At 37.9% G+C, this 72089-nt stretch overlaps 4 protein-coding genes across 4 annotated transcripts; 2 read left to right on the top strand and 2 right to left on the bottom strand.

The window, feature by feature from the left end:
* Window positions 1-46662: 46662 nt before the first annotated feature.
* Window positions 46663-47907, top strand: LOC141714494 (uncharacterized). Its single transcript, XM_074518011.1, has one exon. The coding sequence runs from the start codon at window positions 46663-46665 to the stop codon at window positions 47905-47907; it is 1245 nt and encodes a 414-aa protein (XP_074374112.1).
* Window positions 47908-55360: 7453 nt separating this feature from the next.
* Window positions 55361-56581, bottom strand: LOC141714493 (uncharacterized). The gene is made up of 3 exons (XM_074518010.1): window positions 56438-56581; window positions 56119-56199; window positions 55361-55951 (listed from the first exon to the last, which is right to left on the bottom strand). The coding sequence occupies exons 1-3, from the start codon at window positions 56579-56581 to the stop codon at window positions 55361-55363; spliced, it is 816 nt and encodes a 271-aa protein (XP_074374111.1).
* Window positions 56582-57799: 1218 nt separating this feature from the next.
* On the bottom strand, window positions 57800-59086 carry LOC141714492 (uncharacterized). Its single transcript, XM_074518009.1, has 2 exons — window positions 58719-59086; window positions 57800-58598 (listed from the first exon to the last, which is right to left on the bottom strand). The coding sequence occupies exons 1-2, from the start codon at window positions 59084-59086 to the stop codon at window positions 57800-57802; spliced, it is 1167 nt and encodes a 388-aa protein (XP_074374110.1).
* Window positions 59087-60777: 1691 nt separating this feature from the next.
* On the top strand, window positions 60778-61251 carry LOC141714491 (uncharacterized). Its single transcript, XM_074518008.1, has one exon. The coding sequence runs from the start codon at window positions 60778-60780 to the stop codon at window positions 61249-61251; it is 474 nt and encodes a 157-aa protein (XP_074374109.1).
* Window positions 61252-72089: the final 10838 nt, after the last annotated feature.

Raw genomic sequence — 72089 nt, 5'->3', positions numbered from 1 at the left:
CAAAATGCCCTGCCAATCCACATTTGAAACATTTAAATTTTGACTTATCCACCATGTTTCTATTTGGCTTAGCTGCTCCAAAGTTCTTTTTGAACTTGAGCTTGGAAAATCTCCTTGAAAGAAATGGTAGGTGCTCATCAATGTCCTCCATGTCATCTTGGCTCAATGATTCTTCACTTTCTGCAGCTAGCCCCTTACCCTTATTCTCACAGACTTTTGAAGTTGATTCTACAGCTTCCATCTTCACTTCCTTCTCCTTTTCCAGATCATCAACTAATGCAATGGATCCTCCTTTCTTCTTTCCTCTCTCCATTCTTTCATCCTGCTCTATCTCAAGCTCATAGGTCTTAAGAATGCCATACAGTCTCTCCAAAGTAAACTCCTTATAATCTTGTGAGTTTCTCAATGAAACTGTCATTGGTTTCCATTCCTTTGGAAGAGATCTGAGAAAATTCAGATTGGAGTCTTTAGTCTGATAGACTCTTCCATGCAACTTAAGAGCATTTAGTAGTTTTTGGAATCTACTAAAAATGTCAGTGAGTGACTCACTTTCTTCATTGTGAAAGTGCTCATATTGCTGAATCAGGAGCTATATTTTATTTTCTCTTACTTGCTCAGTGCCATCACAAATTATCTATATTGTGTCCCAAACTTCCTTGGTAGTTTTGCAGTTGATGATGTTATCAAACATGTCTGCATCAACACCATTGAACAGAATGTTCATGGCCTTTTTATCTTTCCTGACTTGTTCAATGTCAGGATCAGGCCATTCATGCCTTGGCTTTAGAACAGATGGCTCGTTTCCTGTAGCAGCTCTCATTGGAACATGAGGGCCTCTTTCTATGCAATCCACATAGGCCTCATCTTGAGAAAGCATATGTAGATGCATCTTTACCTTCCAATGATGGTAATTATCTTTATCAAGAAAAGGAATCTTGACTCCAACATCTTTCTTGTTCATCTTGCTGAATTGTTTTGATCTTTAAACTCTTTGTAGATTAAGAGCTTGCTCTGATACCAATTGTTAGTCCCTTAACAATATAGCAAGAATTACAGAGGGGGGGGGGTTAAATGGAATTCTTGAACCTTTTTCTTGAAATAAAAATGTTCAACTCGATTATAGATATATTTGTTTTGATTAGCACAATGCGGAATGAAAACTTAATTGAATCAAAACATAAGTAATTAAAAACAAGAGGCTTTAAAAACTTTCTGGTGGATTTAAATAATTTCACTAGAGATATATATAATATATCGAGAGGACTCTGTGTGCAGAAATGCTCACAGCTGCTTACAAATGGAACTACTGAGAATACAGGAAATGCTAAAAATTATGCTTACAAAGATTTCTCTGTTTTTGTGTTTCTCAGCTATCTTAGTTCTTTTTCTATTTGCTACTCTCTTGGTTTATATAATACCAAGATTACAAAGTCAAAAAGACTGAAAAAATATAAAATCTAACAGTCTTAAGCTTTGCTGCTTTTCGTCCTCTATTACCCAGTTAATGGGCTTCCACAGTGTGTTTGTATACATCTCGACGGCTGTGTGTCAGCTTTCACTGTTCAACTACTGTTTGAATTCTTCATATGATCATCCGTCGACTTTCAGAACATCCGTTGATGGTTTAATTGATCATCCGTCGACTGCTATATTAAACATCCGTTGATAGTCATTTGATCATCCGTCGATGGCTTTGTTAATCATCCGTCGGTAGCTCTTTTGGCACTTGACTCTATTTCACTTATGCAGAATTACAAGACATCAATTATGTACAATTAATCTACCTATTCTGCATATCTAGTTAAAGTCAACATGACTTATATGCTACTACAGATTCTATACAAAGGTGCATACATAAATGTGCTACAAACTTATTATTACATAAGCTACTCATTCGATGGATAATAAGTTAATCATCCGTCGGGACTATAATGAGTTATCCGTCGGGACTATAATTCTTATCCGTCGAGTGCTACATAATTTCACTAAGTAAAATCTACTTAGATGTTTTGTTTATGAAATCATCAAGTACACAATATATGCACAACAAAAATTCTCACTGCCCTAATGAAGAATAAAGGACTTTTTTTGAAGGGCCGTCTGGTGGAGGCTCAGGCTCTGGAGGTGATGGAAGTCATGGAGGATCTAGAGGAAAGTCTGTAGAGGATTCCTCAACTAAGGGGGAGAAGAAAGGGAGAAGTGAAAAGGGAAAAGAAAAAGATTTGTCTGCTGGAGGCATAGGGAAGGCTGATGATGTCTACTATAGTGGAGAACAGGATGACTTTGATATTTTTGACATTCCCACTGAACCAGTCTTGGAAGATAAAGATGGTTTCTTTGAAGCTGAGGAGGAAAGTGATTTTGGAGAATGGGAAGAGGAAGCTCAAGTGGATCCTGTTTTTGAGAAAGAGTTTCAGCAGCAGCAGTCAGAGTTGAAAATAAAAGAAGCTGAACTAAAAAAGGTATCCCAGATCATTGATATGAGGATAAACATTGAACGAACAGAAACTCTTGAAAAGCAACATCTTCATGACATTAAAGCTAAAGAAAAGAGAAGAGATGTCAGACTGAAGATTGGTGAAAAATGGGATGAAGCTAGGAGAGTACTTGATATGCCTCAGCTGAGCACAAACAATGATAGGCAGTTTCTACATCTTCTGGACAAGCTGGAGATCTCTAATCCAAACAATGACGTGTACATGAATGCTATAAAGACTGAAGTCTCAAGGATCACAGCTGCCTTTGACAGATCTCTAAATGAAATGAGCATATTTGTATATTGTCAGAGCGAAGGATCTTTCAAGGTATCACTTCATCTGTTTGAGAATCATTCTTTATCAGAGATTTGGGTTCTTCTCAACAAAGTCAAAAGAAGCTCAGAATTGAATGAAGTTCTTCGAGAAAGGCTCAAAGAGTTTGCCAGCAGGGCTAGTCCTCAAGTGGTCAACAATTCTCATTAGGTAAGATTCTTTAAGTCTGACTGTCTTCAAATCTTCCAGCTCGATTCACAATCTCTTAAAGACTACTCAGCTAAGCATCTTGTCTGGATGGAACATCACTTAAGAACTGCTGGATATTCATCCATGTTGAAAACTCAAGCAGCTGATCTGATTCAAGCTAATTGTGAAAAGAATATTAAAAGGTATAATCAGTTCAAGAATAAGATAAAGTCAGTTGGAGTTCAACCAGTCAGACCAGCCAACTTCACTTCTGAAAAGGATCGTGTCTTTGACAAGGAGTTGCTTTAAGATTTGGAAGAAGGTGAATTCGGAAGGGAAGACAACTGAATTCAATTAGCTCAAAACTTAATGTAATATGATTAGAGCTTTATGAATCAAGATAGACTAATGTAGTTATATGTTCAGTCTAGAGGAACATCTATCTTGTATTCACTTGTAAATTTCTTTTGAAATCTGGAAAATATTAAATATAATCCAGAACTTTTCTGCTATTTACTTTGCATTACTGTTTATATCTTTTTCTTATTTGTTAGTTGAGTTATCCTCTAGGTATTTGTTGTTATTGTCTAACAAACAAATAGGGGGAGATTGAAAGGCATATGTCATAGCCTATTTGTGTATTCGAGGATTTAACTCAACTCAAATAAGGATGTAACAAGTAATTAGTGGTTCTATCGTCATAGAGATCTCTCAAAGTAACATATGTCAAAGGATTAAGTAACATTGTTCGTCTACAGACTTGAGGACTTAATTCACTGGAAGAAGCTCAAAAAATTGATCAAGCCTCAGTGATATAAATCAAGATTGTGGATTTAATCAAGTGACAAAGATCTCGTCAGGGTATCAATTGATTACAGGGATTTTATCTTAAGAAAATCAAGATATGAAGAAACATCACAAAAGTTAGTCATTCATGAACCAGACAGTACATCGAGTGTCAACATTGAAGTGGTGAAATAGATTCAGTGATTTTCAGAAGATTGTCAGAAGAGTGGTTGCTGTTCAAGATTAGTATTAATTCTCTAATTAATTAATTAAGTCATATAATTTAATTAAGAAAATAAATTATATCTGCAAAGATTAATTTATTGATTAATTGGATTAATTAATTATGAATTAATATTTTGGTTTTTCAGAATTGATTTTGAATTTAAATTCAAAATTAATTCAGCAAGACAATCTTTTGTATTAGTATGACAATTGGTATGACAATCAATAGTCATACCGAAAGTCATGCCAGTTCATTTAGATTGTCTTGCCGAAAGTCATGCCAGTTCAATGGATTGTCCTACCGAAAGTTCTACCAGTTAAAAGGATTATTTTGCTGAGCTAAAATGATTGTCTTGCCAATTAAAAACATATGATTGAATATAAAGAGCAGCAACTGTTTTTTTTTCAACAGAGCATTGAATATCAAAAGAAAAACAGAAGAACACAGAACAAAGAAAACAGCAGAGAACTTATTGCAATTTCTCAGAACATTTATTTCTAGTATTAATTATTAAATCTAAACCACTAGAAATACTCCTCTTGTTCTTGTGTAACTATCTAGCGGATCAAAATCCCTAGAACTTAATCTCAAATTGCATTTAGCATTTGATCCTTTTTATTACAAAAATAGAAAAAGTTCATGTCGAATTTATTCTAGATTTGGAATAATTTATTTGAGATTAATCCCTTGTAAACGATACCGTTGTTGTAACACCTTTCAAGTTTAATAATAGTTTTATTTAACTTGAATTTTGTTTCACTTTTTTATTCCGCATTTTATTCTATTAAACGGTATTGTATGTATTCAACCCCCCTTCTACAAACATATTGAGACCTAACACAAGTTCATAGTCGGGCTACCTAACGTAGTACTGACAGTTAAAACCCTTACGGGAACCCTTATAAATATTATGATAGTAACATAGTTCGTTCTCGTATAGGGCAGCGGGGCACCGAACCTTGAGGTTCAGGAGCATCAGTATGAGGATGTTTTATTACATATTGGAGATCAAATTATGAATCCAATAGAGTACCCTAGCAAGGGACTGGATGAGATTCATATTGAGAATGTTGCGGTTGAGGATGTTATCCTAGAAGGGATTATTGCTGAGGAGGATCTCGTGGAGGATCCTGACGAGAATGAAGAGATGACCACTGAGGAATTGATGACCGTAGTCAGGGCGACTACCCGAGCTAGAATGGCCGCGAGGGTGGCACTAGAGGATGAAGAGTTACCAAGGGCACAAAGGATAATGAGGGCAGAAGGAGTGGGGCCTTCCACGGAACCAATTATACCAGTATTAGACCCTCTTCCAGAGGTTCCTGTAAACATCCATGAGGTTCCACTTATTCCTGTTCCCTCCCCTGTACAGAGCCCATCACCTACTGAGGAAATGCCACCTTTATCTCCTGCACCATTGTCACCTGATACCGTGCTTGGTTATCCATTTGGATCCCCTGGGTCTGCACCACCTGCACCCCATGGACTGCTAGATGCTACCACTCAGGCTTCTCTTATCGCCAATTATCATATGACTTTGGGTGGCCTGTCTGAGGCCCGTAATGTTCGGAGTGATCTATTGGATTGACTTACTGCACCAAGGATTGAGGGCAGGGTACTTCCGGCAGGATTAGCTTATAGCATGGACAGGATTGAGGCTACCACCTGAATTACAGCTAGAGGCCATCTTGAGGGTCAGGTTGATCCAGCTCTACTTGCGACTATCTTAGACCTCATCACCGCCTTAATGGAGCAGGTTAGGGATGTCGTGTGTGCTTGCATTTCTTGATCCAGAATAGTGTGCAGGGTCTGGGCAATCAGACAAGGATTACATGCAGCACCACTTTTGGAGGATTAGCCTAAGTTATGAATGATTAGTTTTTAATGACTAGATGATTATTTGTGATAGTCCTTTTGGGATAGAAGCGATCAGGCCAAATGATGTAATTCTCTTTCAGGTGTTTAGTTGTTGTACCCTCGAACAAATGGTTATGTATATATTCATTCCTTTCAGTTCAGATCAGTTTGTGGTGAATAAGTTCATATTGTTAATTGCACTATTAACACTTAAGAGTGTCATGAAGTTATAGAACTTTAGAATTCATAATTTACGATCATGTAAGGACTGAACGAGGGAAAAAATTAAGCAAAGTAAGTAAGACAAATATAAAGAGATTCTCAAAAATTTTCCAAGCATTATGCCCCCCACGAAGAATAAGAATTGGGGCAAACCCTGAATGTGATAATCAGGAAGATCGCAATTAAGAGATAAGGAAACCAGAACATAATAAAGTGGAAAATGAGGATTTTAAAATATAAGATGACCCCGATTATGGGGAGCAGGAAGAAATATTTAGACTGAGAAAACAGAACTCGAGCAAGGAAGGGAGCACCAAGACGGTACTCCTATGAGGCAATTCATGGACCTGCCTAAACAAAACTAATACTTTTTCCCCCAAACACCACCCTGAGGAAATAATATGGTGTGAAATTCTTTCAGGACCTTTAAGTCGCTAAGCTCTCAGAATTCCAAGTAACAAGCTGACCCAGTTGAGGCAAGATCCTGGCTAAAGGAAATTGAGGAATCATTTGAGATTCTAAATGATTGACGAATCACAAAAGACTATTTTTGTCACTTACCCTCCTAAGAGTGAGACCACCCACTGGTGAAAGACCAAGAAAGGCACGGAGCCAGAGGTTAGAATAAACTGATTAAAGTTCAGTCAATTGTTTTTGGGAAAGTACTTCCCAAGGTTGTGGAGATAGTGTAAAAGCTTTAGAGCCAGAACAAAGGTAGACGAGTATGATGAATTATGAATCTAAGTTGTAAAAGTTGTGAAGATTCGTTCTGAGGACACGAATCCAGAATGACGGGATGTTTGAAATCAATGCTTATGTTGTGTTGGTTCATGAAATAATGATAAGAGAAAGGAAAATAAAAAGAAACTGAAGTGGAAAGGAATATAAAGGCAATAGAGTTTGAGGAATGATAAGGGAGTTGGGTATGAGGAAACCCTAAAGACTCGTAGCAATAGAAATAGAAAAGTATGTAACCGTCAGGATGAGGGTGATTCACCATGAGTTAAAATTGATGGTTGAAGGCATAAGAGATACATATATTTTATCCCCTGTAAGTTGGGAGGATTCGAGGAAACCTTGAGATAGTTCGAAGGATAAATAATGAGACGCAGATAGACTGAGGAGACAAGAAAGTAAGAAATTAGGAAAATTGGATGAAGGAAGTGACCTTCAAGAATGTGAAGTGTAAGACCAGTGGCTTGATGCCCAAAAAGGGAGACACCAAGTATAGAAGATATCTCAACATTGAGATGACTGTTGAGATAAACAACAAAAGTAAATGAGGATTTAGTAAAAAGAAGTTCACGTTGAACACGACCAATATCTTCCAGAACATCCCTGTTATCATTACCAAATCAGGCAAGAAAAGTGGATAACCGTTGTTATCTTTTGGAGGCCATATGGATTGAACTTATTTTGAATAAGGATGCTATCGTGAAATTGGTATAGACTATCGAGGTGAGAATGATTGAATAAGATAATCTATCAAAGATATATGACTTGATTTATCCATGGAAGGATGCAAGTACCTTTTTAAAGGTGGAATTAAGGATATAACTTCGATAACTTAAGATGAACCCTAGGGGAATGCATAAAGGTTGACATTTCACCCTTAATAGGGACAGTATGAGTTTTGACAGTATGAATTGGAAAGGATTAAGGTAATAACAACCTTTAAGGATCAGTGGAGAAATTTTTCAGAAGTATATAGACAATGATTCTGGTATTAATAAATGGTATCTTGATATGCCCTGTATCTAGGGAATATAGGAGGAACGATTCAAGGATAACCTTAGAGGTTTTACAAAGAGAAAGGTAATATTCAAAATTCTCAAGAATAGAAATTTTGATAAAGGAAATATGACGTAATTATAATGATGCCAAGTGGGGCACGTGTTAAACCACGAGAAAGTATGGATCGAACCAGTAAAGGTCGAAATTGTTCAGGGCAATTATGACCTAAGATAAAAGATGTCCTAAGTATGATTGAGAGTCAGTCGTGACAGTGATTAACCTCTAAAGACTGAGGCAATAACTTATGGAAAAATGGTGATATTTTTTTTTACTCATCAGATTTTAAGGAAAACATCTTCACATAAGCAGTGGTTGAAATGAGGTAGAAAATTTAGTTGGAGGTGGTTAAAATGACATTGATTGTAAGGAAATTTTACTATCAGGAAAGGCCAAAGAGGTGGCCGACACTCTAGGTGTAAGAGAGCAGTTATAGGCGCTTGTGCCAGAGGAATACAATGATAATGGTTAAAGTCGTGAAGTTTGTATTATGGTGTAAAAGGTTAAAATTCCTTCTGATGATTGTGCGATACTCAACCGTGATAGTAGTTTGGTAAAGATTTAATTTATAAAATTGCCTGTGAGCGGGCTATCTATCTTATAAGGTCATATCTTGAGATAAGCCAGGACCATGTTACGAAAGGACTAAATGAACTTTTGAGCTTCATGTCTCCTAATAAAGACATATGGTTAATAATGGTATTAACCTGCTATTGTTGCTTTTATTGAAATTCTTCTGCAATTTTATCTGCTTCATGTCATATGTACGCCAAGTTCAGGAGTGTTCTTCATGAATCATGGAATGGTGATTATGTTGCCTCCTTAGAAGAATTCGATACGACATGTATGGACTCCGTATGGTTAGCTATTAAGATTTCATAGAAAATGAATGACTACAGTAGGTCAGTGGTGGACCATAGTAATGCAACAATGATTCTGCGAGTAATGAGCCGATTACAACCGTGAGAGTTGTATTGGAATGGATGTTGAGATTGAGTACCCCTAGTGGGGTCTTGTTGATATGTAAGTTATCATTGATAGACTACCTAGTGGAGTATTTACATATTATATATTTATTCCCTCTTATAAATAGAGAGTCGTATTACTATACGAGGAAGGTTGCGGTGCAAGCATAGAATTCTAGTAACGATGATGTCTAGAATGAGATCCCAGATTCGATTTTCGATGTCAAGGGAGTTTCAAAGGTGATTGTGTATAAGCTCGAGGAAGAGCATGGGTCCATAGAATGGACGGAATATAAAAAATATTTAAACATGTGAAATGCGATACGATAATACTGGATATTGATATAGATACATATGTTTTGTTCTTCTATGACAAACCTCTATAGTTCAGAGGTAGATTCCAAGCCAGATATTTGTGGCAGTATTATTTCATATACAATTCTCTTCAATTCGTTCTTTTCTCTCCTTTTCATTTTGTATAAGATGAGAAGAACAACCCTTCCGGAAAGGGGAGGTATCGCCAAATGACTATCTATCTGTGTGATAGAAGGCTAGTAGGATACCACATGTTGTTCAATTGTTTGTCAAGTACTAAAGGCTGGCCACCTTCTGTACTAATTATGCAATAGAACAAGTGTTCACTATCATAGTGATCTCTTAATAAAATATTTTACTTCTATACGATAGATCAAGCTTTCGAAGATGGAAGCAGCTAAAGGAAGTAGTATCAGTGTGGTGGTATTCCGAATCTAACGCGTTCATGATACTAAGGTTGACGCAATTATTAAAAGGTGATAGAATGCTAACGAGAAAAAGTATAACCAGTATAATATTAGGAATGGAAGATAGTAAAGATTACGAACTGGAAAAGAATGGGTATTAAGAAGCAAAAGTTATAATGCTAGAAGCTATGATGAGATTCTGTGCAATAGACTTGAAAGAATTTGGAATGGTCACTTAGCACGGATTGAGTTTTCTTACGAAAATAGCTCGTATGTCAGTATCGGGATATCGCCTTATGAGATCCTTAAGGGAAGACAATGTCGATCTCCATTATATTAGGATGATGTTGCAGAGCGCAAGATGCTCGGACCAGCAGTGGTCCAAAGGACCAAGGATATAATAGATCTAATTAGAGGACGACTGGTAGTAGCCCAAGATGGACATAAGAAGTATATTGATTTGACACGAAAGGACAAGGAATAGGAAGTAGGGGACCTAGTGCTGTCATAGGTATTCCCTTGGAAAGGATGGATGAGGTTCGGAAAGAAAGGAAAGCTAAGCCCACGAATTGTTGGACCCTTGGATATATTAAGAAGTATTGGAAAGTTAGCATATGAGCTATCCCTACCCCCGAACATGTAGCAAGTTCATAACGTGTTCCACGTATCAATGTTAAGAAAGTATAATTTGGATGCCAGACAAATAGGGGCATATGAGCGCATAGGCATGCAACCAAACGTAACCTATATGGAGCAACCGGAAAGGGTTATAGATCGAAAAGGAACAAGTGCTTAGGAGAAGGGTTATTAAACTAGGCAGAGTTTGGTGGTAGAACCACAATGTGAGAAAATTGACTTGAGAGTTAGAAAGTGCAATGCTAAGAGAGTATCCCTATTCTTTTTCTATCTGATTTCGGGACGGAATCCTTTTAAGGAGGGGAGACTGTAATAACCCCAATTTTTGGATTTTTTTTGAAACCCTTATGAATAGTGATTTTGCTGATTATGCTGAATAAGAAAACTTTTCATACCACACTATGTAGGGGTTCTTTTATTGATCTTCTGAGATAATATTAGTACCCTATGTGGTATATAAGTGTATGTAAAGATCGTTAGAATCCAAATCCGAACACTTTGATTTTTCCCGAAAATCCACCAGATACCGAAAGAATTGAGTATAAGGTAACAGGATAAAAAGGATTTAAATTCAAGGAATATAAGAGAGGATCATAAAAGGAATATAATGTATTGAGAAAGGTTAAGGAAACCCAAGTAATAAGATCCCGAGTATGATCCCTCAAACGATAAACGAGAACGAAAGTTAAGCGAACCGTATAACAGATCAGCGGTCATTAGCCAAGTAATTAGGGGCTAATCAAAGAGGTTAGTGATGATGATGTCATCCAACCAATAAGAAGAGGACAAGAATGGGAAGATGACATAAGAATGATGACCTAAGCATGACCAAAAAGGAAGGAAGTGTGGTTGATTTCAAGCCACACAAAAATCACCATGGTTAAAAGGTAAATTATTAAAACAAAAGGCAAAAACAACCAACAAACAAATCATAACACCAAAAACACAAAGTTGACTTCCCATTTTCAAGCAAAAGCTCTCGGCCCCTTTCATTTTGCAAGGAAAGAAAAACCCAAATCCAAGTTCTAAGCTTCGTTAATTAGTGAGATAATTATCTAAGGTTCCTTGTACATAGATATAGATATCCTATAAGTTTAAGCTTCAAATTCCTTCACAATCTCTTCCTAAAATTCATGGAAGAAGAGGGTGAATAGTGTTTTTCAAGAACTTGAAATTTTGTTCTTGAGTTTTTGTTTAGATTAAGCTTTGGTAAGGACTTTCAAGGGTGATTCCAAGCTCCTTAGTTACTTTTACTCACCAAGGAAGGTATAATCTCATACCCTAGCCCTACTTTTGTATATTTAGAGTTTTTGTGTTTGATATGGTTCATGAGAAGCTTGATTATTGTGTATTTAGAGATGGGTTGGTTTTATGATGTGTTTGGAGTTGTAAATCTTGATGATTAGTTAAAGAACTTAAGTAAGCTTTTAGTTCATGATTGGGAAGTAGTATAAATTGGAAATATTGAGTTGTTGGGGCTGTTGTAGTATTGTATGGATGGAGTTTGGTTGTATGGTTGAATTGTGGTTGATTTGTGGTTGATTTGGAGTAGGATAAAATTTGGTAATCGCGTAAACATAGCCGTTGTAATGCCCGATTTACTTTAGACTGTTTTTGTTCTTAACATCAGGACCCGAGAATTCACTGTTAGGTTTTGACCATTGCCATGATTAGATAGTTCATGTTACGAGCTTCATTTTGATATGTGGTTCGTTTGAATCCGATGTACGGTTTAGGAGAAACGACCGTTTTAAGTAACGGCACTCGCGACCAAACCATTACCCCTCACCTTACTTTGAAACATTGGTTAAAGATCTTAAATGACTAATTGGAGTATGAAACATTTATGTAAAGTGGATTAGGCAGTTGGTAAGGTACTCGCGAAAGAATTGCCTTAAAACTCTTAATGGTTAATTTATTAAAAATGGTGGAGCCGAGGGTAATCGAGCGACTTAAGTGAATCGTTAGCGCAAAAGCGAACGTTAGGGTCTAATTGGTTAAAGTATAGATTCTTAAGCGACTTTGGTTTGATTCCAACTTATATGATGTTTATAGGTTACCAGACTCGTCCCAAGACTTTTACCACCCCCAGTCGCTCAGGCAAGTTTTCTACCCGTTATACTGTTATTGTGATGTATATATGTATATGCATTATCTTGTGATAAGTGCATGATTGTTATTAGCAAATCTTGCGATATATTGGAGCATGCTGATATGTGATATATGCATGTCTGTTTCGTAATCTTGATATCAAATTGTTGATTCAAATGTTTATAAGTTGCATAATACCTATGCTAGAGATAAGCAGTAATTGCGTATACCCTTAGTATAGGGGACCCAAAGGTGAACATTTTCTAAACCGGGAGTCGATGTTCCCGAGTATATTATATATATATATATATATTTATATATATATATAGATATAGTTTTCAAAACTATTAATCGAATAAGGTTTATTCGATAACTTTATTTTATTTAATGAATATTATTTTGAATATTCATTCGAGGAATTATGACTTCGCTTCTTTTATTAAATAATATTCTTTATTTTATTAAAGAATAATGTTTCAATAATCATACTTATTTTCGATTATTCAAATAAAAATCGTACTTTCGTATAAGTATATCTTTGGTTATTTATTATTCATTTCAAGTATGAGTCTTAAAACTTCTACTTCAATTATTTTTATAAGGATTATCCTTATGGGAATATTATTTAAATAATAATATTCAGATATCCTGCAACATATCGGGACTGATTTATTTTAATAAATCAGCATTACTCCAAACATTCTCAAAAATGTTTTCGAGTCTTCAAAATGATTTTAAAAGTTAGAGCGGATCCCAAAACTCGTTTTCAAATTTAAGATCTTCCTTTCGAAGGGGACTTGAATACTCACACAAAAATCTAAGGGATCCGGCTCTGTGGTGTATTTTATATTCGCAACGTGGTTGCTATTTTGAGAAAACAATTTGATTACTTGCCCAATGTTCGGGAAGTAAGTCCATCTAATTGTTTCGGCATAAACGACAGGTCGGGGTACGGTCTATGAAGGTGTAAGAGGCTGGGTGACAGTCCATCCACGCGTGAGTGGCCGGGTAACGGTCTAGCGCGAGGTCCTAATGCGGCCAGGGTGATGGCAGGCGAGGAATTCATCCATCTACAGTAGAAAAGGTTACTTATTGGTATCTTTGCCTGATCAGCAAGATATCGAGTTTATGCCAAAATTCATTTCCTTCCAAATTCATTGGATATTGTAACTCTGTTCATACTTTACATGACAGAGGTTTTCAGGAAATGCATGAGAGATATATATGGATATATATATATATATATATTGGGATTTAATGAAGTATCTCGTAACTTCATTTCGTTCAATAATATTTCAAAGATTGAATCTATTCAAGTCTTATCTTGTAGTCTCATCTGTGTGATGAACTTTTGAAACTGATGATACCTTGAACGGTGGTAGTTCAAGTAGTATCCGGAAAAGATATAAGTATATTGGAGTATCTTGTAACTTCATCTTTTCAACTTATATCCGGTTAATGATTATCTTATGCATGACAAAGATTTTCACAAAAACGTTGAGACAAGGTTAGATATATGAGATCACCTTGCAACGATATTTTTATACAGTTATAAACTGGAACTCTGTATATATTATGCATGGAAGAGGACTTCCAAGATTTTGAAAAGTATATATACATATATACTGAATATTTTGCGACTTGGTCGCGGTAAGGTATCAAACTGGTTCATTTTTACTTGACCAAAACTTTCTTGAGTACTAGGAGAATGCTCATATATTGTAAATTATTATACATATTATTTTGGTGGGCTTGTTACTCACCCTTGCTTTCTTCTTTCATCACACAACAACAGATAGACAAGATGAACAGGATCAAGCTCCCAATTCGTGAGTGGTTAGGAAACATTCCGCAGTTTCCTGTAGGCGTTGATGTCGTTGTAGCTGAGGTAGGAACTACCAATAGGCTAGGCTTTCAACTTTTGTTGTACCAGACTTATGTATATTTATGAATTGTAATAATGGCAAAGAATATGTAAATTTATTCAGAAACCCTTTTGAGGTGTAATGACTTATAATAGTGGAATAAAATGACTTGTGTTATTTTTGGTATTCATCTCTGAGACTATAACTTGTGGTGTGTGTGTATATTGTGGGGTCCCGGTACGCAGTGGTTGGTTGTTTATTAAGATTAAGAGTTGTTAAGGGAATTGGAACTCGTGACAACCCGGATCCCCGACCCCGGATTTGGGGGTGTTACATTACTAGCACATAAGTAATGTATATCATGAAGAACCCTTGGATTCACAAGAATCAAAGGTTTTCTCTTTGAGTTTAAACATAAACATCACATGCAACCATAAATCATCAACTTTTAAATATAAGAATCATTGGGAAGTGAGTAAGCTAGGCATGGGAAGTGAAATTACACTAAAAGAAGGTGGGAAATTGAATGAAAAATGGAAGGGAATGGGGGAGGGGGGCTTCGGCCGAGAGAAGAGAGGGAGAAGGGAGAAGAGAGAAAAAAATTGAGTGAAGTGGAGTGTGGTGTGTTGGAGTGTTGGAATGGTTTTGACCATTTTATTATATCTTTACCCACATGAAAAAGTGAGTGGGCTATGCATTTACCAAACTCTCCCTCTCCTTTTTAAAAGCAAAGTTTGTAGGAAAGGTTATCTTGGTAATTTGGCTAGTACAGAAGTAGTTAGTGGGGCTAAGAATTCCCATTGTGCCCTTGGCTTTGAATTGGGGGTAGAATGCATGCATGGGTAGTGAGGTAATTTGCTAATTAATAATCAAATTAGTTATAAAGAATAAATTTTATAAATAAAAATATAAATCTATAAATTACAAGAGTAGTATCATAAAATATCTTAGAATTTTGAGAAATTTTATAAAATCACTTTTGAAATTTATTGATAAAAATATTTTTAAAATTACTTTTCTCAAAATAAGAAATACACTCTATAAATCACATATAAGAACAAATAATATATTTCTTGCTTTCAATTTTTTTTAAATAATTAACACAATTATTATGCACCAATACCATCACACAAGCACATCTCCATATAATTTTATAAATGACTCCATTACAATTATATAATACTCAATTACAGATTAAATGGAATACTGGTCGTAACATCCTCTCCCCCTTAAAGGATTCTATCCTCAGAATCTAAGAGAACACGTGAGGATACCGGGATCGCATTTCATACTCTAGCTCCCATGTTGAGTCTTCAACTTTGAAATTCCTCCATAGCACTCTTACCAACCTTACTAACTTATTTTTAAGACTTTTCTCTTTCCAGTCGAGTATTTTAACAGGTTGCTCCATATATTACAAATCTGCCTGAATTTCTATCGGCTCATACTCTATCGCATGATTGACATCCAGATTATACTTTTTAAGCAAAGACACATGGAATACATTATGAACATGCTGATATTGAGGCGGCAGAGCTAATTCGTAAGCCACATTCCTGACTTAATTCAAAACTTGAAAAGGACCTATATATCGAGGTGCTAATTTCCCTTTCTTCCCAAACCTAGACAACCCTTTCCATGGTGACACTTTTAACAAAATAGCTTCTCCTAATTGGAAACTCACATCCTTCCGAGAAGGGTTTGCGTACTTTCATTGCCTATCCTGAGCAACAAGCAATCTTTTCTGGATCAGTTTGACTGCCTCTTTCATTTGTTGGACCAATTCGGGACCTAGAATCTTTCCTTCTCCAACTTCATCCCAAAAAGTTGGTGATCTGCATTTTCTTCCATATAAGGCTTCGTACGGCGACATGCCAATACTAGAGTGATGACTATTATTGTAGGAGAATTCCACCAGTGGTAAATGATCGTCCCAACTTCCCGAAAAATCAATAGCGCAACTTCGTAACATGTCTTCAATTATTTGTATGGTCCGCTCGCTTTGACCGTCCGTTTGCGGATGATATGACGTGCTCATGTTCAACTTGGTGCCAAGACTTTCTTGGAATTGTCTCCAAAATCTTGAGTTGAATCACGGATCTCGATCTGAAACTATCGATACAGGTATGTCGTGACGTAACACAATTTTGCGCACATATATGTGAACCAACCTATCTAATGAAGTCCTATCATTGATTGGTAGAAAATGCGTCGATTTTGTAAGGAGATCGACTATAACCCATATGGCGTTGTGTCTGGATTTTGTTCGAGGTAAACCTACTATAAAATTCATAGAAATATTTTCCTACTTCCATTTTGGAATCTTTAATGGCGGGATTAAACCGGTCGATCTTTGGTGTTTTGCTTTTACCCGTTAAAATGTATAGCATTTTGTGACCCATTCTGCAATTTCTCTTTTCATGTTCGGCCACCAAAACTTATTTCTCAAAACTTCGTACATTTTAGTGCTTCCTGGATGGATCGAAAGTCTCGAGTTGTTGGCTTCTGGCAGTATCTCATTTTTCAGTTCAGTTACTTGAGGAATCCAAATTCTTGATGAAAATATTAATATACCTTGTTCGTCTCTTTGCGTACATATTTCCTCTCTTGTCAATTGGTTATTCTCCTGTCTTAACAGTTCTTCTTGACATTTCCTTATCTTCTCTATCAGTTCTGGATGAAAGGTCATAGCATGACAAATCTCTTCTAGCCTTCCGTGAGCTCAAAGTTCTAAGTCGAATCTTTCAATCTCTTCATATAACTCTTTTGGCAACGTGATCAGATTCATTCTTTCCTTTCTACTGAGAGCGTCGGCTACTACATTCGCCTTCCCTGGATGGTAATGCATCAAATAGTCGTAATCCTCCAACCATCTCCATTGTCTCATGTTGAGTTCTTTCTGGGTAAATATATACTTCAAGCTCTTATGATCCATGTAGATTTCACACTTCGCTCTGTATAAGTAATGTCTCCATATCTTGAGTGCGAACACTATGGCGGCTAGTTCCAGATCATGAGTCGAATATTTCAGTTCATGAGGTTTAAGCTGTCTGGATGAATATGCAATCACCTTATTGTGTTGCATTAGCACACAGCCCAATCCTTTATATGAAGCATCACTATATATCACAAATTCTCCTTTATTGTCTGGTAGCACCAACACTGGGGCGGTAACCAATTTCTGCTTTAACTCTTAGAAACTTCCTTCACATTCTTCATTCCATTCAAACTTGTGATTTTTCCTTGATATCTTGGTCAGTGGCGTGGAAATATTTGAGAAATCCTTAACAAATCTTTTGTAGTATCCATCCAATCCTAGAAAACTTACTTCCATAGGAGTCTTTGGTCTTTCCCAACTCAAAACTGCTTCAATTTTTGCAGGGTCCACTCTAATTCCTTCACTTCCGATTATATGTCCCAAAAATTGAATTTATCACAACCAAAACTCGCACTTTGAAAATTTAGCGTACATCTTCTCTTGTCTAAGAATTTCTAATGATATCCATAAATGTTGCTCATGTTCTTCTTCCGACTTTGAATATATCAGAATGTCATTGATATGTACCATGACGAACTTATCCAAATATTTTTTGAAAACTCTATTCATTAGATCCATGAAAGTTTCAGGGGCGTTCGTTAACCCAAATGGCACTACTAAAACTCGTAATGTCCGTATCTTGTCTTGAATGTCGTCTTCGGGATATCCTATGGTTTCATCTTCAACTGATGGTATCCTGACCTTAAATCAATCTTGGATAAACACTTAGCTCCTTTTAATTGGTCGAATATATCATCTATCCTTGGTAACAGATATTTGTTGTTAATCGTCAACTTGTTGAGCTCCCGATAATCTATACAGAGTCTCATGCTTCCGTCCTTCTTCTTTACAAACAGAACTGGTGCTCCCCATGGCGACGTACTTGGCCTTATGACTCCTTTGTCCAAAAGTTCATGTAACCGACTCACTAACTCCTTCATCTCTGTTGGTGCCATTGTATGGTGCCTTCGAAACGGGTTAGGCTCCTGGAGCAAGGTTAATCTCAAACTCAATCTGTCAGTCTGGCAGTAGTGGTGGTAGTTCTTCTGAAAATACATCTGGAAACTCTTTCACCATCGGAATCTCCTCTATACTAGGAACTTTCTTTTCCGTATTCACTACAGAAGCTAGGAATGCCTCACAACCCTTCCTAAGTAACTTGTTAGCCTGGACAACTGAAAGAAATATTTGTCCTTGTTTTTTTCCTTTAAACATCACTTTCTTCCCGTTCCTTGTCCTTAAATAAACCCTTTTAGATCTACAATTTATAGGAGTATTATTCTTCCCTAACCAATCCATTCCTAAGATTATGTCAAACTCTCCTAGCTTGAAAAATATCAAGTCAACTGAGAACTTGTGCCCGGAGATACCAATCTCACACTCTGGGCAGAATTGACTCACATGTACCTTTTCTTGGTTAGCAATTACTATGTTCATTAATTCACTCATACTTTTCTTATCACAATTTAGTCTAACAACAAAAGTTTCTGATATAAAAGATCTTGTAGCTCCTAAAATAATTAATACTTTAGCTTCAACATTGTTCACAGAAATCTTACCCGCTATCACCTCTGAATTCTGAACAGCGTCCTTCATTTTCAAATTAAAAGTTCTTGTTGATGCTTGTGGAACTGGTTCTCATGGTGGAGGTAAGGGTAATACCTCAGCTGGTACAGTCGAACTGGTCATTGCTATGCTCATCATACTTCTGATTGGTCATGCCAATTTGCACTCTCTAGCCATGTGTTCTGGCTTCACATACTTGAAACACGTAACTCCCGTCTTCTGAGCTTTACATCATTTTCCAAGTGCCCCTTTTGATTGCATCGATAACAAGTCATGTTAATCTTGTTGCAAATTTGATAAGTGGATTTTATATCTACTTGGAACACTTCATTACAGGCTTAATTTGGTGTTTTGGACTCAAGTTGTTGGTATTTTTTATGTGTTTTTGCGTTATTACATTGCAGGCACTAGTTGGATGAAGAAAGAAGCTTTTTATTGAAATATGCTGAAAAGAGATCAGAATTGGAAGCCTAGGCCATTCCAAGTTGTATAGAATCTCGTTATCTTCACGTGGGCAGTTGAATCGCCTAATTCTGACGAGTAGAACTCAAGATATGGTCAAAAGAAGAATCAGCAGAAAAATCCAGAAAGCAAGCGCAGCCCCAAAACTAGCGCGCCCGCCCCGACTTTCTGCCAAAAAAACAGAGCGCCCGCGTTGATTTGAGCGCGGCCGTCACGCCTTCTTGCCCCAGAATCCTGATTTTAGTAGAATTTGATGATTTTGAGGGTCCAGGTCCACTAGGGGCTTATATATAGAGATAAAAAGACGTTTTCTGACAACAAGGAGCGGGGGAGAGCCATAAGAAGACCTAGAAAGCACGAGAAGGCTACGAAGATGAAAACTTTTGTATTCTTCAATATAGTTGATACTTGGATGCTTTTTTCGATTTGTCTTTGAACCCTAGTTGTAATATCCCGTATTTTTAGAATTATTATAAATATTATTTGAATATATATATATGTGCTTTTATGATTTATAAGAAATAAAATTGTGGATATTTTATTCCTGTTTGACGAGTTGGTATTATTAAATGGTAATGTGCTAATTGTTAAGTGTTATATCGATCCTTATTAATTTCTGAAAATATTTACTTAAATGTATTATTTTCAAAAGTTTATTTGAAAACCGATCATTTTATTGATATTGGTAAATTGGGTTCGTTTAGTAATATTAGGGACTGGATGGATATTCGGTCTGCTATGTGTTGTATGTAATATTAATTGTGTGGGACTCAGTTGTGGTTGAGGATTATTTGTATTATTAATTACTGAGTTGTATCGTTTTGTTTTTGTCTTTAAAAGTGATTTTATTGAAAATTTAATTTCATAAATATTTAAATTATCTTTAAAATTATTTTTATGACTTTATAATTACAATAATTATTTTTGGGATTTTATAAAATTTAGAAATTAATATTTCATCAATTATTTAGCTCTGTATGATTTTCTGATTTCATTTATTTATAAAATCCGTATTTAATTCCAAAATCCTTCAAAAATTACGAAACTCATATTTAATGAAGTTTGAAATATTCTGAGAATTTTAAAATTATTTTGGGAATTTTTGGGATTAATTTTACCCGCGCGTTGAATCATTTAATTGTTAAAAGCGGGTATAAATTATGTTTCAAAAATTATTTTAAAATTACGAAATTTATGTTTTTATAAACTTCGGGATATTTGTAACATTTTAAGACTATTTTTGTGATTTTCTGAATTTGTTTCAAGTGCAGCTCGGTTCGTTAATTGTAAAATGCGGGTATAGCGCGCGAGTTAAAAATATTTTAAAATTTATGAAAATTTTATTTTATTAGCTTTTAAATATTCCTGAAATTTTAGAAGTATTTCAGTAATTTTTCAAGTTAGTTTCACTCGCAAGTTTGTTCCTTATATCATGAAATATGGGTATTAGTTGCGATTCAAAAATGGTTTAAAAATTATGAAAATTTTATTTTATTAGTTTTTAATTATTCCTGAAATTTTAAAATTATTTTTATAATTTTCGGGTCATTTTCATTCGCAAGTTAATTCGTTAAAAGGTAAAATGCGGGATAAAATCAGGTTTGCAGGCATACATCGGACACTTGTAAGATTCCTGTTACTCCAGTTATACGTGGCAATTACTCCCTCCTTCTATTTTCTGCGTGTTGTGTTAAATAAAAAAGAGATAAACAAAAGCCTCACCGACTCACTTCTCTTTCCCCTCCCCTCATTCTCTCATTTCCCTCACGCGCGCCAGCCCTCCCCCTTCCCCTTCTGTTTCCCTCTTCTCCCCCTCCCCTCTCCCTCTCTCTTCTACGTATATTTAATTACTTTTAATTTTCATAAATTCATATCTTCTCAACCGTCCGTCCAAATTTCAATTGGTATATAAATAAACGATCAGCGTTTCGATACCTACGCATAGGTATATATTTTTCAAGATTTTGAGGAGATAATTTGTGGGGCATATTTCCGTTAAATTTCCGTTTTAATTTATTTTCGGGACATTAAAAAGGAGTATGACAGTGTTGATTACTCCACATGGCATCTCAACGTGTATATGTCTATGACTATTAATTTCGGATTTTTAAGGAGATATTTTCCAGACATCAGATATTCTCCTCGGGGTGACCAAAATTTATTGTGGGTAAGGATTCCGAGATTCTGCTTTTATATTTTGGGTATATTATAGCATATTAGTGTTTATATATTTATTTCGTAATTTTAAGAATTGGTTGTAGAAGTCATTTTTGACCATGTTATTCATTTCTGGAGTGTTTATACGCGTAAATATAAATTATGGTGTTGATTGTTGTTGGTTGTGACGATATGATATCGACTGGCAATCCGAGAAATAGAGGAGTTGCTGTCCGATTTCCAAGAAAATATTATTTTTACTTCTGAAGATTACTATTTTTATTATTATTCGAAAATAAATCTAAATTATTTAGTTAATAAATTTTAATTAATTATTTAATTAGAGTTAATTATTTCTTATAATTTAAAAATTCCGAAAAATAGTTTCGAGCTTTAAAATATTATTAAAGCTCGATAAATATTATTAAATGATTTATTCTTATTTTATTTGTATTAAATAAACCTTTCATCCGTTTAATACGAAACGAACGCATAGAGATTCAGAAAAACATTACGCTTTCAATAAAAATACTTTCGAGACCCAAATTCTTTTGTTTCGAAAGGTCGCTTATTTTGCAAGTCAGTTCTGATTCGTTTATTTATCTAAAAGTCATATTTTTGACCCGATTTCAGTTTTAAACGTACCGAGTCAAATCTTTTGACAAACCGAATCATGTGTTATATGAATTATATGATATGTGAGTTATGTGTTTACGTGCTATGTGAATTACGTGCATACGTGGGTCAAAAGTCTTGTGGTTGACCATTTTATTTATGTGTGGGCTATCGTATGGGTAGACGATAGGGTTTTGACGCGCAACTCATTGAGTAATTATCGTTTAGACGATTAAAGTTATATCTTTTAATTATATATGCGGATCATTCGAGTTGATCAGGACAAGACGTTGGATAAAGAGTGAGATGGAATGGTATTGGATATCTGGCTTTCTGGCTTTCTGCAATCGCAGGAGCAGCCTATCAGTAAAGTGTTGAAAAGAAAGACGGAGATGTTTTGAGACAGAATGCCAGACTAAGATAATTGTGTTTTTGCGAGTGTGACTAACTGCTAAAAACCCAAAGGCAAGTATCCCTATCATCACTTATTGTTCAAGTGATATTATTTTAAATCTTCTTATGCAAGTATTGCTTTCCCTATTCTCAATTCTCAATAGATAAATATTTTACATATCACTGAAATAAATGATCCTGTTTATGCAAGTATTTATATGCTATTCTATGTTCAGCATAGTCAAGTATTTTACTTATCCAACTATCAGATTTATAAATGTTTTGGATTTTGAGAAAGATGACGTTGTTTTGGTTTTTCTGCCCAAGTAAATGGGCGAATAAAAGTTTATAAGGGTGTCGAGTATTATGACCCCTTTCAATAAAATGTTTTAAGATTAGATGGTTGCGTAAGAGGCCATGGCGGAGGTCCAGTGGAGATTTAGGTATTATACTAATACCTTTAGGCCGATATGTGCCTTGGTGCCCCATTTATTTAGTTGGATCTGCTTCGGCATACCGGTGTTGCTCCGCGGCTGATCACCGGCGGCAACACACCGTCGTTCGAGGATTCCAATCTAAATTATTATATTGCTTTTGATAATCTTATAAGGAATGATTTATCAACTGTTTTGGTTTTGAATAAAGGTGGAATACAGTTTTAATTCAGTTGCTGATTGATGTTGATATTTAAGTTGTTGTTAAATATTAAAGGTGGTATTTGTTAGTCCCAAAGTATCGTAAAAGGGGGGGGGGGTTGAATACGATACCTACAATCTTTTTTGATTCATTTCAAGTTCTTCGTTAAAAGTACGGAATCAAAAATAACAGAAAACAATTCGAGGAATATATTGTTTTATTAATATAAACCTTGAGGTTGCTACAATCTAATCAGAGTATTGATTAGCTACAATAAATTCAGCAACATAACATTCTGTTTATAAGGATAATAAATGTGAAGCTTTAATGGAGCTCTCATAAACTTTCTATGTTTGCTGAAGAAGATAACCAACTGAATTGAATTACATTCAATTGCTACTTTGTAGTCTTTCAAAATTAAATAGACAGCTGGCCAATTATTGTCCACATAAATCATTTAACTTTGCTGCACATTGAATCAGTGAACAACACCTATGTGGTGACATATCTATGGCGACAAGCTTTCTCTGTGTATTCTCTACGGCGACAGCTCTGTGGCGACAGAGTTGTCTTGTTATTCTCTGTGGTGACAAGCTCTGTGGTGACATGCTTTTGTGGCGACAGCCTTTATGGTGACAGTTGCCTTGAGCAATTGTTCCAACACTTCTGTGGCGACAAGAGCTTCTGTGGAGACAGAGTTGACTTAGAGCAATATCTCTGCGGTTACATCTCATGTGGCGACATGGGTGCCTTGGTGCCATTTCTCTGTGGTTACATCTCATGTGGCGACAGGTAGAGAGAGCTGTCTTTTACTTAGAATATTTTTGGTTCTTGGTCAAACCATTATTCAATGTATCAATCATTTTTCTTCTGTTAATTGAATCAAAATACTTCCTTGAATGCTGATGTTTGGTGCACTAGTCTGGTTCACAAACAACTAGTACTGAGAGGATCCTGATTCAATTTATCTTTTGATTCTGAGTTGATACATACTAATGTTTATCCATTGCTTCTTTCACTAACCCTTGATCTGTAACATTTGAAGTCAATACAAGCAACTGATACTTAAGGCCCCTTGATGTCTTATTCTTCATGGCTGCTTGAACATAGTAATGAACTTTTCCCATGATCTGTAGGAGGACTTATTGAATCAATCACATCGTTTGGTTCTTTGTGTTTATCCTGTCTTCATCTGAAGGGTTCCTGTGCTTCACAGTTTAATAATGTTTATTTGTTTATATTTTCATGTTGAGTTATAAATCCTCGATTACATGTTACATTACATTATGCTTTACAATCTCCCCCTATTTGATTGTTAGAGTTCGACAAGCAAATCATTAAGGATAATTCAACTGATAATAATAAAAAGTACGAACTGTAAAATAGATAAAGATATTAAATACATTCTGGATTACATATTCATTTCCAGAGTTCTTATGATATAAATTACAAAGAAGTGTTCCTCTAGACTGAACATATACTCTATGTCTTCTTTGTCTTTGTCTTCTTCTGCTTCCTGCTTCCTTCTTCTTCTTGAGGCTGAACGGATTTTCTCTTAGAGAATTTCTTCTTAGGAGGAGATTCCTTCAGCTCATTCAATCTAGCTTGAACACAATCACGAGCTTCTATTTCAAGTGCATTGACCGGAGGTGGATTGTTTAGCTCATGAAACATTATCTCAAGATACTTGACTTTAGAACATTTAAGAACCAGATCAAACAATAGAGAGGATTTTCTGGACATTACGAAGACTGTTATCCTTTTTGGATGTCCTCTTACTCTTCTAGTGTTATTGATCGACTCTTCTTCCATTAATTCATCAAGAATCTTTATGATAGGGATGAGAGCAACCTTGTCATCTTTACAAGTAGATAGTTTGACATCCCTCAAGACCTGCTGAATTGAGCTTGATTCACTTGTCCTAAAGTCTTTGATTCTGATTCTGCATTTGTTGATTCTAAAGACTAACTCTCCTTCACTGTCAATGCTGATTATGGGTTCAGTGTCTTTGAGAAGATTAATTTCTGCTTCTCCATTAATGAACACCATCTCATGATATTCTCTAGTGATTGCCCTCATATCCTTCTCCGTGTCTCTATTCATCTTGTCATTGAGCCTATAAGCATATAGAACTTCAGCAGCTTTGACATCTGCTTCAGATCTCTTGACACCTGGAGCTGTCAGCTTAGCTCTTTTTCTCCTTAGTTGACTTTCCAGAAAGGTAAGTTGTAGATACCGAATGGTTCTTATGTGTTGGTCAGACATGGTCATATTCTGCAATCTACCACCTGCAACAAGTTTGATCACAAATGGATACATAAATGCTTGAGGAGATACATCCATCATCATTCTACAAAGTCTGTCTCTGAAGTATTAATTTTCATTCGATTTAAACCATGGGATCTTTGAGGCTAAGACAAACAGTTCAATAATGTTCAACTTCTTTAGTACACTTGTAGACACTTTCATCTGTAGACCATCTCTGTGATTGATAGTGATCTTCTATCCATTCTTCAGAATGTTCACAGTAGTTCCAGTAATTACTTTGCTGAACTGATCATAGAACTCATGGATGTTTACATATGTCTCTCTGTAGTGCTCCATAGTTCTCAACATATTAGAGTTTCCAGGGTCTGAATAGTGATATGTTTCTGGTTTGTCCATTTTTTTCTTTGTTTCTTCCCATTTACTTCCTTTCCTGTTAGCTCGAAGATATGCTTCTCTCTCCTCTCTGTTCCTTTTTCTTTTAATAGCTCTTTGAATTCTTGCTCTAGATCTTTCTATTTCTTATTGAATTTCCATATAAGAGCGATTGATTTTCTCTGTGATTCCATAGGATAGACAGTCATCTGAGAAAGCATCTTCGTCTTCAAATTCTTCATCCTCTGTGATGATCATTCTTTCTTCCGTAGCCACTTTTTCAAATCTTGGCTCACACCCAATCGGAACATCACTTTCATCTATTTTACCTTCTTCTAGTTCTTCTTCAGAAAATAAGGGTGTCGGAGCATATATTTGAGACAACAAATTTCTCTGAGTTGTAATAATTCTGCTCAGATGCCCTGATTGCTCCCTCTGAGATGTTGCACTTTCCTTAGAGAATCTTTCCTTTAGGAGCACCCTTTCATCAATTCTCTCCTCTAAATCTTCCTTCATGTCTACTTCAAATTCATCATACGTACCAGTTTTCTGAAAGACATCTTGAAGTAGATTAACAGCAGTATCCACTTTTCTTGTTCTACTACTCTTTTCTCCCCCTCAGTTGGGTTATCCTTCAGAGCTGGTGTTGATTGAACATGTAAGGTCGAGACAGGGATCTCAAGAGAAGCAGGCAGTTGCTTGCTGACTGAGGTATTTGGCCAAGTACTGGCAAGAGCTACTTCAGATGAGACTGGTATTGGCGCCTGCTTGCTAACTGAGATCTTTGGCTCAGTGTTGGCAGTTGCTTTTCCTTTTCCTGTATGAGAGAGAGATCGCTCAACGAATTCCCGCAAACTGGCGAATGCTGCTTGTTGATGTTCAAGTTGATCGGAAAGACTGGCGATCTGATGATCTCGGAGAGATAGTTCTTTCTGAAGGTGTTGATCTTTAAAAGCCATCTGTTCCTTGAGATAGCTGTCTTTGAATGCTAGCTGCTCTTTGAGATTATCTTTAGTGACGTAGTTTTATATATCTATAGGTGTAGTTTGGATGGTAGGTGGCTCACAGGCTTCTCTCAGTGTATCGCTCAACACTCTATCACTCGGTTTAGGGTCATGTGTATCACTCGTTCTCACAAGTTTACTCCTCTCAAAGCTCCGAGTTCCAGGTGTACCTGCAGAAGACACTGGAACCATCCTTAAGGAGGTCAGCAGTGGTGCAATGGGAGTTCGCAAATCCCCATCCTTGTCTGAGATAAGTTTCCTATCATCAGGAGATGATTCGTCCAGAGTTTGAATCTCTGGAGGGAGCACTGGGGCCTTCATATCTGGCATCTGATCCCCAGCTTCCCCTTGTATCTGTGAAGATATATTCCCTTTAGGCTCACCAGTTAAATCCGGTTCATCTCCAATGGGTTTATTAGTCTTGGGGAGGTAAGTGTTGTGCTAGATTTCGCAGCGATTACAACACTCTCTCCTAACACATGTGAATGTAGTTGATCCATTGAAGGACCTTAAACATGATATTCTAACCGTAAAATGGTTGAATTTCCTGTTACCGTCAATACTTCCTCACCAAATAGTACTCTTCTAATTGACTCATTTAAAGCTTCAAGAGCTGGAATATTGGATAAGGTGTTTGACTCATTACAGGATGTCGTGGCTGACGGGCGAATTTTAATAGATCTACCTTGTTGAGAAGATAGATCTAGGAACTGTGTAGTTGCCTTTTTAGCCAGAGAATCCTTTTGAGAAGATACCTGGAGGTTTACAATTGTCTCGGGATGTTCACTACTTTGCTTCATAGGAGACAGAGCTGCGGGTTCACTCAAAGTACCTTCCTTATTTGCTGCATTTAGTGCAGTTTCTCCCTCTATTTGCATAGGGTCCTTATACTCCAGGGTTTGAGCTAGGAGAGATGACGGTGTTTGGTTTGGCTCTAGAGGGTGGTTATGAATTTGTGGCATGCCAAATTCACTCCATAGCCTATCTAGTTGTTCAACAAGTATCTGTGTGTGCTGAGAATTAAGGTGTAATTCATCTATGCTAATAAAATCAGAGCATGCTTCAAAAGTACGACTCATAGCAGAAGTACCCATACCTGAGAAGGCTGGTCTATAGACAGAGGTATTAGAATGAGTAGACTCAGCAGCTTGATATGGTGGACTAGCAGCTTCAGGTTGAGGTTGAGGGGAATCTTTAGGTTCAGCTTCTTGTTTTTATTCAACTTCAGCCTCTGCTTGGTCACCATGCTCAGAAATAGGTTGATCTGCTTCTACATTCACATCTCCTTCAGGTTCATGATCAATGTTTTCTTGTGGGTAATTTTTAGCTTGAGGTTTATCTGCAGCTATAGATGCATCTTCAGCTTCTTCTTCTTCTTCTTCATATTGAGCATTGATAGTGGCAAAGGTATCTATCATGTGGTCTGTTAGGAAAGCAACCTCTGAGTTTGGATAGTTCCCTTTCTTGTGTAGCTTTGTTACTACCAGTTGAGACAAGACAGGAGGATCTTGCATTAAGTTACTATAAGTGGATGTCTTTTGGGCTTCTGACAGTTTTCCATTTAGCACTATATGAAGAAACGTTGCATATAGGATAAAGTTTTGATGATTTGATTGGTTCTCCAAAATGTGCTCCATGAATAACCTCCCAAAGTTGATGTGAAGATTATTCGCGACAGCAACCCCAACAACTTGATTGAAGATAGTGAGTCCATGAAATCCAGCTGTCTTGGGAGACAAGCAATGAGACAGTATATTGAAGAATAGATTCCATTCCTTCGGAAGATGACTTTTGTTGAAATACCTTGGTAAATCATCATTCGCTGTCATTATGCTCCTGATTGCTCTGAAGAAGCTGAGTAGTTCCCAGTCTTCTGGAGTGTCATCAAAGTTATCTCGAGGTAACTGAAGATGTTCATTGATATCATCCTCTATAATTCTGATTGTAATAACTCGAATTTTTGAGACCTTGTAAAATGTATAATGAATAGTAACCCTGACAGACGGGAGAAACTTTTGAGCCCACACTAGGTAGTGCATAAGAAAATGAATTTCGGAATTGATATTACGACTATATGTACCAAATGAGTGTATGTAAACGCTATTAGTTTTCGAAGAAAACGAACTTTGAAAAATGACCGTATTTACGACTTATCGAGGATTACGGGAATCACAATATAATTACGAGATTAAAATCCTACGGATTTATATTCAAGTAGGATAAATAAAAATATAAGGAATAAATACGAAAGGAATTACATCGCGAACCAATTACGAGTAAGTATTACGGAGAACGTTTAAGTAACCGAGCGAACGCGTAAACGATTAAATAAACGTAACGCACTAACTAAACCATGGTAAGGAAGTGTAACACCCCCAAATCCGGGGTCGGGGATCTGGGTTGTCACGAGTTCCATTTCCCTTAATAACACCCAATCTTAATAAACAATCAACTACTCTGTACTGTGACCCCACAATAAACACACACACCACAAGTTATAGTCTCAGAGATGAATATCCAAAAGTAACATGAATCATTTTATTCCAAAATTATATGCCATTACTCCTTAAAAGGGTTTCTGAATAGATTTACATTTCTTTGCCATTATTACAAATGATAAAGATACATAAGTCTGGTACATCAAAAGTTGAAAGCCTAGCCTATTGGTAGTTCTTACCTCAGCTACAGCGATATCAACGCCTATAGGAAACTGCGGAACGTTTCCTATCCGCTCACGAATTGGGAGCTTGGTCCTGTTCATCTTTTCTATCTGTTGTTGTGTGATGAAAGAAGAAAGCAAGGGTGAGCAGCAAGCCCACCAAAATAATATGTATAATGATTAACTATATATGAGCCTTCTCATAGTACTCATGAAAGTCTTGGTCAAAAGAAATGGACCAAGTTTGATACCTTAATGCGATGAAGTCGCAAAATATTCAGTATATGTACATATATACTTTTCAAAATCTTGGAAGTCCTCTTCCATGCATAATATACACAGAGTTCTAGTTTATAACTGTATAAAACTATCGTTGCAAGGTGATCTCATATATCTAACCTTGTCTCAACGTTTTTCTGAAAATCTTTGACATGCATAAGATAATCATTTGCTAGATATAAGTTTAAAAGATGAAGTTACAAGATACTCCAATATACTTATATATTTTCCAAATACTACTTGAACTACCACCATTCAAGTTATAATTAGTTTCAAAAGTTCATCACATAGATGAGACTACAAGACAAGATTTGAATAGATTCAATCTTTGTACTTCATTAAGTCCCGATATATATATACACCTATATATATATATACATTTCATACACTCCTTGAAAACCTCTGTTATGAAAATTATAAACAGAGTTGCAATATCCAATGAATTTGGAAAGGAGAAAACCTTGGCATAAACCTGATATCTTGCTGATCAGGCAAAGATACCAATAAGTAACCTTTTCTACTAGTAGATGGACGAATTCCCCACTGGTCATCACCCTGGGCGCAATAGGACCTTATGCTGGACTGCCACTCAGCCATTTACGCATTTGATGGACTCCCACTGAGCCACTTACACTTTCATGGACGCCCACTGAGCCCATGTTGCTTATGCCAACTCAATAGATGGACTTACTTTCCGAACCTTGGGTAAGTAATCAATTCATTTATCAAAACAGTAACCTCGTTGCGAATATAAAATACACCACAGAGCCGGATCCCTCTGGTTTTGAGCGAGTATTTAAATCCCCTTTAAAATGAAGATCTTAAATATATAAAAATGAGTTTTGGGATCCGCTCTAACTTTTAAAAATCATTTTAAAGACTCGAAAATACTTTAAAGAGTGTTTGGAGTAATGCTGATTTAATAAAGTAAATCAGTCCCAATATATTAGAAAATATCTGAATATTATTATTTAAATAATATTCCCATAAAGAATAATCTTTATACAAATAATTGAGGTAGAAGTTGTAAAACTTATACTTGAAATGAGTATTAAATAACCAAAGATATACTTATACGAAAGTACTATCTTTCTTTGAATAATCAAGATAAGTTTGATTATCGACACCTTATTCTTTAATAAAATAAAGAATATATCTCAGCAAATAATCGGAGTCATAGATCCTCAAATGAATATTCAAATAATATTCATTAAATAATATAAACTGAGTCATAAGCCCTCGAATGAATATTCAAATAATATTCAATAAATAAAATAAAAAGAGTCATAAACCCTCAAATGAATATTCGTAATAATATTCATTAAATAAAATAAAAGGAGTCATAAGCCCTCGAATGAATATTCGTAATAATATTCATTAAATAAAATAACAGGAGTCATAAGCCCTCGAATGAATATTCGTAATAATATTCATTAAATAAAATAAAAGTTATCGAATAAACCTTATTCGATTAATAGTTTTGAAAACTATATCAATATATATATAAATAAATATATATATATAATATACTCGGGAACATCGACTCCCGGTTTTAGAAAATATTCACCTTTGGGTCCCCTATACTAAGGGTATACGCAACTACTGCTTATCTCTAGCATAGGTATTATGCAACTTATAAGCAATTGAATCAACAGATATATATCAAGATTACGAAATAGACATGCATATATACCATATCAGCATGCTCCAATATATCACAAAATTTGCTAATAACAATCATGCACTTATCACAAGATAATGCATATACATATATTTACATCACAACAACAGTATAACGGGTAGAAAACTTGCCTGAGTGCTCCCGAATAGACTTAAGCTTAGAGTGGGTCCGATAACCTATGAACAACAACATAAGTTGGAATTAAACCCCGGTCGCTTAAGAAACTAGACTTTAACCAATTGAACCCTAACGTTCGCTTATGGTCACTCCTACGCTTAACGAATCACCTAAGTCGTTCGAGTACCCCCGGCTCCACCATTTTTAATAAATTAACCATTAAGAGTTTTAAGGCGATTCTCTCTCGAGTACCTTACCAACTGCCTAATCCACTTTAAATAATTGTTTCTTACCTCAATTAGTCATTTAAGGTCCTTAACCAAGGTTTCAAAGTAAGGCGAGGGGTAATGGTTCGGTCGCGAAACGCCGTTACTTAAAACGGTCATTTCTCCTAAACCGTACATCGGAATCAAACAAACTACATATCAAAACGAAGCTCGTAACATGAAATATCTAATCATGGCAATGGTCAAAACCTAGCAGTGAGTTCACGGGTCCTAATGTTAAGAACAAAGACAGCCTAAAGTAAATCGGACATTACGAGGGCTATGTTTACGCGATTTCCCAAAATTTTACCAACCAATTCAACACCAAACCATCACCAATCAATCCCAATACAACCATATGACCATATCACTAATCAACCACTTTAAACCATTTAAACCAATCTCAAATCATACCATGAATCATCAAGAACAACTAGTGCTACTTTTTAACTCCAAAATCAACAAAAGCACTTAACCACTAAGATCTCAACATGACAAAACAACTACTACACTTAATCTATCATTCCATCATCATAATCATTTATATCAAACAATATTAATACTAAGATCATGAAGAGTTATACCTTCCTTGAAGCTTTTAATCAAAGAAAGATCCTTGGAATGTCCATGGAAGCCTTAATATATGCTTAAGCTACCTGGACCTTGCAAATAAAATCAAGAATCAAAAATTTGTTCTTGAAAGTTACTATTCACCCTAAACTAAAATGATTTGTTTGAGATAGAAAACCTTTGATTCAAGCACTCAAACTACTTGCTCTTCTTAGTTATGAAATATAGGATCCAAAGAAACAAACCTTATAATTTTCCATGGAGTATAGCTTGTGTTTTGAATTTCTAATTCACCATTTTGGTGAAAAAATTGAAATGAAGAAGATGAAAAGGGGGGGGAGAGAAGCTTGCTTTGTTTTATTGGTCTTTGTGCATAAAAGGCTTGGTTGATATCCTTTTGTTTTGTTAATTACCTTTTAACCATGGTAAAATTTGTGTGGCTTGAAATCAACCAACAATACCTTCCCTTTGGTCATGCTTATGTCATCCTCCTATGTCATCTTCCCACACTTGTCATCTTCTTGTTGGTGTGGTGACATCATCATCACTAACCTCTTTGATTAGCTCTTAATTACTTGGCTAATGACCGCTGATCTGTTATACGGTTCACTTAACTTTCGTTCTCGTTTATCGTTTGAGGGATCATACCCGGGATCTTATTACTTGGGTTCCCTTAACCTTTCTTAATACATTATATTCCTTTTATGATCCTCTCTTATAATCCTTGAATTTAAATCCTTTTAATCATGTTACCTTATACTCAATTCTTTCGGTATCTGGTGGATTTTCGGGAAAAATCAAAGTGTTCGAATTTGGATTCTGACGATCTTTACATACACTTATATCTCATATAAAGTACTAATAAGATCTCAGAATAACAATAGAAGAACCCCTACATAGTGTGGCATGAAAAGTTTTCTTATTCAGCATAATCAGCAAAATCACTATTCATAAGGGTTTCAAAAAAAAAATTTCAAAAAAATTGGGGTTATTACAGTCTCCCCTCCTTAAAAGGATTCCATCCCGGAATTAGATATAAAATGAATAGGGATACTCTCTTAGCATTGCACTTTCTAACTCTCAAGTAATTTTCCCACATTGTGGTTCTACCATTAAACTCTGACTAGTTTGATAACCCTTCTCCTAAGCACTTGTCCCTTTTCAATCTATAACCCTTCCTGGTTGCTCCATATAGGTTACGTCGGGTTGCTTGTCTATGCGCTCATATGCCCCTATTTATCTGGCATCCGAATTACACTTCCTTAACATTGATACGTGGAACACGTTATGAACTTGTTACAGGTTCGGGGGTAGGGCTAGCTCGTATGCTAACTTCCCAATATGTTTTAGTATATCCAAGGGTCCAATAATTCGTGGACTTAAACTTTCTTTTCTTTCCAACCCTCATCAATCCTTTCCAAGGGATACCTATAACATCACTAGGTCCCCTATTTCATACTCTTTGTCCTTTCGAGTCAAATCAGCATACCTCTTATGTCCATCTTGGGTTACTACCAGCCGTCCTCTGATTAGATCTATTATATCCCTGGTCCTTTGGACTACTACGGGTCCGAGCATCTTGCGCTCTATAACTTCATCCTAACATAAGGGAGATCGACATTGTCTTCCCTCAAGGATCTCATAAGGCGATATCTCAATACTGACATATGATCTATTGTCGTAAGAAAACTCAATCCGTGTTAAGTGATCATTCCAAATTCTTCCAAGTCTATTGCATAGACTCTTATTATAGCTTTTTGCGCTATAGGTTTTGCTTCTCAATACCCACTCTTTTCCAGTTCGTAATCGCTACTACCTTCCGTTCCTAATATTATACTGGTTATACTTTTGCTCGTTAACATTCTATAACCTTTTAATAACCACGTCAACCTTAGTATCACTAACGCGTTAGAATCGGAATACCACCATACTTGGTACCACTTCCTTTCTAGCTGCCTCCATCTTCGAAAGCTTGATCCATCATATAGTAGTAAAGGAATTTGTTGAGAGATCACTATGATCATGAACACTTGTTATATTGCATCGTTAGTACAGAAGGTGGCCAACCTTTAGTACTTGACAAGCAATTAAACAACAGCTGGTATCCTACTCGGCTTCTATCACACATATAGAAAGTCATTCGGCAATACCTCCCCTTCTGGAAGGGTTGTTCTTCTCAGTTTATATGAAATGAAAAGAAGAGAAAAGAACGAATTGAAGATAATTGTATATATGAAAAAAAATATACTGCCACAAAATATCTGGCTTGGAACCTACCTCTGAACTATAGAGGTTTGTCATAGGAGAATAAAACATATGTGTATATATATCAAGTATTATCGCATCGCATTTCACATGCCTAAATATTTTTGCTATTCCGTCCATCGTTCTATGGACCCATGCTCTTCCTCGAGCTTGTACACAATCACCTTTGAAACTCCCTCGATATCGAAAATCGAATCTGGGATCTCATTCTAGACATCATCGTTACTAGAATTCTATGCTTGCACCGCAACCTTCCTCATATAGTAATACGACTCTCTTTTCATAAGAGGGAATAAATATTCAATAGGTAGATACTCTACTTAATTAGTCTATCAATGATAACTTATACACTACCACGACCCGATTAGTGATACTCAATCTCAACATCCATTCCAATACAACTCTCACGGTTGTAATCAGCTCATTACTCGCAGAATCATTGCTGCATTACTATGGTCCACCACTGACCTACTGTCGTCATTCACTTTCCATGAAATCTTAATATCTAACCATACGGAGTCTATACATGTCATATAGAATACTTCTAAGGAGTTAACATAATCACCAATCATAATTCATGAAGAACACTCCAAACTCTGACGTACTTTCATGACATGAAGTAGAAAAAATTGCAGAAGAGTTTCAGTCAAAGCAACGATAGCAGGTTAATACCATTCTTAATCGTATGCCTTAAATAGAAGACTTAACTCAAGGGTTCGTCTAGTCCTTTTTGAAACATGGTCCTGGCTTATCTCAAGATAGTATCTTCTGAGATAGATAGCCCGCTCATGGCGATTACACGAATTAAACCTTTACCAACTACTATTACGGTTGGGTATTGCACAGTCATCAGAAGGAATGTCAATCTTCCAAACCATAATACAACCTTCTTAGCTTTAACCATCATCACTGTATTCCTTTGGCACAAGCGCCTATAATTATCCTCTTACCTTTAAAGTGTCGGCCACCTCTTTGGCCTTTCCTGATAGTAAAATTTCCTTACAGTCAATGTCATTTTAACCACCTCCAAATAAATTTTCTACCTCATTTCAATCACAGCTTATGTGAAGATGTTTTCCTTAAAATCTGATGAGTAAAAAAAATATCACCATTTTTCCATAAGTTATTGCCTCAGTCTTTAGAGGTTAATCACTGTCACGACTGACTCTCAATCATACTTAGAACATCTTTTATCTTAAGTCCTAATTGCCCTGAACAATTTCGACCATTACTGGTTCGATCCATACTTTCTCGTGGTTTAACACGTGCCCCACTTGGCATCATTATAATTACGTCATATTTCCTTTATCAACATTTCTATTCTTGAGAATTTTGAATATTACCTTTCTTTCTTGTAAAACCTCTTAGGTTATTTTTGAATCGTTCCTCCTGTATTCCCTAGATACAGGGCATATCAAGATACCGTTTATTAATACCAGAATCATTGTCTATATACTTCGGAAAAATTTCTCCACTGATTCTTAAAGGTTGTTATTACCTTAATTCTTTCCAATTCATACTGTCAAAACTCATACTATCCCTATTAAGGGTGAAATGCCAACCTTTATGCATTCCCCTAGGATTCATTTTAAGTTACTGATGTTTTATCCTTAATTCCACCTTTAAAAAGGTACATGCATCCTTCCATGGATAAATTAAATCATATATCCCTGATAAGGGTGTCTTATTCAATTATTCCCGCCTCGATAGTATATCCCGAATTTCACAATAACATCTGTATTCAAAATGAGGTCAATCAATATGGCCTCCAAAAGATAACAATGGTTATCCGCTTTTATTGCCTAAATTGGGTAACGATAACAAGGGTGTTCTGGAAGATATTGGTCGTGTTCAACGTGAACTTCTTCTTAATAATTCCTTATTTACTTTTGTTGTTTATCTCAACAGTCATCTCAATGTTAGGATATCTTTCATACCTGGCGTCTCCCTTTATGGGTATCAAGCCACCGGTCTTACACTTCATATTCTTGAAGGTCACTTCCTTCATCCAATTTTCCTAATTTCTTACTTTCTTGACTCCTCAGTCCATCTGCGTTTCCTTATTAATCAATCGATCTATTTCAAAGTTTCATCGAATACTGTCAACTTCAAGGGAATTAACTATACGTATCACTTACGCCTTCAAACCTTGAATTTATCTCATGATCAGTCACCATCGCGCTGATGATGACACACTTCTCTATATTTATTGCAAGGGTTTCTTAGGGTTTCCCATACCTAACTCCCTTATCACTTCTCAACTCTATTTCCTTTATATCCCTTTATACTCCTACCCTTTTCAGTCTTTTATTTTCGTTTCCATTACAACCACAACATAAGCATTGATTTCAAACATCCCGTCATTCTAGATTCGTGTCCTCAGAACGAATCTTGACAACTTTTACAACTTAAATTCATAATTCCTCATACTTGTCCGCTTTTGTTCTGGTTCTAAAGTTTTTTATACTACCTTCATAATCTTGGGAGTTACTTTCCCGAAAACAATTGACTGAACTTTAATCAGTTTATTCTAACCTCTGGCTCCGTGCCTTCCTTGGCCTTTCACCAGCGGGTGGCCTCTCTCTTAGGAGGGTAAGTGACAAAACAGTCTTTTGTGATTCATCAATCATTTAAAATCTCAAATGATTCCTATATTTCCTTTAGCCAGGCTCTTGCCTCGACTGGGTCAACCTGTTCCTTGGAACTCTGAGAGCTTAGCGATTTAAAGGTCATGAAAGAATTTCCTACCCCATTGTTTCCTCAAGGTGGTGGTTGGGGATAATAGTCTAAGTTCTTTTTAGACAGGTCCATGAATTGCTATATAGGAGTACCGTCTCGGGTCTCCTTTCCTAACTCGACTTTCTGTTTCCTTAGTATGAAATGTTTCATCCTTCTCCCATACTTGGGGTTATTTTATACGTTAAAATCCTCATTTTCCACTTCATTATGTTATGGGTTCCTTCTATCTTGATGGCGACCTCCCTGACTATCACGTTCAGGGTTTGCTCTAAATCTTATTCCTCAAACTAGCTTTCATCTAAGATTTCATCTTTAGGCTCTTGAACATTTGGAACCCAAATTCTGTAGGAATACCTCATTATTCCCTTATCATCTTTCTTGGTATTAATCTTTTATCTAATTGTTGGCTCTCTGCCTTCATTTATCACTTTTTCTGGCACAATATGTTCTTTTCCGATAATTCAGATTGTATTGCAATCTCAAACATCTTTTCGATACCGGCTCCGGTTACCTTCACTTCTATTTCCATTTTCTCAAAATCTCTTGTAAACTCTCTCAAAGACATTATCATCTTGAGTCTCTCCTCTTTACTAAGGGCATCAGCCACCACATTGGCTTTCCCCGAATGATAAAGAATCTCATAATCGTAATCCTTGATTAGCTCTAACCACCTCATTTGGCGCATGTTGAGCTCTTTTCTGCGTGAAAATGTACTAGAGCACTTATGGCTTAGGTAATTCTCGCACTTCTCTCCATACAAGTAATGCCTCCAATCTTTAGGGCAAAACTATTGCCATGAGCCCAAGCTCATAGGTGGGGATATCGAATTTTATATTCCCTTAATTTTCTTGACGCGTACGCGAGTACCTTGTTGTGCTGTATAAGAGCACCCTAATTCCTTATGCGAAGCGTCAATACAAACAACAAAATCTCCTTTTTCCATCCGGCAATGCCAACATAGGGGCCATCACCAATCTTTGCTTCAGTTCTTGAAAGTTGTTCTCGTATTTCTCTGTCCATTCGAACTTCTCAGTCTTACGAGTAAGCCGCGTTAAAGGGGCTACTATCTTTAGGAACTTGAACGAACCTCTGGTAGTAACCGGCCAATCCTACCTCTGGTAGTCGCCCTAACCATAGTCATCAATTCCTCAGTGGTCCTTTATTCATTCTTGTCAGGATCCTCCACGGGATTCTTCTCAGCAATAATCCCTTCTAGGATAACATCCTCAACCGCTACATCCTCAATATGAACATCATCCGGTCCCGCGTTAGGACGCTCTATCGGATCCATAATCTGATCTCCAATAAGTAATAAAACATCATCGCGTTGTTGTTCATCAACCTCAGGGTTCGGAGTCCCGCTACCATATACGATAATGAACTACGCTTCTATCACGATATTTATAAGGGTTCCCATAAGGGTTTTAACTGTCAGTACTACGTTAGGTAGTCCGACTATGAACTTGGCAAGAGTTCTTATTATCTTAGTGAACTTATTATCTTAACGTCACATCATCTCTGAGGTTTATAACGCTTAGCTCTGATACCATTTCTGTAACACCCCTAAATCCGGGGTCGGGGATCCTGGTTGTCACGAGTTCCATTTCCCTTAATAACACCCAATCTTAATAAACAATCAACTACTCTGTACTGTGACCCCACAATAAACACACACACACCACAAGTTATAGTCTCAGAGATGAATATCCAAAAGTAACACGAATCATTTTATTCCAAAATTATATGCCATTACACCTTAAAAGGGTTTCTGAATAGATTTACATTTCTTTTCCATTATTACAATTGATAAAGATACATAAATCTGGTACATCAAAAGTTGAAAGCCTAGCCTATTGGTAGTTCCTACCTCAGCTACAGCGACATCAATGCCTATAGGAAATTGTGGAACGTTTCCTATCCGCTCACGAATTGGGAGCTTGGTCCTGTTCATCTTTTCTATCTGTTGTTGTGTGATAAAAGAAGAAAGCAAGGGTGAGCAGCAAGCCCACCAAAATAATATGTATAATGATTAACTATATATGAGCCTTCTCATAGTACTCATGAAAGTCTTGGTCAAAAGAAATGGACCAAGTTTGATATCTTAATGCGATGAAGTCACAAAATATTCAGTATATGTACATATATACTTTTCAAAATCTTGGAAGTCCTCTTCCATGCATAATATACACAGAGTTCCAGTTTATAACTGTATAAAACTATCGTTGCAAGGTGATCTCATATATCTAACCTTGTCTCAACGTTTTTCTGAAAATCTTTGACATACATAAGATAATCATTTGCTAGATATAAGTTTAAAAGATGAAGTTACAAGATACTCCAATATACTTATATATTTTCCAAATACTACTTGAACTACCACCGTTCAAGTTATAATTAGTTTCAAAAGTTCATCACATGGATGAGACTACAAGACAAGATTTGAATAGATTCAATCTTTGAACATCATTATAAATAATGAAGTTACGAGATACTTCATTAAGTCCCGATATATATATACACCTATATATATATATACATTTCATACACTCCTTGAAAACCTCTGTTATAAAAATTATAAACAGAGTTGCAATATCCAATGAATTTGGAAAGGAGAAAACCTTGGCATAAATCTGATATCTTGCTGATCAGGCAAAGATACCAATAAGTAACCTTTTCTACTAGTAGATGGACGAATTCCCCACTGGTCTTCACCCTGGGCGCAATAGGACCTTATGCTGGACTGCCACTCAGCCACTTACGCATTTGATGGACTCCCACTGAGCCACTTACACTTTCATGGACGCCCACTGAGCCCATGTTGCTTATACCGACTCAATAGATGGACTTACTTCCCGAACCTTGGGTAAGTAATCAATTCATTTATCAAAACAGCAACCTCGTTGCGAATATAAAATACACCACAGAGCCGGATCCCTCTGGTTTTGAGCGAGTATTTAAATCCCCTTTAAAATGAAGATCTTAAATATATAAAAATGAGTTTTGGGATCCGCTCTAACTTTTAAAAATCATTTTAAAGACTCGAAAACACTTTAAAGAGTATTTGGAGTAATGCTGATTTAATAAAGTAAATCAGTCTCAATATATTAGAAAATATCTGAATATTATTATTTAAATAATATTCCCATAAAGAATAATCTTTATACAAATAAATGAGGTAGAAGTTGTAAAACTTATACTTGAAATGAGTATAAATAACCAAAGATATACTTATACGAAAGTACTATCTTTCTTTGAATAATCAAGATAAGTTTGATTATCGACACCTTATTCTTTAATAAAATAAAGAATATATCTCAGCAAATAATCGGAGTCATAGATCCTCAAATGAATATTCAAATAATATTCATTAAATAATATAAACTAAGTCATAAGCCCTCGAATGAATATTCAAATAATATTCAATAAATAAAATAAAAGGAGTCATAAGCCCTCAAATGAATATTCGTAATAATATTCATTAAATAAAATAAAAGGAGTCATAAGCCCTCGAATGAATATTCGTAATAATATTCATTAAATAAAATAACAGGAGTCATAAGCCCTCGAATGAATATTCGTAATAATATTCATTAAATAAAATAAAAGTTATCGAATAAACCTTATTCAATTAATAGTTTTGAAAACTATATCAATATATATATATATTTATATATATATATAATATACTCGGGAACATCGACTCCCGGTTTTAGAAAATGTTCACCTTTGGGTCCCCTATACTAAGGGTATACGCAACTACTGCTTATCTCTAGCATAGGTATTATGCAACTTATAAGCAATTGAATCAACAGATATATATCAAGATTACGAAACAGACATGCATATATACCATATCAGCATGCTCCAATATATCACAAAATTTGCTAATAACAATCATGCACTTATCACAAGATAATGCATATACATATATTTACATCACAACAACAGTATAACGGGTAGAAAACTTGCCTGAGTGCTCCCGGATAGACTTAAGCTTAGAGTGGGTCCGATAACCTATGAACAACAACATAAGTTGGAATTAAACCCCGGTCGCTTAAGAAACTAGACTTTAACCAATTGAACCCTAACGTTCGCTTATGGTCACTCCTACGCTTAACGAATCACCTAAGTCGTTCGAGTACCCTCGGCTCCACCATTTTTAATAAATTAACCATTAAGAGTTTTAAGGCGATTCTTTCGCGAGTACCTTACCAACTGCCTAATCCACTTTACATAATTGTTTCTTACCTCAATTAGTCATTTAAGGTCCTTAACCAAGGTTTCAAAGTAAGGCGAGGGGTAATGGTTCGGTCGCGAAACGCCGTTACTTAAAACGGTCGTTTCTCCTAAACCGTACATCGGAATCAAACGAACTACATATCAAAACGAAGCTCGTAACATGAACTATCTAATCATGGCAATGGTCAAAACCTAGCAGTGAGTTAACGGGTCCTAATGTTACGAACAAAAACAGCCTAAAGTAAATCGGACATTATGACGGCTATGTTTACGCGATTTCCCAAAATTTTACCAACCAATTCAACACCAAACCATCACCAATCAATCCCAATACAACCATATGACCATATCACTCATCAACCACTTTAAACCATTTAAACCAATCTCAAATCATACCATGAATCATCAAGAACAACTAGTGCTACTTTTTAACTCCAAAATCAACAAAAGCACTTAACCACTAAGATCTCAACATGACAAAACAACTACTACACTTAATCTATCATTCCATCATCATAATCATTTATATCAAACAATATTAATACTAAGATCATGAAGAGTTATACCTTCCTTGAAGCTTTTAATCAAAGAAAGATCCTTGTAATGTCCATGGAAGCCTTAATATATGCTTAAGCTACCTTGACCTTGCAAATAAAATCAAGAATCAAAAATTTGTTCTTGAAAGTTACTATTCACCCTAAACTAAAATGATTTGTTTGAGATAGAAAACCTTTGATTCAAGCACTCAAACTACTTGCTCTTCTTAGTTATGAAATATAGGATCCAAAGAAACAAACCTTATAATTTTCCATGGAGTATAGCTTGTGTTTTGAATTTCTAATTCACCATTTTGGTGAAAAATTTGAAATGAAGAAGATGAAAAGGGGGGGAGAGAAGCTTGCTTTGTTTTATTGATCTTTGTGCATAAAAGGCTTGGTTGATATCCTTTTGTTTTGTTAATTACCTTTTATCCATGGTAAAATTTGTGTGGCTTGAAATCAACCAACAATACCTTCCCTTTGGTCATGCTTATGTCATCCTCTTATGTCATCTTCCCACACTTGTCATCTTCTTGTTGGTGTGGTGACATCATCATCACTAACCTCTTTGATTAGCTCTTAATTACTTGGCTAATGACCGCTGATCTGTTATACGGTTCGCTTAACTTTTGTTCTCGTTTATCGTTTGAGGGATCATACCCGTGATCTTATTACTTGGGTTCCCTTAACCTTTCTCAATACATTATATTCCTTTTATGATCCTCTCTTATAATCCTTGAATTTAAATCCTTTTAATCATGTTACCTTATACTCAATTCTTTCGGTATCTGGTGGATTTTCGGGAAAAATCAAAGTGTTCGAATTTGGATTCTGACGATCTTTACATACACTTATATCTCATATAAAGTACTAATAAGATCTCAGAATAACAATAGAAGAACCCCTACATAGTGTGGCATGAAAAGTTTTCTTATTCAGCATAATCAGCAAAATCACTATTCATAAGGGTTTCAAAAAAAAAAATTCAAAAAAATTGGGGTTATTACAGGAAGTAACCATGGTTACTTCATCAAATAGTGAGCTAACCATAGGATGACCAAGCTAGCTAGCAAATAGTGTGCTAATGAAGCTAACCTTGTAGTTAGCTTGTAAGCTAGCAAGCTACAAATATATATCCATGGATTTGGAAACAAAGAATAAACCTAGAATTCTATACTAGGAAGAATAACATCAAGTTGCAAGATATCAAGTCACCTTCCAAGAAGCAACCTATCCAAAACATCCATTAGAAGCAACCAAGTAGTATAAATACCCCCCATCCCCATTTATTCCATTCGACCCTAAGGAAGCAAGATATCAAGTCACCTTCCAAGAAGCAACCTATCCAAAGCATCCATGAGAAGAAACCAAGTAGTATAAATACCCCCCCCCCCACCATCCCCATTTGTTCTATTCGGCCCTAAGGAAGAAAAATGGGGAATTCAAAATCCAAACTCCAAGTTCAAGCTCTGGTAAAATCACCCAATTAATTCCCAAGCCTCCTAGCAACTAAACTAAGGTAAGAAAATTCTTTCATCTCTTTTTATCAAGGTTTGATGGGTGGAATAAATTCAAGAAACTCAGTAGTGAATAGTGTGAATAGTAACCTCTCTTTGGTTTCTTGATTTCAATGGTGGTTTTAGGTTCTAAAATTCATACCAAGCACTTCCAAGCCTCCACCATCCTCAAGAACACATCTCAAGATTTAAATAAAGGTAAAAATCTTTGGCCCAACTTTATTTAAGGTTCACTTTTAAGATCCATTTAGTATGTGGTAGTAAACCTAGTTTACTAAGTAGTATTGATAAAATCTTGGTGTTTAAGTTAAGTAGATTAAAGTTGGTTGTTGTTGCCTCAAGAACATGATGTTCTTGAGAGAAGTTTGTGTGTTGATGATGATATGATGATTGTTGGTGGTTGTGTTGATAGTTAGGGCGTAAACGAAACCCCGATCGTAAACGTAACTTCGTTAAAACCAACAAACCGTAACTTTAAGTTTCTGCAGAAAGTCCCGAAGTTGTAAACTGTAGATTCTTGAAAATAACCTTTATTTAGGATATAAAATTTTATAAGGATCGTTTAGGCACTTGAATCGCTTGATTCCGATTTACGGATCAAAAGTTATGGTCGTTTTAGTAAAAGTGATTTACGCGACAAAAACTGCTACGAATTACGAACTTTGAAAATATAAAGGATAGACTTAAAGTGTTCATAAATCATGAAATTTTTACAAAGAGTAATATATTGAGTTTCTTAACTGTCATAAAAATTTTAAGTGATAATAATGATTTCTCAATTTTATAAAAATGTCGGAGCCGAGACCGCACGAGTAGAAACCGTAAGAATCCTTAAGCGGAGCCGACGACGATAATGAGAATGAACCCGAGATACTTAGGAAAATGAAGTGACCATAACGTGAATATGAACTAAAGCAATGTTAAGGGTAGTATGAGTTGAGAGGGTGCATAATAAGTAGCACATAAGTGTGAGTTGCCATAAATTAGAATGGAACCTAACGAAATAAAATGTGTTTATGGTTATAGATTTCCGAGCGGAACCTAGAGCATCCTCCACCTCGAGATACCCAGGAAAGTTTACAAACCCAACTCCATTTTACTGTTGTGTTGTGAAAGGATTTTTTTACTATCATCGCTTAAATACCATGTTTGCCATGATACGTAGTTGTTGAATTTTCGCATAATGTAGCGATGTTGTACGATAAGTATATATCGTGAAATATTTATTTCGCTTTAAGCATGACATATTATATAAGACCGAGAATCGGTCGGGATTTAAGATAAAACCCGGGAATCATTCCGGAGATATTATAGGATGGGTATAAGTCCATAGTAGTATGTTTTAAAGGGACTCATCGTCCATTTACGAAACATTAAAACACCTTGAACTTTTATTAAAACGATTTTCCAACGAGCATATTCCCTCAACTATATTTTATTGTTTGGATAATAAATTTTATATACATATTCCTTTGTTATGAGAGTAGTATACTCCAACATTTAATTACTTCAAACCCGATTAATCACTGTAGATTATTAATTATGTAGACACAAACTAGTTGAGGAATATTATTTAAATAAATCTTTTAGAGAGTAAACTCATTCGAGGTATGGTTAATATCAATTGTCATTTAATTATTTATAGACTATTGTTATGCCCAAAATTTGGTATAAACAATATTCAGATTAAGATTAATAAAATGAGTAGAATCAAAGGAGAAGCGCTTGAAATCTAGGAAAAAGATAAGATTGACTTTCCATAAATAGAAGGCGCGCCCAAAGATTGCGCCACATTGACTGAGTAGCTGATTAACGGTTGTGATTATCATGTATTAAAGGCGCGCCCTCAAATATGGTAGAGGAGGCGTGCCCAATTATCGAAAAGAAGGAGAGAAATTTCTTAATTGAAACCTGTTATGTGGTGAGACTTAGGGCGCGCCTTGGGAAAGGAAGGCTCCTTGGACGGATTGCTTGGACATGATTGCTTTGACAGACCTACACTTTGGCCTGGACAGAATTGGAGCGAGCCCTAACGATGAATAATTTAGGGCGCGCCCTATGATGTAGAATGATATAGGAAGAGACCAAAGGCTGATGACACAGGGTGGCGCCAACATACAGGAATGTAAGGGCGCACCCTTAACTTCTACTTGACATATAAATGCAACTTTGATATGCTGCTTGGATGGATTCTCTGGAAGATTCAAGGAAGATGGAGAATGTTATTACTAACCTATTTGATGCAGGTACTCTATTGAAGAACTCCTTCCTGTAGCACATCTACAGGAAAGGCGGTGTCCGTGGTCAGAGACCTCCAGGGGTATGCCTGGACTGAAGACCTCCTCCTGTAGTCAATGGGTGTCCTCATTGGGGATGTGAGGTGAAACCTGGTGTGTGCTTTGGGAGCTCTGTCTCTGTAGTCAACGGGTGTCCTCGTTGGGAGACTTTGGAGTATCTTGCACTTTGCACCCAAAAGCTTGGGATCACTTGTCCTGCAATCTGGTAGGGGCTCCTTATCGGGGGACAAGAATGCGTTCAATATTTGGGGTGAACCACGACTATACCTGCGTCCGCGGACTAGAGAAACAGCTGGTAGCGGAGGGTTATCCTTGGCCAGGGAGATGCCTTATCCGTGAAGTTTCGAAGCCGCGGACGAGCCTTGGGCCTTTGTGGTTGGGCCTCATCGGCGTACATTCCTAAAGCTAGTAGAAGACGGTTTCCAGTAGGTTTCCTACTAGGCCTCGGGATAAGAAATCTAAGTCCATTAGGTTTCTTGTTCCCCAAGAACTACGTGGGCTTGATCCCCTATAAATAGGGGTACGTAGGCATATTGTAAGGGGTCAGAAGCGAGAGCACAAAGGAGCCACCACTAACCCTAAGTAATCTCAGCCCCCAATAATCATCACCACCAAACACTGTTCATCTTTTCCGACGAATACTGTTCGTCGGATTCATCGGTTACTGTTCACATTTCCGACGAAGAACTGCCATCACAGATCTTGTTTCCGGCTACTAACCTCAAGTTTTGTTGTTCCCAAATTCCTCCGTCAACAAATTGGCGCTAGAAGGAGGGGCTAATCAAGCCACCGGTGCCGTATTGGTAAAAGAAGAAGCAAGCCACCAGTGGCCTGTATACTATGTAAGCAAAAGGTTGTTGGACGCGGAAACCAGGTATACCAACATGGAAAAACTAGTATACGCTCTTATTCTTGCGGCACGAAAGCTAAGACCGTGTTTTCAGGCTCACCGAATAGAAGTTCGCACCGCTTATCCGCTTCGGCATATTCTACATAAACCCGAATCGTCAGGGAGAATGTTAAAATGGGCCGTGGAGCTAGGGCAGTTCGATTTGGAATATTGTCCTCGCACGGCAATCAAAGGACAAACATTGGCCGATTTCGTACTTGAGTTCGATGAAGAAGTTGATGATAAGGCCATAGTGCTGGCAGGACCAACCTCGCAAGAGAGTCATCAGGATGAAAAGAAGCAGGAACTCCCCCACCCTTGGTGGACATTACATGTGGACGGGGCCGTAAACAACAACGGGTCAGGTGTCGGGATTGTCTTGATCACTCCGGAGGGGCACCGCTTGATGAGTGCTATCCATTTCAAGTTTTATGCTACCAACAATGATTTTGAGTATGAAACCTTGATCAACGGTCTGAAATTAGCTCTGGAGGTAGGGGCCGTGAATTTGATAGTTCGGAGTGATTCCGAATTAGTTGTGAACCAGGTCAATGGAGGATTCCAAGCCCGGGGACCGCGGACGGAGCTATATATGAGATGTGCAAAATGCCTACTGGAAAAATTTTCAAATGCCAGACTAGAAAGTGTTCCGCGAGAAGAAAATAGTAATGCGGATGCTTTGGCCAAGATGGGTTCACAAATGGACAACGTTCAACTTGGACAAATCCCTTTGGGAATCCAGGAAATTCCAAGTATTCCGGAGGTGGAAGTGCTTCAAATGCAAGAAATCCCACAAGAAAACTGGATGACTCCCATCCATAACTATATTCAGACAGGAGCTGTACCAGAGGACAAACTACAGGCTCGACGCCTTCGGTACCAGGCCGCAAAGTATGTCGAATATGACGGGGTACTATACAAGAGGGGATTTAACCAGCCACTATTACGTTGTGTGGACATGGAAGAAGGAAATTATATTCTCAGAGAGGTGCACGAAGGGATTTGCGGAAATCACTCGGGGGGTGGTTCTTTAGCATTAAAAGTGCTCAGGCAAGGATACTACTGGCCGACTATGAGGGAAGATGCTTTCAATTTTGTTCGGGCTTGTGATCCTTGCCAGCGGTTCGCCAACTATTCCAACACCCCGACATCCAACATTACCTCATTGACAAGCCCCTGGCCTTTTGTCATGTGGGGAATTGATCTCATTGGAGAGTTACCCAAAGGAAAGGGGGTGTGAAATACGCCGTGGTGGCTGTGGACTACTTCACCAAATGGGCAGAGGCTATGCCACTATCCATGATCATGGCAAAGAAGATAAGAGATTTTGTGTTCAATTCCATAGTATGCAAGTTCGGCATCCCCTACAAACTCATCTCAGAAAATGGGAAGCAATTTGATAGTAAAGAGTTAAGGAAGCTTTGTGAGGACTTAAAGATTATGTTGATGGAGGAATTTGGGAACAACAAAACTTGAGGTTAGTAGCCGGAAACAAGATCTGTGATGGCAGTTCTTCGTCGGAAACGTGAACAGTAACCGATGAATCCGACGAACAGTATTCGTCGGAAAAGATGAACAGTGTTTGGTGGTGATGATTATTGGGGGCTGAGATTGCTTAGGGTTAGTGGTGGCTCCTTTATGCTCTCGCTTTTGACCCCTTACAATTTGCCTACGTACCCCTATTTATAGGGGATGAAGCCCACGTAGTTCTTGGGGAACAAGAACCTAATGGGCTTAGATTTCTTATCCCGAGGCCCAGTAGGAAACCTACTGGAAACCGTCTTCTACTAGCTTTAGGAATGTCCGACGATGAGGCCCAACCACAAACGCCCAAGGCTCGTCCGCGGCTTCGAGACTTCACGAATAAGGCATCTCCCTGGCCAAGGATAAGCCTCCGCTACAAGCTGTTTCTCTTGTCCGCGGACGTAGGTATAGCCGTGATTCACCCCAAATGTTGGACGCATTCTTGTCCCCCGATATGGAGCCCCTACCATATTGCAGGACAAGTGATCCCAAGCTTTTGGGTGCAAAGTACAGGATACTCCAAAGTCTCCCAACGAGGACACCCGTTGACTACAGAGACAGAGCTCGCAAAGCACACACCAGGTTTCACTTCACATCCCCAATGAGGACACCCATTGACTACAGGAGGAGGTCTTCAGTCCAGGCATACCCCTGGAGGTCTCTGACCACGGATACCGCCTTTCCTGTAGATGTGCTACAGGAAGGAGTTCTTCAATAGAGTACCTGCATCAAATGGGTTAGTAATAACATTCTCCATCTTCTTTGAATCTTCCAAAGAATCCATCCAAGCAGCATATCGAAGTTGCATTTATATATCAAGTAGAAGTTAAGGGCGCGCCCTTATATTCCTGTATGTTGGCGCCACCCTGTGTCATCAGCCTTTGGTCTCTTCCTATATCATTCTACATCATAGGGCGCGCCCTAAATTATTCATCGTTAGGGCTCACTCCAATTCTGTCCAGGCCAAAGTGTAGGTCTGTCAAAGCAATCATGTCCAAACAATCCGTCCAAGGAGTCTTCCTTGCCCAAGGCGCGCCCTAAGGCTCACCACAGAACAGGTTTCAACTAAGAAATTTCTCTCCTCTTTTTTGATAATTGGGCGCGCCTCCTCTATCATGTTTGAGGGCACGCCTTTAATACATGATAATCACAATCGTTAATCAGCTACTCAGTCAATGGGGCGCAATCTTTGTGCGCGCCTTCTATTTATGGAAAGTCAATCTTATCCTTTTTCCAAGATTTCAGGCGCTTCTCCTTTGATTCTGCTCATTTTATTAATCTTAATCTGAATATTGTTTATACCAAATTTTGGGCATAACAACTACCCCCCCAAATTCCATAAGCTATTTAAAATGGGATTGGAATTTCTCTTCATCTTTATCGAAATTCGTATAAACAAATCTTCCAATATATATATTTTTATTATAGGGTGCGCCCTAGTCAGGGCGGATCTTACAATTATTCTTTTTAAAGTTTCAATGATTATATAATAAGGCGCGCCTTGAATAGGGCGCGTCCTAGAAGTTTAAACGATTTAGAAGCAGTCCTCCTCAGTATTTAAGGATTCATAATTGATGTGACCGTTTTGACAGTTGTCACCCTTTTACTATAAATACTAGTCTCAATCAGTCATTTTTCTTTTACTTTTACTCTCCCCCTTTTTCTTACTTTCTCTCTCCTCCCAAAGGTTCCAAAAACCAACGACATTGTTTCACTCGGAACCAGTCTTCTCTGTTACCATTCTCCAAATCTTTTACAGCCAACTTCTTCCCCATTCGAAATGGTATAACTAGCTTCTCGTATTTCTGAATTTCATTAAGTAAATCACTCTGCATGTCATGTTCCTATTTCTGTTCATGATAATGTACATAAAATGGTGTATGTATATGTGTATGTATATGTGTATGTATATGCGTAATTTCAAATTTTATTGCTTTAGATCCAAAATCAATGGGTCTAACTTTTAAATTTTGTTTTTTTGAGAATTTCAATCGTTACTGACAATTTGTACATAACCATCTATGCTTTTAGAATCCACCAGCAACTTAGGACGTGCCCTATCTTTGGCTTATAATCTGTTCATGACCAGAATAGGGCGTGCCTGTTGTAATAAAAAAGACTCTTATTAATAGGCTAAGATTTTCTTGATGGCGCGCCCCTTGTTAGAAGGCTTATCTTAGAAGGGAGTTGACATAGATCATAGAAAGTACTCTTCTCTTACACCCCCCACCTATCTATCCCATTTCCTTTACACTTTTGTATCTCATTCTTTCGTATGGGGCGCGCCCTCAAAATTTCTTTTGGTTTTCTTGACAGCTGGAAGACGAGGGCGCGTCCTCTCCTTTTCACCCTTTCAAGGATTTCCTTACCAATTTGGGGATCTACTCTCCCCCAAACGCTTACTTCGACCCCCAGCCTCCAGATGCTCACCACACTCCCGCATTCCTGAACCGGGTGGCGTGCCTTCTTCAAGATTCTAAAAAGGGTTTCTTAATGGCAGATTTTTCAGACAGCTTGTCCATGGACAACATTCCTTTATCTCGTAGACACGGGAAACAGAAACTAGTCCAAAAAGAGAGGTCTCAAGCCCCTATTAGTACAGAACTAGACGATGACGATTGGTATGAGAATTTAAATGCCGACATATATAGAGGCGTTGAGAGGGGTGTCAACTTAGGTGCAGGACCTTCCAAAGTATCCTACAAAGCTGTATCCCCAAGCCCATCTCCTCAACAAACAGAAGGCGTGCCTACTTCTCTCGTCCCCGAGGGCGCGCCTGAAGTAAGTGTGTCACCTCTACGTGATGAAGAAAATTTCTTTGATGAGGACTCCTTCCAATTTTCTACCTCTCCTGAGCCTTCTCCAATTCCCTTCCAACACTGGGAAGTTTCTGATAGTGAATTAGACTTTGATTGGGACGAATTCGAGCCATGCAATGAAGCTGTGAAGAAACATTTCAGGAAGGAGCACGGGAAGCTTTTCTGCGTGGACCTGTCCTCAGCTTGTTCAGATGAGCAACTGGGATGGCTCATGGAATTTTATGACATAGAGGGCATATGGACGCGCCCTTTAAGCATGATGCGGCCCCATATCTTCAATTATGGGAGAAACTTTAAAATTCCCAGAATGGTGACCAGCCCCAAGCTGGTATCTTTGGGTATAGGCGCGCCCTTACATCCCTACCTTAGGGAAGTGATAGAACTGTACGACGTGGCTCCACTCCAACTTTCTCCCAACAGCTATAAATTTATCCTGGCTCTATTCATCCTCTACATGGACTTGGGTTTTCCTCAACCGTCAATGGCAGAAGTTGCTTATTTTTTCAATCTAAGAAAATCTGACCATGGGTACTACTATTTGGTGGTGGACAAGCAGCACAACAAGAAGGGTTTTTCCTAAGGCAAGCTTAGCCATGAAAAAGGTTGGAAGGAAAACTACTTTTATCTGTACGACGTTCCCAGAATAAGGATAAGATTTAATAAGTCACCAATTAAGGGCGCGCCCTTTTGTTTCTTTCATTGCGTTATATCTATGTTTTTTCTTTCTTTTCTCATCGTTATACTTTTTCAGACAGACAAGTGGCCAAACCTCTTAAGGGCGAGCCCAAAAAATGAGCTGAAGCCCTCCTTAGAGTGGCTGCTGACAGGTGGAACTTAAAAACCTTAGTCACCCGGACCAACTTGATGCGAGTAGGAATCATTTCTGATCAAGTAGGAATAAAGTGTAAATATGTAAAATTTAGGAAGGGTGCTCCTGTTTCTCGCGTTGTTGATTTAGACAGTGAAGAAGAAGCTGAAGAAGAAGAAGAAGAGACAGAGGATGGCTCCTTACAAGGCCAAGATCCTTCAGGTTCATTAATCGTAGAATCTAACGGCGCGCCCTTCTACTATTGGCGCATCCTACTTTTCTTCTGTCAGCTTTTTAATTATCACACTGGATATAAGTTTTTGTTTATTTAATCTCTCCACCTTTCAGGGCGCGCCCTTTTAGTGTAGGCGTAGCATTTTATACATGTTTATCAATATTGCCTTTATCCATTGCTTTCATTTATTGCCCTGTTCAACATACTTAACTGTCATGCTTAACTAATGTGTTCCATGTTTTGTGCAGAAATGGCCCCTCCTAGAATCCCTAAATCTTTTGGGGCGCGTCCTGGTGATAAGCCTAGGCCTAAGTCAAAGAAAGATGCTCCTGCAGCACAGACATCCATCCCAACTTCTGCTCACATTCCTCAAACAACACCTGCTCCAAAAAGGCGCACAATTGATCTTACAGAGAAACAGGGCGCGCCTAAGAGGCATAGAGCAGAGGGCGCGCCTTCTGGCTCTTCTTCTGCCTTGAATGCTCTTGGCCCCATGGGTTCCCTTCATGTTTCGGATGAAGAAGTGGAGCAGTGGCAAGCCATGGATTTGGGAGATGCCGCTCATGCTTCAATAAAGGCATCTTGCCAATTGTTCATCCATTCCACTCGAGTGGTGGACAAGCTACTGGAAGAGGGGGCGCGCCTGGAGAGGCTGCATGGTGACAACAAAATTTTGAGGAATATCCTCAAAGACGAGGACTTTTTGCATGCTAAGGACATCAAGGCCAAGGATTCTGAAATTTTCTTCCTCAAGGACGAGGTGGCCAATCTCACTTCTCAGCTAGAGATTGCCAACAAAAAGGCTATATCTCTCCATACTGAGCTTGGTGCAGCCAACTTGAGGATTGAGTATCTGGAGGAGCAGCAGAAACTAGGCTGGCCTGATGAGAAGAGGGAAATATCTGATGAGGCATTTGCCAATGGTTTTCACTTCTACAGAGTTGGTTTTGTGGCCAATGATCCTGATTATTCCTTTGAGAAGTTTGGGGAAGAGACTGTTTCTGAGATGGTGGAGTTTAAGAAAGAGCATGCTGCTAAAATCAAGGCGAGGAGGATAAAACTTGGGTTGGAGGAGGAAGAAGGTGAGGGCGCGCCACCAGAGGAAGTCTCCAAGGACGCGCCTGAAGTTGATCCCACTATCCCTCTTCAATCTATTCCTCCAACAGACCAGTCTCAAGGCGCGCCTTGATTTATTTTAGCTTAAATTTCAAATACTTCTGAGGAGCCAACCCTCTTTTGATGCAGTGCAAAGTTGTATGACTTATTTTTCTGTTACTCTTTTACTCTTGCATGTATGAATCATCGTTAATTTTATCTTTTCTTGTACTCATAAAAATCTGTTTAAGGCACTTTGATTTTTCCCTTGGCTATTATATGTTTCCATGGACTATGTTACTATAGGGCGCGCCCTTTGACATATTTTCGAGTGTAATTTCTTTTTATGTGATCTCAAAGTTGTCATTGTGTCATTTAGATCTATCGTCTCTTTCTTCGTAGTGTTTAGATATAAGGGCGCGCCATATGGCAAATAATATGTACTTTTTCTTACCAGTAGTACCTTTGCAATATTTTAATTTACTTAGTAGTCCAAAGGCGCGCCTTAATTTTGGGGAGCTTTTACCTTAGCTTATTTTGCTGGCCATGTGCATTTATTCCTTTCATCATTGTCTACTATGTCTATCTTGATTATGAAGCAAAAGTTATCAGATAGGGCGCGCCTCAACATACGGCGCGCCTTTGATGTTTTTCAAATGAGAATTTTCATGTCAAGCAAATATAGTAATTTGAAGTAACTTTTCTCTTTTATTGATAATGCGCTCTAGTGTGTAAATTACACCAGTCCCATGGCTACTATGCTCTATGGGGAAATTATTTGAAAATTTTTTCTTCCTTCTGCTAGTTCCAAGGTTCGCAGTCATATGTACTACCCCCTAGGCAAGGAGGAATTTATTTGCTACTAGCCTATTACATAAGAATCAAAATAAGAAAATAAGGGGGACACAGCCACACCCTACTGATAATACTTCCGCAAATGTTCTGCATTCCATGCTTGAGGAATAAGTTTACCATCCAGATCTTCTAAGCGATAAGTCCATTTCCAGAGTATAGCTTTAACTTTGTACGGTCCTTCCCAATTAGCTCCAAGCACCCCGTGCTGAGCTATCTTAGTGTTAGGCATAACCTTTCGCAACACGAGATCTCCAACCTTGAACGGTACGGATTTTACCTTTTTATTGAAATACCTTGCGACTCTCTGGTGATACGCATAGAGCTTCAATTGAGCGTTCGCCCGGGCTTCATCTAACAGATCCAAGTGGAGCCTCTGGTTAACTTCCGCATCTTCCTCGATGAACGCATCTCTCCATAGAGATCCTGCTCCTACCTCCACGGGAACCATGGCCTCATACCCATAGGTCAGCAGAAAAGGGGTTTCACCTGTGGTCAACCTAGGTGTCGTGTTGTAAGACCAAAGGACCATGGGCATTTCTTCTGGCCAATCCCCTTTTTTCTCTTCTAATTTTGCCTTCAAGGTATATTTTATGATTTTGTTTATGGCTTCTGTCTGACCATTACTCTGCGGATGATAAACCGCGGCGAAGTCTTTTTTAATCTTTAAGTCCTCACAAAGCTTCCTTAACTCTTTACTATCAAATTGTTTCCCATTGTCTGAGATGAGTTTGTAGGGGATGCCGAACCTGCATACTATGGAATTGAACACAAAATCTCTTATCTTCTTTGCCGTGATCGTGGCTAGTGGCATAGCCTCTGCCCATTTGGTGAAGTAGTCCACAGCCACCACGGCGTATTTCACACCCCCCTTTGCTTTGGGTAACTCTCCAATGAGATCAATTCCTCACATGGCAAAAGGCCAGGGGCTTGTCAATGAGGTAATGGTGGATGTCGGGGTGTTGGAATAGTTGGCGAACCGCTGGCAAGGATCACAAGCCCGAACAAAATTGAAAGCATCTTCCCTCATAGTCGGCCAGTAGTATCCTTGTCTGAGCACTTTTAATGCTAAAGAACCACCCCCCGAGTGATTGCCGCAAATCCCTTCGTGCACCTCTCTAAGAATATAATTTCCTTCTTCCATGTCCACACAACGTAACAGTGGCTGGTTAAATCCCCTCTTGTATAGTACCCCGTCATATTCGACGTACTTTGCGGCCTGGTATCGAAGGCGTCGAGCCTGTAGTTTGTCCTCTAGTATAACTCCTTCCTGAATATAGTTATGGATGGGAGTCATCCAGTTTTCTTGTGGGATTTCTTGCATTTGAAGCCCTTCCACCTCCGGAATACTTGGAATTTCCTAGATTCCCAAAGGGATTTGTCCAAGTTGAACGCTGTCCATTTGTGAACCCATCTTGGCCAAAGCATCCGCATTACTATTTTCTTCTCGCGGAACACTTTCTAGTCTGGCATTTGAAATTTTTTCCAATAGGTGTTTTGCACATCTCATATATAGCTCCGTCCGCGGTCCCCGGGCTTGGAATCCTCCATTGACCTGGTTCACAACTAATTCGGAATCACTCCGAACTATCAAATTCACGGCCCCTACCTCCAGAGCTAATTTCAGACCATTGATTAAGGCTTCATACTCAGCATCATTGTTGGTAGCATAAAACTTGAAATGGATAGCACTCATCAAGCGGTGCCCCTCCGGAGTGAAAAAGACAATCCCGGCATCTGGCCCGTTGTTGTTTACGGCCCGGTCCACATGTAATATCCACCAAGGGTGGGGGAGTTCCTGCTTCTTTTCATCCTGATGACTCTCTTGCGAGGTTGGTCCTGCCAGCACTATGGCCTTATCATCAACTTCTTCATCGAACTCAAGTACGAAATCGGCCAATGCTTGTCCTTTGATTGCCGTACGAGGACAATATTCCAAATCGTAACTTCTCTAGCTCCATGACCTATTTCAACATTCTCCCTGACGATTCGGGTTTATGTAGAATATGCCGAAGAGGATAAGCGGTGCGAACTTCTATTCGGTGAGCCTGAAAATACGGTCTTAGCTTTCGTGCCGCAAGAATAAGAGCGTATACTAGTTTTTCCATGTTGGTATACCTGGTTTCCGCGTCCAACAACCTTTTGCTTACATAGTATACAGGCCACCGGTGGCTTGCTTCTTCCTTTACCAATATGGAACTGACGGAATATTCAGACACCGCCAAGTACAGAATCAAAGTTTCTCCATCTTCTGGCTTGGCCAACATCGGAGGATTCCCAATTATTCTTTGATTTTCAGAAAAGCTTCTTCACAGTCAGGAGTCCACAGAAAATCCTTCCCTCTCCCTTTGATTGCTTTGAAGAATTCTTTGCACCTATCCGACGACTTCGACATAAATCGATTTAGGGTCGCGATCCTTCCTGTCAGACTCTGTACCTGTTTTACGCTGGTGGGATATTTCATGTCTAGCAGAGCTTTTATTTTCGCCGGGTTAGCCTCAGTCCCCCGGTGGTTGACCATGAACCCCAAGAATTTCCCCGACTCCACGCCGAACACGCACTTCTGCGGGTTTAGTTTCATCCTATATTTTCTCAGAATATGGAAAATTTCAGTTAAGTCGGCGATGTGATCTTCTGCTCTTTTTTCACGAGCATGTCATCCACATACACTTCCATAGCCTTCCCAATCTGCATCTTGAACATTTTGTTTACCAACCTTTGATAAGTGGCACCGGCCTTGATCAGACCAAATGGCATTCCGATATAGCAGTAGAGCCCTCTATCAGTGATGAAAGAGGTGTGCTCCTGGTCAGGCTCATACATAAGGATCTGGTTATACCCGGAGTATGCATCCATGAAGTTGAGCAGAGCATGTCCTGCCGTAGCGTTGACCAACTGATCAATTCTTGGTAGGGGAAAACTATCTTTCGGGCATGCTTTATTCAGGTCGATGAAGTCCACGCACGTTCTCCATTTTCCGTTGGGCTTTTTTACCAACAACGGGTTTGCTAGCCATTCTGGGTAGAAAGATTCTCGAATTAGTCCGACATCTAGGAGCCTCTCTACTTCCTCTGCCAGGGCTATAGCTCTCTCTCCGCTTACGGCCATTCGTTTTTATCGAACCACCTTATGCTTGGAGTCGATATTCAATCGGTGGCACATTATTTCTGGATCAATTCCCACCATATCAGAATGGCTCCATGCAAATACATCAAGGTTCACCAACAGAAATATTGAAAGACCTTCCTTTAACTTTGGTGCCAACTGGGACCCTATTCTCAGAACCTTACTCGGGTCTTTTTCATCAACAGGGATTTCAATCGTATCTTCTGCTGGCCCCATCTTTTCCATTGGTATTGGTATCCGGGGATCCAAGTCAGGCGAATCATAGATCTCCTTGTCTTGTAGAGAGGATGCATCCCCTTTAGGAGGTGCGCCTTGCGTAGTAGAGGCATCAACTTCTTCAGTAGGTTTTGCGGGCAAGGGTGCTCCTGCAGGGGGAAGGGCATCACCCTGTTCGAGGCTTTGCAAGACATCAAATCTCCCTTCTAAACATTCCCCATGAAAATCTGTTTGGACTATGGTATCCATCGCCTCCTCTTCTTCCAACATCTCAATTCCGATCTACTTCCGGAGTATCTTTGGCATGAGAGTCTTTTCTAAAGCCTTTCATAGCTTGCCTGTAGCACTCCCGAGAGTAATACTGGGAACCCTTTATACTCCCCACCCCATTTGGCGTTGGAAATTTGATAGTCAGGTGATGGATTGAAGTGATGACTCTCATCTCCCGCAGAAAAGGTCATCCCAATAACACGTTGTGGGACGATTCCTGATTCAAGACCTTAAATTCTAGCATCTTTGTTACCGACAATGGGCTTTCCCCCAATGTACATGGTAGCCGAATCGACCCCATGACTCTAACTCCTGCACCTGAAAAACCATAGACCCACGAGTCTTCCCCCGACATATCCTGATCAGGTAGTCCCATCTTTTTGAAGGTATTATAATAGATGATGTTTGCTGAGCTTCCATTATCCACGAAGGCTCTATGGACATTCTTTGTTCTGATTTGGATGGAAATAACTAGCGCATTATTGTGGGGATGATGTACCCATCGGGCATCTGCTTCTCTGAAGGTGATATCCATGGACTCACCCTTAAACACCTTGGGTGGCCGAGTTTCCTCCCTATGAATATCTGTGAGAGGCCTGAACCGGGCTTCCCTAGCATATTTTGCCAAGGCTCGGTTGCTGCATTCCATTCCGGGATCTCCCTCGTAGATTGTTCGGATACTGCCATCCCTGACAAATTTATTTTCCTCCAGGGTATCATTGTTTGTCCCGCGCGGGGCTCGTCTTTCCTCTTCCCTTGTTCTGTCATCCTTGTGCTTCCTTACTTCCTTGACTACCCATTCTCCGAGGTGTCCTTCCTTGATAAGCGCTTCGATTTCATCCTTTAAATGTCGGCACTCATGCGTGTTATGTCCAGATGATTCATGGTATTCGCAATATTTTTTCTTGTCTTTGCTTTGCCATGACGATAAAGCTTCGGGTTTTCTAAATAGCCCTTTATTCTTGTTTACTTCATAGATATGATCGCTAGATGCGACCAAAGGTGTGTACCGGCTTGTCCTGTAGTCATAGTTTGAGGGAGGACTCCATCCCCTCCTTGTGCTTGCTGTATTCACCCGGTTCGAGTTCCGACTATCTCTTCAGTACCTCGGGCTTGGTGACCTATTCCTCTTCCTTCCTTTGCTTCTCTGACTTGATTGTGTAGTCAGTTGTATCTCTGCCAGGGATTTTTCTATAGCTTTAAAAGATTCTGCCAAAGCGAAGACGTCTACCAGAGTAGCCGGGTCTTTCCCTTGCAAATGCTTCCAAAAGTCCGAGCCAACCCTTAATCCTGTGATCAAGAAGCTTTTCAGAGCTTCGTATGATGCCCCCCTCACGCTAGTAGACTCAGCGTTGAACCTCTTGAAGTACGATATCAAGCTTTCATTTTCTCTTTGCCTAACATTGGCAAGAGTTGTGACAGAGGGCGCGTATCTCACCGCGGCTTGGAACTTGGTCAAGAACAGAGTTTTCATTTGATCCCATGAGGTGATCACTCTTGGCCCGAGCTTTTGAAACTACTGGTGGGTGCTTTCTCTAAAGGTCGCCGCCAAAAGGCGGCATCGAGCCAGGTCCGGGACTTAATATACGTCAATCTCTATATTAAAACGACCCAGGAATTCTACCGGATCTGAGTTTCTGTGGAAACGGAGATCGCTAGTGGTGTTGCGATACCCGGCTGGCAATTGTGCCTCTCTTACCGCCACCGAGAATGGGGAAGGGATTTGAGTTGTAGCCGTCACCCAACCTTCAAGATGGTTAAGTAGCCTTTTTAGATTTCCCACATTGAAAGTTCCCACGCCTGGAATGGTCTGTATTTGAGGCTGCGGACCTTGGGGTTGCAATGGAGGTATCTCCACTCGATTCCCCCCGGGAGGGGCTTGCTGCTGGTTCGTATTCTGGGCGTCTTCGGGTATTATAATTATTTCAGGATTTCGTTTTTGGTTTCTCCCTTGATTCTCTTCTCCACCTTGGCCGCGGCCCCTAGCCGTACCGTGATCATAGTTTTCTATATTTCTGTGATCATCATGTTCCGCATAATCATAGCCATCTGCTTGGTTATTCTAGCGGGAATCAAGGTGACCGCGGTAATTGCCACGACAGTATCCCTCTAAATATCTACCTCGGCCTCCACCTCTTCCTCTCCATTGAGGCCTTCTCCAATGATCGTTTCCATATCCATGCCCATATCGATCCAGCGATCTGCGGGGAGGAGCTCTCTCATGATCGCGGTGCCGCTCCCGATTTTCCTGGAAATTCAGGGGCACACGCGTTGGATCGCGGTGCCGCTCCTGATTTTCCAGGGAATTCAGGGGCACACGCGTTGGATCGCGGTACCGCTCCCGATGTTCCTTGGAATTCAGGGGCACACGTGTTGTATCATGGGGCGTCATATCACCACGATCAGCTTCTTTCTGCCATTCAAGTAACACCATTCTCAAATCATCATCACCCAAGCGAATCCCCAAGCGATCTTTCAAAGCTGCGAAGCCTCGTTGCTGATTCTCCGGCATCGACTCCGCCTGTCGGCGTTCCTCGAGACTAGGTCCAGAGCGGTGCGGATGGGTGGCTCCCCGGGTGTCTGTCCGCAGAATTTCCCATCCATCAGCATCTTCTTCCACTAGCTCGATGATTGGGGATGTGTCATTTGAATAGTCCAGGCGTCGCGGGGTTATCGGCACACGCCCTCCTTCAGTGCGGCCATGGCCGGCTGAGACATCCCTATCCGTCATGGGTGCTTTTCCAGGTGCATGAGCCGCTCGTTTGTGGCGAAGACCCCTCCTGGCCTTGCATCGTTCCACAGTGCTCAACCTTGAATCGAAACCATTCAAAGCATCGCCCATGCGATACAGTTGTTCCAACAAGTCGTCGTTGCTGATGAGCACAGGTTGCTGTCCTCCAACGTCCGGTGTGGGACGATCAGTCATTGGCGGAACGTAGGGTTCATATTCATAGCCATGATCAGAATCTTCTTCAGAACTTCCATCATACAAACTTCCATCATGATATTGAGACATCCTTCCTCCCAGATGTAGATCTTAATTAGCCCCTCCTTCTAGCGCCAATTTGTTGACGGAGTAATGGTCAGACAGAAGCCATAAACAAAATCATAAAACATACCTTGAAGGCAAAATTAGAAGAGAAAAAAGGGGATTGGCCAGAAGAAATGCCCATGGTCCTTTGGTCTTACAACACGACACCTAGGTCGACCACAGGTGAAACCCCTTTTCTACTGACCTATGGGTATGAGGCCATGGTTCCCGTGGAGGTAGGAGCAGGATCTCTACGGAGAGATGCGTTCATCGAGGAAGATGCGGAAGTTAACCAGAGGCTCCACTTGGATCTGTTAGATGAAGCCCGGGCGAACGCTCAATTGAAGCTCACTGCATATCAGCAGAGGGTCGCAAGGTATTTCAATAAAAAGGTAAAATCTGTACCGTTCAAGGTTGGAGATCTCGTGTTGCGAAAGGTTATGCCTAACACTAAGATAGCTCAGCACGGGGTGCTTGGAGCTAATTGGGAAGGACCGTACAAAGTTAAAGCTATACTCTGGAAAGGGACTTATCGCTTAGAAGATCTGGATGGTAAACTTATTCCTCGATCATGGAATGCAGAACATTTGCGGATGTATTATCAGTAGGGTGTGGCTGTGTCCCCCTTATTTTCTTATTTTGATTCTTATATAATAGGCTAGTAGCAAATAAATTCCTCCTAGCCTAGGAGGGTAGTACATATGACTGCGAACCTTGGAACTAGCAGAAGGAAGAAAATATTTTCAATTAATTTCCCCATAGAGCATAGTAGCCATGGGACTGGTGTAATTTACACACTAGAGCGCATTATCAATAAAAGAGAAAAGTTACTTCAAATTACTATATTTGCTTGACATGAAAATTCTCATTTGAAAAACATCAAAGGCGCGCCCTATGTTGAGGCGCGCCCTATCTGATAACTTCTGCTTCATAATCAAGATAGACATAGTAGACAATGATGAAAGAAATAAATGCACATGGCCAGCAAAATAAGCTAAGGCAAAAGCTCCCCAAATTAAGGCGCGCCTTTGGACTAATAAGTAAATTAAAATATTACAAAGGTACTACTGGTAAGAAAAAGTACATATTATTTGCCATATGGCGCGCCCTTATATCTAAACACTACGAAGAAAGAGACGATAGATCTAAATGACACAATGACAGCTTTAAGATCACATAAAAAGAAATTACACTCGAAAATATGTCAAAGGGCGCGCCCTATAGTAACATACTCCATGGAAACATATAATAGCCAAGGGAAAAATCAAAGTGCCTTAAACAGATTTTTATGAGTACAAGAAAAGATAAAATTAACGACGAGTCATACATGCAAGAGTAAAAGAGTAACAGAAAAATAAGTCATACAACTTTGCACAGCATCAAAAGAGGGCTGGCTCCTCAGAAGTATTTGAAATTTAAGCTAAAATAAATCAAGGCGCGCCTTGAGACTGGTCTGTTGGAGGAATAGATTGAAGAGGGACAGTGGGATCTGTTATATTTTAATCGCAGCGGAGGCATGGTAAAACACTTTTACACATATAAAATCTAAATAAAAGCATATAAATCATGGTAAAAACTTAGGGATCGATTACTAACCTTTAATATGCGATCCAAAAGCAACGATCGGAGATCCTTAGCAGCTGCTCCTCAAACGTGAAGCACTCCACCGGTATCCACCAAGAAAATGACGTTAAGGAGGAGGAGGAGGTGGAGAGAATTAGGTTTTATAAAATTTTGGGGTTAGAATAAAAATAGGGTTTATAATAGTATATTTATAGGCAAAATTTTCAGCTGAAATTTTCCCATAAATATTATTATTATTATCCCATTTATTATTCTCATTAATAATTAAAACACCTTTTAATTATTAATCCTTTTTCTAAATACTTTAGAAATAATTCTCTCTCTTGATTTAATTTCCAAAAATTAAATCCTTAATTAATAATATTAAGAACTTTTCTAAATTAATTTATAATCAATTAAATCTCATTTAATCAATTATTAAATTTGCCAATTAATTATTTATTTCACAAATAAATAATTATTAGCCATTATTAATTAATTCCTCCACCATTAAATCATTCTCTTTTTATGGTCTGACCCTGTAGGTTCAATATTAAGCCGGTAGTAGAAATAAATAATAATAAAACTATTTTATCATTATTTATATAAATTCTCTAATTTATTAAATATGATTAATTAATTAATCACATTTATTCTACATCGTGAGGGATACTTCTCAATATATCGCGACTATCCGGATAATATGAATTCACTGCTTAGAATACCAAGAACCTATTCAGTGAATAGTTACCGTACAATAAACTCCTTCTACCCTACAATGTCCCGATTAAATACAAGGCATGGATCTCGTGTCAAGCCTATCTAATTTAATCACTTGCTTACCATTTACTATGCTTAGTTCTATGCAAATTAGAAACTCCTTTCTAATTTTATTCACTCTGGCCAGAGATTCCTGAACTAGCATAAGTGGATTAGCCTTGGACATTCGCTTCCTTCACTGGAAGGGGTAGATCATTTATTGATCATACACTATCTTCGTGTACAAATTCCTATACCCAGTAGAGCCCTAATAATTGTCCCTGGAGACTAAGAACTAAACCAAAGGATAGTTCAGTGTACACAAGATGACTATGATGACCTCAAGTCTAAGGATACTTGTACAACTATCACTATGTGAACAACTGCTGACACGTGAGTGAACTCCATCAGTTGTTCAGCTGGGCGAGTCATGTTCAGTGAACTTATTCTATAATAAGCACCTACATACTAGCTATAGTGTCACCACACAAATGTCTATGAGAACAGACATCCTTCATAATGAAGCAAGCATAGTATGTACCGATCTCTGCGGATTATTAATTACCAGTTAGTAATCCTACGACCAGGAACTATTTAAGTTTAGAGTTATCATCTTTTAGGTCTCACTATTATGATCTCATCATAATCCATAAAAAGCTTTACTCTAAACTATGGTATATCTTATTTAAACACTTAAATAGATAAAGCCCGTAATAAAAACAAAACAAGTTTTTTATTAATATCAATGAAACCAAAACAGATAAAAGTTACTCATAAATCCTAATACATGATTGGACTTAGGACATATTCCTTTCAATCTCCCACTTGTACTAAAGCCAATCACTCTGGTATCTAATACCCATCTTGTCTTTATGACGATTAAAGTGACTTTCATAAAGTAGCTTTGTGAGTGGGTCTGCTGTAACACCCCCAAATCCGGGGTCAGGGATTTGGGTTGTCACGGTTCCATTTCCCTTATCCATACTTAATCTTAACAGTCAACCAATTACTGCGTACTGTGACCCCATAATATACACACACACACCATAAGTTATAGTCTCAGAGATGAATACCAAAATAACACAAGTCATTTTATTCCACAATTAAAAACCATTTCACCTTAAAAAGGGTTTCTGAATAAATTTACATATTATTTGCCAATATTATAATTCATAAATATACATAAGTCTGGTACACCAAAAGTTGAAAGCCTAGCCTATTGGTAGTTCCTACCTCTGCTACAACGACATCAATGCCTATAGGAAACTACGGAACGTTTCCTATCCGCTCACGAATTGGGAGATTGATCATGCTCATCTTGTCTATCTGTTGTTGTGTGATGAAAGAAGAAAGCAAGGGTGAGCAACAAGCCCACGGAAATAATATGTATAATAATTTACAATATATGAACATTCTCATAGTACTCATGAAAGTCTTGGTCAAGCAGATATGAACCAAGTTTGATCTCTTAATGCGACCAAGTCGCAAAATATTTAGTATATATGTATATATACTTTTCAAGATCTTTGGAATCCTCTGCCATGTATAACATACACAGAGTTCCAGTTTATAACTGTATAAAAATATCGTTACAAGGTGATGTCATATATCTAACCTTGTCTCAACGTTTTTCTGAAAATCTTTGTCATGTATAAGATAATCATTAACTAGATATAAGTTGAAAAGATAAAGTTACAAGATACTCCAATATACTTATATCTTTTCGGAATACTACTTGAACTACCACCGTTCAAGGTATAATCAGTTTTCGAAGGTTCATCACATAGATGAGACTACAAGATAAGATTTGAATAGATTCAATATTTAAAATATCATTCAAAAGAAATGAAGTTACGAGATACTTCATTAAGTCCTGATATATACATCCATATATATCTCTCGTACATTTCCTGAAAACCTCTGTCATATAAAGTATGAACAGAGTTGTAATATCCAATGAATTTGGAAAGAAAAGAATTTTGGCATAAACCTGATATCTTGCTGATCAGGCAAAGATACCAATAAGTAACCTTTTCTAAAAAAATAATTGAAGTAGAAGTTTTAAAACTCATACTTGAAATGAATAATAAATAACCAAAGATATACTTATATGAAAGTACAATTTTTTATTTGAATAATCGAAAATAAGTTTGATTATCGAAACATTATTCTTTAATAAAATAAAGAATATTATTTAATAAAATAAGCGGAGTCATAAGTTCTCGAATGAATAATCAAAATAATATTCATTAAATAAAATAAGCGGAGTCATAAGTCCTCGAATGAATATCCAAAATAATATTCATTAAATAAAATAAGCGGAGTCATAAGTCCTCGAATGAATATTCAAAATAATATTCATTAAATAAAATAAAGTTATCGAATAAACCTTATTCGATTAATAGTTTTGAAAACTATATCTATATATATATATATATATATATATTATACTCGGAAACATCGACTCCCGGTTTAGAAAATGTTCACCTTCGGGTCCCCTATACTAAGAGTATACGCAACTACTGCTTATCTCTAGCATAGGTATTATGCAGTTTATAAGCATTTGAATTGATAATAAAATATTAATATTTCACAACATGCATATATATACCATATCAACATGCTCCAATATATCGCAAGATTTGCTAATAACAGTCATGCACTTATCTCAAGATAATGCATCAATATATTTACATCACAACAACAATATAACGGGTAGAAAACTTGCCTGAGTGTTCCCGGATAGACTTAAGCTTAGAGTGGGTCCGATAACCTATGAACAATAACATAAGTCGGAATTAAAACCCGGTCGCTTAAGAAACTAGACTTTAACCAATTGAACCCTAACGTTCGCTTATGGTCACTTCTACGCTTAACGAATCACATAAGTCGTTCGAGTACCCTCGGCTTCACCATTTTTAATAAATTAACCATTAAGAATTTTAAGGCAAATCTTTCGCGAGTACCCTACCAACTGCCTAATACACTTTACATAATTGTTTCATAGTCCAATTAGTCATTTAAGGCCTTAACCAAGGTTTCAAAGTAAGGCGAGGGGTAAAGGTTCGTTCGCGAAACGCCGTTACTTAAAACGGTCGTTTCTCCTAAACCGTACATCGGATTCAAGCAAACCACATATCAAAACGAAGCTTGAAACATAACCTATCTAAGAATGGAAGTGATTAGTTTATAGAAGTGGGTTTTCGGGTCCAACAGTTAATCACAAAACAGTTTATAGAAAATCGGGCACTACGACGGCTATAACCTAACGATTTCCAAAGTTTAAACTACACCAAATCATCACCAATTCAACAACAATCCAATATCCATCAACATCAAACTAAACCCATTCATCTAAGCACTATTATCATCCAAACAAACCAAACTTTAAACTAAGGGTTCAAGAGTTTATACCTTCCTTGGAGAGTGGGTAGTCACTAACAAGCCTCTAGGAACCTTGATCTATGCTTAATCAACCTTAAGCTTTCATGAAAATCAAGAAAATCAAATTAAGTTACTATTCACTACTATTCATCATTATCTTTGATGAGTGGATTAGCTAAGAAAACCATGGAATCTTGATCTTAAACTCATGGTATAACTAAGTTATGAAAATATAGGATCCAAGGAAACAAACCTTGTAATTTTCCATGGCCTAGAACTTGAGTTTTGAAAATCTATTTCTTCATTTCTTGAAAAGGCCGAATGGAAGAAGAAAGAAATGGGGGAGAGCTTTTGCTTGCTTGTCTTTCCTTGATATTTGTGCAAATAATGCATGGTTGTGGTTAATTATTGGTTAAATATCTTGTTTTCACTTGCTTATGTCATTGCTTGCATCACTACTTTGCCACATATCTCATTCTTGTGGTGTGATGATGTCACCTTGCTTCTAACCACATGTTTTAGCTTATCTTAGAAGCTTCCTTCTCATGTTACTTTCATGTGCTTTCCCCTTGGACGTTTATTTGTTTTACGATTCGCTTAACTCTCGTTCTCGTTGATCGTTTGAGGGATCATATCCGGGATCTTATTACTTGGGCTTCCTTAACCCTCTCTTAATATTTTATAGTCCTTTAATGATCCTTGCTTATAATCCTTGAATTTAAATGCTTTTAATCATGTTACCTTATACTCAATTATTTCGGTATCTGGTGGATTTTCGGGAAAAATCAAAGTGTTCGAATTTGGATTCTGACGATCTTTACATACACTCATATACGTTATGGAGTACTAATAAGATCTCAGAATATCAATAAAAGAATTCCTACATAGTGTGGCATGAAAAATTTCCTTAATCAGCATAATCAGTAAAATCACTATTCATAAGGGTTACAAAAAGTCCAAAATTTTTGGGGTTATTACAGTCTCCCCTCCTTAAAAGGATTCCGTCCCGGAATCAGATAGAAAATGAATATGGATACTCTCTTAGCATTGCACTTTCTAACTCTCAAGTAAATTTTCCCACATTGTGGTTCTACCATCAAACTCTGACTAGTTTGATAACCCTTCTCCTAACCACTTGTTCCTTTTCAATCTATAACCCTTCCTGGTTGCTCCATATAGGTTACGTCTGGTTGCATGTCTATGCGCTCATATGCCCCTATTTGTCTGGCATCCAAATTACACTTCATTAACATTGATATGTGGAACACGTTATGAACTTGCTACATGTTCGGGGGTAGGGCTAGCTCATATGCTAACTTCCCAATACGTCTTAATATATCCAAGGGTCCAACAATTCGTGGGCTTAGCTTTCCTTTCTTTCCGAACCTCATCCATCATTTCCAAGGCTTTCCAAGGGAATACCTTTAACAACAATAGGTCCCCTACTTCATACTCTGTCCTTTCGTTGTCAAATCAGCATACTTCTTATGTCCATCTTGGGCTACTACCAGCCGTCCTCTGATTAGATCTATTATATCCTTGGTCCTTTGGACTACTACGGGTCCGAGGATCTTGCGTTCTACAACTTCATCCTAACATAAGGGAGATCGACATTGTCTTCCCTCAAGGATCTCATAAGGCGATATCTCGATACTGACATACGATCTATTATCGTAAGAAAACTCAATCTGCGTTAAGCGATCATTCCAAATTCTTTCAAGTCTATTGCACAAAATCTCATCATAGCTTCTAGCATTATAGCTTTTGTTTCTCAATACCCATTCTTTTCCAGTTCGTAATCGCTACTATCTTCCGTTCCTAATATTATACTGGTTATACTTTTGCTCGTTAGCGTTCTATAACCTTTTAATAACCATGTCAACCTTAGTATCACGAACGCGTTAGAATCAGAATACCACCGTACTTGGTACCACTTCATCTCAAGCTACCTCCATCTTCGAAAGCTTGGTCCTTCGTATTGAAGTAAAAGAATATATTGAGAGATCACTATGATCATGAACACTTGTTCTATTGCATAGTTAGTACAGAAGGTGGCTAGCCTTTAGTACTTGACAAGCAATTAAACAACATGTGGTATCCTACTAGGCTTCTATCACATAGATAGATAGTCATTCGACAATACCTCCCCTTCTGGAAGGGTTGTTCTTCTCAGCTTATACAAAATGAAAATGAGAGAAAAGAACGAATTGAAGAGAATTGTATACATAAAAAAATATACTGCCACAAAATATCTGGCTTGGAATCTACCTCTGAACTATAGAGGTTTATCATAGGAGAACAAAACATATGTGTATATATATCAACATCAAGTATTATAGCATCGCATTTCACGTGCCAGAATATTTACTATTCCGTCCATCATTCCATGGATCCATGCTCTTGCTCGAGCTCATACACAATCACCTTTGAAACTCCCTCGACATCGAAAATCGAATCTGGGATCTCATTCTAGACATCATCGTTACTAGAATTCTATGCTTGCACCGCAACCTTCCTCGTATAGTAATACGACTCTCTATTCATAAGAGGGAATAAATATATAATATATAAATACTCCACTAGGTAGTCTATCAATGATAACTTATATATCAACACGACCCCATTAGGGGTACTCAATCTCAACATCCATTCCAATACAACTCTCACGACTGTAATCAGCTCATTACTTGCAGAATCATTGTTGCATTACTATGGTCCACCACTGACCTACTGTAGTCATTCATTTTCCATGAAGTCTTAATAGCTAACCATACGAAGTCCGTACATATCGTATCGAATTCTTCTAAGGAGGTAACATGATGACCTTTCATGATTCATGAAGAACACTCCTGAACTTGACGTACATATGACATGAAGCAGATAAAATTGCAGAAGAGTTTCAATGAAAGCAACGATAGCAGGTTAATACCATTCTTATTCATATGCCTTCAATAAAAGACTTAACTCAAAGGTTTATTTAGTCCTTTTTGAAACATGGTCCTGCTTATTCTCAAGATAGGACCTTCTAAGATAGATAGCCCGCTCACGGCGATTAACCTGAATTCAATTTTTTTTACCAAACTACTATTATGGTTAAGTATCACACAACCATCAGAAGGAATGTCAATCTTCCAAACCACAATATAATCTTCATGGCTTTAACCATCATCACTGTATTCCTCTGGCACAAGCGCCTATAATTGTCCTCTTACACTTAAAGTGTCGGCCACCTCTTCGGTCTTTCCTGATAGTAAAATTTCCTTACAATCAGTGTCATTTTAACCACCTCCAAATAAATTTTTACCTCATTTCAAATCACTGCTTGTGTGAAAATACTCTTCCTTAAGCTTTGGTGAGAAAAAAAATATATATATCACCATTTTTCCATAAGTTATTGCCTCGGTCTTTTAGAGGTTAACATTGTCACGACTGACTCTCGATCATACTTAGGACGTCTCTTATCTTGGGTCCTACTTGTTTTCACCAATCTCGACCCTCATTGGGTCAATCTATATTTTCTTATGGTTCATACGTGCCCACCTAGAATTATTATAATTACGTCATATTTCCTTTATCAAAATTTCTATTCTTCAGAACTTCGAATATTACCTTCCTCCTTATAAAACATCTAAGGTTATCCTTAAATCGTTCCTCCTGTATTCCCTAGATACAGGTCATATCAAAATACCATTTACTAATACTAGAACCATTGTCTATGTACTTCTGAAAACTTTCTCCCCTGATCTTTGAAGGTTGTTGTTACCTTAGTCCTTCCAATTTGTACTGTCAAAACTCATATTGTCCCTATTAAGGGTGAAAGGCCAACCCTTATACATTCCCCTAGGGTTCATCTCAAGTTATTGAGATTATATCCTTAATTCCACCTTTTAAAAAGGTACTTGCATCCTTGCATGAATAAATAAAGTCATATATCCCTGATAAGGGTACCTTATTCAATCATTTCTACCTCAATAGTTTATACCAAATTTCACAATAGCATCCTTATTCAAGTTGAGGTCAATCCATATGGCCTCCAAAAGATAAAAATGGTTATCCGCTTTTCTTTCCTGATTTGGTAATAATCACATGGATGTTCTGGAAGATATTGGTCGTGTTCAATGTGAACTTCTTCTTAATAAATCCTTATTACTTTTGTTGTTTATCTCAACAGTCATCTCAATGTGGGCATATCTTTCATACCTGGCGTCTCCCTTTCTGGGTATCATGCCACCGGTCTTACACTTCACATTCTTGAAGGTCACTTCCTTCATCCAATTTTCCTAATTTCTTACTTTCTTGTCTCCTCAGTCTATCCGCGTCTCATTATTTATCCTTCGAACTATCTCAAGGTTTCCTCGAATCCTCCCAACTTACAGGGGATAAAATATATGTATCTCTTATGCCTTTATATTCCTTTCCACTTCAGTTTCTTTTTATTTACCTCTCTCTTACAATCATTTCACGAACCCACTAATCATTGACTTCAATCATCACGTTGTTCTGGGATTCTTGTCATCAGAACGAATCTTGACAACTTTTACAATCTTAGATTCATAATTTATCATACTCGTCCGCCTTTGTTTCGGCTCTAAAGCTTTTATACTATCTCCATAACCTTGGGAATTACTTTCCTGAAAATAATTGTCTGAACTTTAATCAGTTTATTATAACCTCTGGCTCCGTGCCTTTCTTGGCCTTTTACCAACGGGTGGCCTCTCTCTTAGGAAGGTAAGTGACAAAAATAGTCTTTTGCGCTTCGTCAGTCATTTAGAATCTCAAATGATTCCTATATTTCCTTTAGCCAAGCTCTTGCCTCGACTGGGTCAACCTGTTCCTTGGAACTCTGAGAGCTTAGCGACTTAAAGGTCATGAAAGGATTTCCTACCGCATTTTTTCCTCAAGGTGGTGGTTGGGAATAAGAGTATAAGTTCTGTTTAGACAGGTCAATAAATTTCCGTATAGGAGTACCGTCTCGGGTTTCCTTATCTTGCTCGACTTCTGTTTTCTCAGTATGAAATGTTTCATCCTTCTCCCATAATCAGGGTTATCTTATATGTTAAAATCCTTGTTTTTCATTTCACTATGTTATGGTTCCTTCTATCTTGATGGCGACCTCCCTGACTATCACATTCAGGGTTTGCCCTAAATCTTATTCCTCGAACTATGACTTTCGTCTAAGATCTCGTCCTTAAGCTCTTGAACGTTTGGAACCAAAATTCTGTAGGAACACCTCATTATTCCATTATCATCTTTCTCGGTATTAATCTCTTCTCTATTTGTTGGCTCCCCGCCTTCATTCATCACTTTTTCTTGGCACAATATGATCTTTTCCAAGAATTCGGGTTGTATTGCAATCTCAAACAGCTTTTCGGTACCGGCTCCGTTACCTTCATCCTATTTCCATTTTCTCAAAATCTCTTATCAACTCTTCAGAAGACATTATCATCTTGAGTCTCTCCTCTCTACTAAGGGTGTTAGCCACCACATTGGCTTTACCTGGCTGATAAATAATCTCATAATCATAATCCTTGATTAGCTCTAACCACCTCCTCTGGCGCATGTTGAGCTCTTTCCGCGTAAAATATACTTGAGCTCTTGGGGTTTGTGTAAACTTCGCACTTCTCTCTATACAAGTAGTGCCTCCAATCTTTAGGGTAAAACTATTGCCGCGAGCTCAAGATCATGGGGGGGGATATCGAATTTTATATTCCCTTAATTATCTTGATGTGTACATGATTAC

Source organism: Apium graveolens, chromosome 3, assembly GCF_009905375.1.
Source record: "Apium graveolens cultivar Ventura chromosome 3, ASM990537v1, whole genome shotgun sequence".
Taxonomy (NCBI): Eukaryota; Viridiplantae; Streptophyta; class Magnoliopsida; order Apiales; family Apiaceae; genus Apium; species Apium graveolens.
This window is presented reverse-complemented; position numbering and strand designations above follow the sequence as displayed.

What these genes read in the sequence shown, in the direction of transcription:
- LOC141714494 (XM_074518011.1), top strand. Translation starts at nt 46,663, where the DNA reads ATGGAAAAACTAGTATACGCTCTTATTCTTGCGGCACGAAAGCTAAGA.
- LOC141714493 (XM_074518010.1), bottom strand. Translation starts at nt 56,581, where the DNA reads ATGAAACTAAACCCGCAGAAGTGCGTGTTCGGCGTGGAGTCGGGGAAA. An exon ending in ATCCCACCAGCGTAAAACAG is followed by an intron (nt 56,200 to 56,437) that starts GTACAGAGTCTG and finishes ATATTCCGTCAG; the next exon opens with TTCCATATTGGTAAAGGAAG. An exon ending in TTGTTGGACGCGGAAACCAG is followed by an intron (nt 55,952 to 56,118) that starts GTATACCAACAT and finishes TCATGGAGCTAG; the next exon opens with AGAAGTTACGATTTGGAATA.
- LOC141714492 (XM_074518009.1), bottom strand. Translation starts at nt 59,086, where the DNA reads ATGAAAACTCTGTTCTTGACCAAGTTCCAAGCCGCGGTGAGATACGCG. An exon ending in AATAGGTCACCAAGCCCGAG is followed by an intron (nt 58,599 to 58,718) that starts GTACTGAAGAGA and finishes GGTCGCATCTAG; the next exon opens with CGATCATATCTATGAAGTAA.
- LOC141714491 (XM_074518008.1), top strand. Translation starts at nt 60,778, where the DNA reads ATGCCCATGGTCCTTTGGTCTTACAACACGACACCTAGGTCGACCACA.